General features: G+C 37.9%; 2 protein-coding genes across 6 annotated transcripts in view; both read right to left on the bottom strand.

Annotated features, from left to right (window-relative positions):
• Positions 1–831, bottom strand: part of LOC134477045 (zinc finger protein 664-like) — a 15,598-nt gene extending 14,767 nt beyond the window's left edge. The window contains exon 1 of one of the 2 annotated variants that reach the window (XM_063253916.1): positions 676–831. In XM_063253916.1, coding sequence (XP_063109986.1) covers positions 676–678 — 3 coding nt within the window. In that variant the 5' untranslated portion in view covers positions 679–831. Of the gene's footprint in view, positions 1–617 lie in introns of both variants that reach the window. The other variant, XM_063253917.1, reaches the window with a different exon arrangement.
• A 24,225-nt stretch (positions 832–25,056) lies between these two features.
• Positions 25,057–39,358, bottom strand: LOC101787349 (gastrula zinc finger protein XlCGF28.1-like). Of its 4 annotated transcripts, none has more exons than XM_063253915.1 (4): positions 39,180–39,358; positions 28,956–29,082; positions 28,684–28,757; positions 25,057–27,240 (listed from the first exon to the last, which is right to left on the bottom strand). In XM_063253915.1, the coding sequence occupies exon 4, from the start codon at positions 27,138–27,140 to the stop codon at positions 25,878–25,880; it is 1,263 nt and encodes a 420-aa protein (XP_063109985.1). In that variant the 5' UTR covers positions 27,141–27,240; positions 28,684–28,757; positions 28,956–29,082; positions 39,180–39,358; the 3' UTR covers positions 25,057–25,877. The 4 variants fall into 4 exon arrangements, with proteins under 4 accessions (XP_063109985.1, XP_013004477.2, XP_023419430.2 ...); XM_013149023.3 differs by having other exon boundaries at positions 28,697–28,757; XM_023563662.2 differs by lacking the exon at positions 28,684–28,757.
• Between the last annotated feature and the right edge of the window lie 32,731 nt (positions 39,359–72,089).

Here is a 72,089-nt window from a genome sequence, read left to right as displayed (position 1 = left end):
GGCTTTGAACCAGTAGGGATTTTCACCCCCACAGTAAAATGCAGATTACATATTTAAATATAAGTAGCCAGTTTATCTCTAAACCCTGTTTACCTTAAACCACACAAGAGGAAGAAATGGGTTAGAGAACCTGGGCTCAAAGTAGTTATTTTTTCTTGGTGCAGGGACTCACGACTATAATCTCCTCACACTGGAGGCTGATGAAGGAGCATGAGCCGGAGCTCAAAGTCAGGCCTGACTATGTAGATATGCTCTGTATGCAAACAATATAAAATAAAACAGAAAAGAAAGAAAGACAGATAGATAGCTGGAGATCTATTTTAAAGCCACAGAGCCTAGTGTAGCTGCCCTCTGACTACCCAGGAGGGAAGCATTCCAGAAGTCAAGGAGCTTTTCTAATTTTGTATTTTGGTTCCAGAACGCCACACTCAGTGTGGCGAGAAACTGTTTATGCAGTAACATCATTGCGAGCAGAGATCTCACAAAAGGAATTCAGATGATGGTTTTTTCTCACTGAGAAGAGAACTCGGATTTACCCCAAATCACTGAACTCCTCAAACACAGCAGTGCCTGGGGCTGCCCAAAAGGCTTTCTAAGCTTACAGTGGTTCTGCTTACCTCCTTCCAAAATCCACACAATTCCAACCCTTTCCCAGCTCAAATGCCATCATGTTACCATTGTGATGCTTGAAGGTGTCCGAGGATCTTTGCAGCACTCAATAAGAAGTCAAGGAAAATAGACGTGCTCTCAGCTCCCAGGTTCTCGCGCCAAACTCACAGTAAGCGCTTCTGCACCAGGAACCGGAAGAGCCCTCCTCCCTTAGCCCTCCTGATTGGCTGTGCAGCCAGCACTTCTGCACCAGGACCTGGAAGAGCCCTCCTCCCTTGGATGTGCCCTCCTGATTGGATGTGCAGCCAGCCCCCAACATTATCAATGATTGGCTCTTGGATCGGTCTTTGTCCTGTTTTGTCATCCTCAGCAGCCAGGATTAATACTTCCCTTTAAGAGCTTTACTAAGCTTTTTCAAGCTGTTCTGTGTTTCCTTAAGGGCTCAGTGCACTTTCCTGAAGATAGGTCCTAAATGTTCCCAGTGAATGTCCTCTGGAAGAAACAATCCCTTGAAGTCAAAATGTTATACTAAGATGCCGAAAAATTAAAATAATTGATTAAAAGATAATTAGCAAAAATAGTTAAAAGTATAGTTATTAGCAGTATTGCCATTCTTTACTGAGTTCATTACCCAGTAACCAAGCACCAATCGCATAGCTATAGGTTAACTGACCACATCTTTATGCTGTTCTGTACACCTTGCCTCCACGCCAAGCAACCTGTATGCTATGTCAACATTTGTTCTCCCTTGTAAGAGACAAATGATGTTGTGTCAACCATTATTCCCTTTATGAGAGACAAATGTTCCTGAACTTGGCAGACCAAGGGCTATAAATTGGCTAACCACCCACTGTGAAATTTCTCTGACCTCAAGCAAAGGGGAACAAAGGCTCACCTTGTTTGTTTTTCATCACTATGTACTTAATGATCAATGAGCTAATCATAAATGAACTATAAAAATCAGTCAAAATTCTAACTCAGTTGCACAGCTTTGCAAATTCCATCTGCGCTGTGTCGCTGAGCCAGCTAAAATAAAAGCTGTTCTTTTAAAAAGACATCTTGCCCCATTTATCATCTCGGGGGACTTGCCCCATTTTTCATCATGGGACCTTGTTTTTTGGGTGGATTACAAAAAGAAAAGATTACTTGGCCAGGGCAGACCAGGACAAACTGGCAGGGGTAGAGGCTGCTGTCAGGAATGAGGCTATAAAATTTACTTCCCAGATTTTCACCAGGTCTGTCTCAATCTGATCATTTTCATCCAACTAATTATAATATGTGCACCAAGAGAATTCCATTACAGAGTGAATGAAGAAACTACACAAAACAGGATTTTGGGGAAAGTAAAGATGAAGGAAAATCAAACAGTCCAAGTGCTTCATAAAAACTTCATACCATATCCAATGTCATAAATCATACCTAAATTTTGAAGATAAAACATGAGGTCCCAAGGATTGCTGAAACAAAGTATTGCATTTGATCCACTTCCTGTTATCACGTATGGGATACAAAAAGACTTTAGACTGGAAATGAAAACTTTCTTGCATGTATGGGTATACTCCACTCTAAGGTCATTATATTAGAGCATTAGCCTGTCACCTAATTGTTGACTTGACTACATGTGTAAGATTGATTTTAACCAAGCCATAAATTTTAGACATAAAACACAGACTGCATGAAAGAAAATTAGTAGGACTGATGTAGGAATTTGCAGGCAGGCAAAGGTACCTGAGTTGGGATCCCAGGGTCTGGCACAATTTCCAGTGAAAGGGCTTTGTTGACTCTTTGAGTAACGCAGCCAGAAACAAGCCCTCAGTTATCTGGCTACAGGTAGTTGTCTGACCCTCATTTCTTATCTTTCTTCCAAAGGAAATGTTTTCATTTTCCATTTCAATCTTGCTATCTCTAATCCCTTGTGTTACTTTCACTGTTTGCTATAGGGCAGTGGTAGAGTGCACACCCCAACCTGTGACTAAATCAGGCAGAAAATCATTTCTCTTCTTTTTTATGGGTTCCACTAATTGAACAGCAAAGACTTGTTTTTTTTCTTTTTACTTTCTAGTACAATTAGAAAAATATCTCTCCTAGGTTCTGGCTTTATTCCACAGCTATATTTGTTGTCCTTGTGAGTCCCTGAGTTCAGTTTCTACCAAATTAAGAGGTTCAATAATATTCTCTGTAATGATTACTGGTAGGATATTGATAATAGTCTTGCTCTTTAACTAATAACAGTGCCTCTTGCATAAGAGATTTTCTTATAATTATGCTGAAGGAGTTCTTAATTACCAATCATGTATCTAACCAGATTTAATGTGATAGGTGTATCTGATATGAAGTGCATAAGTTTCTGTTTCTGGGCATCAAGCTTCTGACTTATCTGAGCCCCTAATTCACTCCTTAGAAAAGATTCAAAACCTGGTACTAGCATGTTCCCTATGAAATTCCTGCAGTTATTTGGCACACTATCTCTGTGACAACCTACACAGTGCACAGGTACTTAATTGGTTTTCCTATTAAATAAAATCTGTTATTATTGCATTTTGGATTCCTGGGTGTTTTTGTACTTGCAAGAAGAGAGGGTATCTGAAGTTTTGCCATTCTGCATTTGTGTTACTGAACTTTCTATCTTTGTGGTAAAATATCTGAGAAATCCAGATACTGGAAATGGAATATTTACTCGAGTTTTATTTTTGCTAATACTTTCTGAAGATCAAAGCATGGTGAGAATGTGAGCCAGAGTACAAGAGCTCAGCTCATATTGCTAAAGATGTAGAATAGACAGGAAGCAGCTACAACAAAGGAAGAAGCTTCCAAAGACACTACATATATGTGTGTGTTTGTGTGTGTGTGTGCTTGTCTGTCTGTGTTCCTATCTCTGTGTATATGTGTACATGTGTGTTTATTTATGTATTCGAGTCTCTGTGTATTTGTGAGGATGCAGGGATTCTACAGTCACACCAGGAGTCTCCTCTCCATTCTTTCTCTGCACAACTAATCACTTACATCACAGTGCTGTTCAGACCCTCTATTCTCTCAAATTTCTATCTCCACATGTTGCTTCTATCTTGGTGCACCAGATGTCACTCCCTGTGTCTCTCACACAGTGATGCACAGCAGTGTCCTGAGGGTCACAGACAGAAGCTGCCACAAAACAGGCTCTTAGACTGGTCTCTTGAGTTGAACGCATTGTATTTTATTACAGACTAAAAACACAACTTCCAGCACCTGTGTGTACAAATAATTTCCAAATAGAAATTATTCAGTATAAAAGGTAGGAAACAACACATGCTGATAACTGACAATATTATGTAAAACGCTTGCACAAAATTAGTGCTTGTTGACTATAGATGGTCTGTACTGCTCCCTTTCATCTAAGTTGAGCACTCAGAAATGGAATACCTGACAGGTCCCATATTTAGCTCAGATGACACTACATCCAAGATACACATGATCTATCCTCTCTCTGTCACCTAACCCATCAGATTCCCTAGACAGTCACCAGGATTGGGGTTTTGGGATCCAGAGAAGGCTTTTAGTCTTTTGGCTGTGTCTCCTTGAGAAGTAAGTGGCACCTGCAGTGAGTTTAAGTCTGGATTTTCTGACATTCTCCCTGTGTTTATTTTCTCTGGATCTGCATCTCTGATCCAGGATGCAAGGCTTACAGGTTCCTACAGCTTTTTGTTTAAAATCCAGTGCTCTCTGGACCTTCCTTGATGGTACTGCTGTCCCTTCAATGTGGGAATGCAGAAAAATAGATGTAAAGTTGTAAATACCTTTAAATTCCATCCTCGATGTCCTACAGACTACATTGGGGTCCGGGAGATTTATCATCCATCCATGGAGAAAATAACTTCTCTGGCCCTGACACCTGCTGGTACTGCCAAAAGAAAACCAGGACACTTGTGGATGAACTAGTCTTATATTCCTACAGATTGTCACTACCATGACCCTGATAGAAGAAAATTAGTTAAAGGATTGCAGTCTTTACAGGATTCTAATTTTAGATCATTCAGTAATCCAGATCCTAGAGGAACAGGTCACATTTTGGAAACTGTTCTTGATTGAGGTGCAGGGCAGGTCCCCTTTTAAGTTCCCTTTTGCTTTTCCCACTACAGGCAGGGACACATCTTAGTATTATGCATGTCTTAGAGTGTCTCCTACACACTGTAAATGGTGACTCAGTATCAGCACCTTTCTCCAGTGATCCTGGAGATGTGGTTTCAGGGTCACCAATTGGAGACAGCAGTTGCCTGATAGGAGTTCATGTCCATGAAAGATATCCACATTCTACAGGACACATTCTCACCAAGAAAGACACAGGGCTGGTATAGTGGTCTCAATATACTGGTATGTCCATTCCTGACCTAAGAAACCAGGATAAACAGGGACACAAATATCCTTGAATCTGTCAGGTGAGTGACCATTTGCTTGAAGGAACATGTATGTCAGGTGTGTCCTTCCAAGTCTCTGACTCTGGCAGCACCCCATGGCACACTTGGAGGTCCCTAAGGCCCAGAGGAGACAAAACTTTCAGAAATCACCAAGGCAAGAGTGAGAAATGGGCTTGAGGCCTTGGGGTCTCTCAACATTGGATGGAAGGTGGTGGGAGCAGAGGCTGCTCAAGGCTGTTCTCTCCTCTGCTATCTGCAGCTTCACTGAGTTCTCTCAGATAATCTTGGGTACTGCAGCTCCTTCAGCTCTAATCCTTCCTCATCACACTCTGTGCCAGACATTGTGGGAGTCTGTGTTCACTAGGGTTAACTATCATGTGACAACCACAACAAAAGACTAGGGAATTGGATCATTATCACCTGACAACTGTACCTTTCTTTGGGACAGCCCATTTGCTTTCATTTATTTCACTGATAAATTATTTTAACTCTTCAAGATCATATTCAAAGCCTGGGGATTGTTCTGTACTTGTAATACTTTCTCTCCACATGGGACATATTTCTGGAAATGTCCTTCCTGAGCCCCTTTGATATGGACCAAGGTCTCTGTCCACTTCTCAATGGTAAGTCCTCTCTTTCCCCTATCAGAGCACTGCATGCATGATATTTATTAATATGGTTCTTGAGATTCTGAGAGTTTCTGGAGGTAACATGTGTGCTGTCGTGACAAGGAGCATGATGTGACCTCCTTATGGTCTTACTCTCTCATCTAGTCACCCAGCATCTCACCATCAGTGCACTCTCCACTCTGAGCCTGAGGCACCTGCTGTACCAGGAGGCAGGGCTCCCTTGGGGCTCTAGATATCCTGTACATCCAGTTTAATTGGTGATTATTCAATCTCAAATTTTATTTCTTTCACTGGTTAATGAAAAAAGAGTGATGATTATTTTATGCAGATTTTTATAGATGTATATATATGCATAATAATTTTCTATTTGTTTACCAATTGGAGAAAAAGCTAGGTACAACTTCAGTAGCAAAACTTGAACTCTTCTTTGAATCAGGGTTCTAAGATCATTAATTGAAAATGACATTTGCCTATCCATGACTGAAGACACATTAAAAGAAACAAAAACAGAAGAAAATTCATGAAATGTTTTAGACATTTCATGTATTCATTGTTAGCTGGACTTAATAAGATCCATCAGACGGTATCTGGCTAAATCTCACATGAGGTTGTGTTCTGGAAGATGCCCTTTTTTTGGCCTGGGGACAACAAATGCACCTGCCCATCACATCAGGGACAGGAAATCTCAGTCCTTAAACAAAGGACTCATCAGTGATGATGCTGGTCCAGCTCAAGTGCAAGGCAGAGACAGGAGGTGGAGGTGCAACTGACTTCCTAGAATAAGTGTGACTGTGAGGTCAATGGTCATCTCTGAGGGACAGAGGCCTGTGTGTGAGACTCTTAGCTTTGCCTTCAACAGAAAGGCAACAGTGGGAGATGGGTGTGCAAAGATTTGTTCTATTTTGTTATGAACCTGGTTTAAAGAAGAGTATAATCATATGACTACTACTAATCATACAGGTATGCTAGAATATTTTAGAAAAATTTAGACATATATTCCTGATAAATATAGAATTAGTTGAGGCAGCCTGAGATAAAGTAAAGAAATTGCATGAATTCACAACTATGAGACACTGTGCAAGAAAAAGTGAATATTATGAAACTGAAGTATTTAATGTCATATATGAGAAACACAGAGAGAGAGAGAGAGAGACAAAGAGAAAGAGAGTGATGGAAAAAAGAGAGAGAGACATAGACTGAGACAAAGGGACAGAGACAGAATGTCTACATTGTATAATGACTTATTTATGAAGGACAAATTTGTAAATTGTACAAGTAAAGTGAAGGACAAAGTACTGCTCAATGCACTGTCACAGGCTGGGAAAACTGAAGCCCCCACACACTGCCCTAAGTCAAGCTAGGCTGATGCCTCCCTTCCTTCTAGAGGTTTCCCTGTGCTGCTGGGAGTGAACCAGAGAACCTAGTCTTTTGAGGGCGCTGAGGAGAAGAGAGGGCTGTGAGTTCTCAGAACTTAGGTCTAATAAAATGATGCATTTCATTTACTAAAATGAAGAATTTATTTCTGAATAAGTTCTCATCATCTACAAAATTATTAGTACATTCATTTTAGATGATGATTATTTGCCATATAAGAAATCAATTGCATGGATGAGTTTAGAGCAAAGCTGCTAGGTTGGTGAAGAGAAATTTGTTTTTCAGAACTTTGAAAGAGGCCTCCTCTCAACCCCGCACCATTGGAAACCGCGATTTGGGTTTCCCGCCGCCCGGCGGCTGGCTGCCTCCCCAGCGGCTCGGCAAGGAGAGACACGCAGAGCTCTGGGAATGGGAGTCTGCGAACGGAGTCGAAAACAGGACAGACAAGGAGGCGTACACGAAAACTGACTAGTGGCGAGGTGAGTGAGAGAAACTGACCTCCTACCACAGTTTGACTCCAGCGGAGGACTTTCTGGGCTCGGGCAGTCCTGTAAGAGCAGGGCGCGGTGGGGGCTCCAGCCACACATTCCCCTCTGGAACGGGATTGGTGAAAAGTGCCTGGCCTGCGTGACGCTGCGGGCGGCCTCAGTAGGCTGGCCTAACCCAGATCCCAGAGCCTGATGGTGGCCCGGAGGAGCGACTGACTCCCTCATAGGCTGCCTCCTCCGCAACTCCCTAGTGCGCAGCAGTGGGCGGGAACACCTAGCCAGCGCAATTTGATCAGGTTGTGGCTGACAGGCAGGGAAGCCGGGCCTCCTATGTAAGCTTGCATTTTATAAAGAACAGAAAATATGGGGAAGGGAAGCAACAAGAAAGGCTCCTCGGCCCCCAATTCTGAGAAACAGGCAATAGTGGACACCACACCAATATACATTAAGCGCCATATAGAGAGCCTCATAGACCAATTCAGGAATGAAGTTATCAATGACCTGAAGCTAGAAGTATGCAGAATAGTTAGAGAAATGCTAAGCACTACCCAAGAAAAAACAGATGGTGGAATGGAAGAACAGAAAAAGAGGGGAGAATTGTTTGATGGAGAAAACAGAGAAAGCATAGAGTACATGAAGCAGGTTGAAAGGGACTATCAAGAAATTAAGAAGTCTATCCAAGACTGGCATAACAGCTTGAAAGAAACTAAGGACAGATTATCTGAACTGGAGGGCAGACTTGTAATATGGGAGAATGAAATGAAAAACTTCTTAAAAATAACAAAGAAACAAACAGCAATAATACAAAGACAAGAAGATGATAAGAGGAGCCATAACTTAAGGATTAAGAACATAAAAGAAGAAGTAGGACACAAACAAGTAAACTACAAAAGCTACTCACAGAAATAATCCAGGAGAATTTTCCTAATTTAGCAAAAGGTAAAGTTACTCAGATGTATGAGGCATACAGGACCCCAGCTACCTACAACCCTAACAGAGAAACACCCAGGCATATAATAATAAAAATTCCAGAAATTCAATACAAGAACAGAATATTAAAAGCTGTCAGAGACAAGAAACAGACCACTTACAAGGGAACACCCATCAGAATTACAGCAGATTTCTCTGCACAAACCATCAAATCACGAAGAGCATGGGGGGAAATAATTCAAGCTTTGAAAGATAATAATCTCCAGCCAAGATTGAGATATCCTGCACAACTGTCCCTGGAAATTGATGGAAAAACAAGGTGCTTCCAGGATAAAGAGGAACTGGGGGAATTTGCAACCACCAATTCAACCCTACAGAAAGTATTGCAGGATATTCTAAAAAAAGAAAAATACAAAGAACCCATAAATAGTGGCGGGGAGGCCACAACGAATGGAGCAGAGAACAAAATGAAGAAGACAAACTGACAGCTACTGACAGAAAAAGAGCTCAACAGAAATGAGACAGAGAAGATTGGATGATAGGAAAAGCTATTTTGGAGAAAATGACATCTTAATAGGTAATACTGATTTAGTACCATCTTGTTTTGAAGTCTCATCTAGCTTTTGTTCTTCTGTCTCCAATGGTCTAAACAGGTTGTATCTTATTGGATTTTATTATGTACGATAGTATAAGCAAAAACCTTTTAAAGACAAGGAGAATATACAGAAACCATTGTTCATTTTCTGTTAGTCGATTCTAAATACTCTATAATGCTGTCATTCTCTTAAATGGTTTTACATTGTTTTGATATACTTAATGCTACAATATACGAAGTTGTACTCAAGGACTTCAAGGAAAGAGTCAATATGGTAACTACTTTTGGGTCAGAATTATCTGGTGGTGAAACACTATTCTGCTTAAATGGTTATGTTTTGATCTGCGCTGTTTCGCTGGTATGCCCCCTTTTTTTCTCAATCTCCACTCCATTATTTACTTTTTTATTTTTATCCGTTTAATTAAAGGGAAAAAATAGCAGGATATAATATAATAACCCACTTTGACTTTCTATTATCTCGATTTGAAGCCCTGTATTACTCTCACCATCTTGTTTTTGACTGAGGTTCCTCTATTCTGTTTTGCTGGATAGTATCAGGTTCGAAAGTTTAGGAATCAGCTGAGAAGATAATGAGATTCATTATAACGCCCATTCTCGTTGACTTTTATCTACTTTTGAAGACCTACAATGTCTCCAATGTTTTGGTTTTGTCCGTTTTGTTCTTTACTGTTTTGTTCAATTGTATTACAACTAATGATATAGGCAATTCTATTAGAGATAGAGGGAGGCATTATGGTAACCATTGTTGATCACCTTGTATTATGTTTTTATATTATCTATTATGTCCACCCTTTTGACTTGACCAATTCTGTTCTGTTATGTCACATTTGGTTTTACTCTCTTCCAAAAAAGCAATAAGAACCGTGGGAGCAATGAAACCCAAAATGTGTAATAGTCATTGTACAAAAGAGAGGAAAAGAAAGTGCTCTAAACTATATAACTGCATGTATATTTAAGTGTATAAGATATAAAATGATATCACAGAGTTTTATTGGATCATTGAACAGAACTGTTTGCAGTATCATTGTTGGAATGTCCACTCTACAAGCTTTAATTTTGTGACTTGAACAATTATTTCTAAGATGGCAATATGTAATCCATTAACTAGTGATTTCCTACTGCGCATTTTTTTCTTCTGTAAATCTGTATAACTTGTACCCCTTCACTGTTTTTTTTTTCCTTTTCTCCTTAAATAAAAAAAAATATGGACAAAAAAAGAAAGAGGCCTCTTAAGGAAACAAGAGTAGCAAGATATGAGCAGTGATTCCTGTCAATACTTACATGACAGAATTGGAGAGATGTAGAGAGACAGATCTGGAAATGGCTTGGGTAGGGAGTGTCACAGCACATTCTGCAAGGACATCCTTAACAACATTGCATTTGTACCTGAAACTGGTTTTTAAATGTGGTGGTCATAAGCATCCCCTGCTAGTTAAAAGCACCCCAGTTTTATGTCTGAGTTTCACACTGATGTCCTCTTACTGTTTCTTGCACTGTAAAACACGACTATGTCTTTGGAGGTCATGAGTTCAGTTGCAGGGAAAAATGGTTCTTATTTGTGTCAGCAGTGAGGGAGATGCAGCCTTGTAAATCCAGGTTGTAGTTTGTGCTGCCTAAAAAGTACTCAACCTATTGTAGAGCTTTCCAAGGGACCTGGAAGATCCAATTCCAGTAGTAACTGGGGACAGAACCCCTGGTAACAGTGCAGATGAGGGACGGGATCTCCTCAGCTTCAACAGCCTTGGTCCTAACTCCCCAAATGTGATATCAGACAACACACTTAAGGACAAGGTGAAGGGTTCATGAAGAATCTTCCATTCCCACACCCAGGCCCCTTAAATATCTAGAGACCCCTAGATATGCATGCTAGGGAGTAGCTATCAGGTACAGAAGGGTCCACGTTGTTTGCATGTTGCCAGCAGTATCCAGAGCTCCACAATAGCCATGCTGCTGACAGGAATTTATTCTCCTAACACCTGGCCTAATTTGTCTATATATATCGAAGGGGGACATATAGTATGCTGAGTCAGCTTGAGTGTCACTGGTGTCCTAGATCTGGCATTACTGCATATGTGAGCTAGCATTGATCCTGTGAGATTTATCCCTGTGTAAGGTACACTGCATTTGTGGCTTTCCATGAGTGATTGATGCAAATTGTGAGTACTGAAAGGAAATGTTGAGGCTTTCCTTCATGTCTTCTATAGCTACAGGAAATCCAATGTCAAACCAGGTAGAAGACTCTTTGCACTGAGAAATCTAGCAGGCAACATTAGTGATCTCAACACCAGTAGGCTGGAGGATTATACTGTTTAAATCACCAGTGAGGGTTCTCACTTTGTAAACATCCTCATCGTGAGCAAGAGAAGGCACAGAAGATGGGGTTTCTGCTTTGCTGTTTGCAGCTGCCATGAACTGCAGCCCACAATGCCACCCTTGGAGCCAACTGATTGTGGACTATAACCTCCAATAACTTTATAAACACCCACAAAAATATACATCTATAATATGGTCTAAGTGGAACTAATATTATACCACTTCACAAAAAAATGTAAGTGGAGACTTCCAAAAGAACATGGCAGATAGATAGCAGCAGCTACGGAGGCTCTCTGAGATACCCTGCTTAGAATCCAGGAATGCTGCAGTACGAGGAGTCCTAAGCAATGGAAAATACACCCTGCTGACCCAGGAATGAACTAAGCTAAGAGAAACCAACTGGAAATTCAATCCTGGTGCTATAACAGGAACAGATAAAAATCTCAGCACAGAAGCTAGAGCCCGCCCCACTGGAAACTGCGATCTGAATTTCCTACTGCATCCAAATCTGTAGGTCAGGGAGAGAGATGCATGAAAGCTCTGAGAGTGGGAATCTGCAAACGGAGTTGAGAGGACTAGCAGGGAGCCCTACACGGACTTGTGGTGAGTGAGGGGATTGGGGACCCTTTCGTAGAGTAGGAGGCTCCAGCAAAGGACATACTAGGACCAGGCAGACATGCTGGAACGGAGTGCTGCAGTGACTTCAGGCACATATTCCCCTCTCAAGCGGGATTGGTTTTCAGAGTGCCTGGCCTGTGTGACACCACTGACTTAGACCCAGTAGGGGAGCCCAACACAGGTCTCAGCGCCTGGAGGTGCACCTTAGCAGTGAAGCCTTTGGTAGGTTGACCTGGAGGGGCAGGCCCAGCAGAGGCAGCCCAGGTCTGTGTCTCCCTAGTACACTGCAGTGAGCAGGAACACCTGGCTGGTGCAATTCAAACAAACTGTAACTGAAAAAGAGAAAAAAATTGGGCCTCCTACATTCGCTTGTACGGAAGGAACAAAAAGTATGGGAAGAGGAAGGAACAAGAAAAGGTCCTCAATCCCCAATCCTGAGAACACTGAGTGAGGAAAGGGAAATGCAAAGGAAGACAGAAAACATGCAATATCAGACACAGCACCAATAGACATAAAGCAATATATCCAGATATATATTGCTTTATAATATATCATAGATGAGTTTTACAATGAACTATTTAATGAAATAAAGCAAGAGATAAGTAGAATAGTTAGAGAAATGCTAAGCACCACCTAAGAAAAAACAGATGGTAGAATGGAAGGACAGAAAAAAAAAGGGGAGAATTGTTTGATGGAGAAAATAGAGAAAACATAGAATACATGAAGCAGGTTCAAAGAGATTACCAGGAAACTAAAAACTCTATCAAAAGCTGGCATAATAGCTTGAAAGAAACTAAGCATAGGGGCTGGGGATTTAGCTCAGCGGCATAAGTGCCTGCCTTGCAAGCAGGCAGTCGTGAGTTCGATCCCTGGTACCGATAAAAAGGAAAAAGACAAAAAAAAAAAAAAAAAAGAAACTAAGCATAGATTATCTGAATTGGAGGACAGACTTGTAATATGGGAGCATGAAATGAAAAACTTCTTAAAAATAACAAGAAAACAAACAGCAATAATACAAAGACTAGAAGATGATAAGAGGATCTACAACCTAAGAATTAAGAACATAAAAGAAGAAGTAGGGACACAAACAAATGGACTACAAAAGCTATTCATAGAAATAATTCAAGAGAATTTCCCTAATTTAGCAAAAGGTAAAGATACTCAGATGTATGAGGCATACAGAACCCCAGCCACCTACAACCCAAACAGAGCTATACCAAGGCATATAATAATCAAAATTCCAGAAAGCCAATATAAGAACAGAATATTAACAGCCATCAGAGACAAGAAACAGATCAATTACAAGGGAACACCCATCAGAATTACAGCAGACTTCTCACCACAAACCATCAAATCACAGAGTGTGGGGGGAAATAATTCAAGCTTTGAAAGATAATAACCTCCAGCCAAAATTGATATATCCTGCACAACTGTCCCTAGAAACTGATGGAAAAACAAGGTGCTTCCAGGATAAAGAGGAACTAGGGGAATTTGCAACCACCAATTCAACTCTACAGAGAATATTGCAGGATATTCTAAAAAAGGAAAGTACCAAGACTTCAGAAACAGTAGCAGAGAGGGCACAATGAATGGAGCAGAAAGCAAAAAGAAGAAGACAAACTGACAACAAATGACAGGGAGAAAACAAGACATCATAATAGCTAGTGCTGATTTAGTATCATCTTGCTTTGAAGTCCCATCATGCTTTTATGCTTCTGTCTCCATCGGTCTTAACAGGTTGTATCTTATTGGATTTTACTATATGTGATAATATAAGCAAAAACTTTTGTAGACAAGGAGATTGATTATACAGAAACCATTGTTCGTTTTCTGATAGTTGGTTCTAAATACCCTGTAATACTGTCATTCTCTTGAATGGTTTTACATTGTCTTGGTATGTTTGGTGCTACAGTATTTGAAGTTATACTCACAGATTTCAAGAAAAGAGACATTATGGTAACTACTTTTATGTTGGGATGTCTTGTGGTAAAACACTATTTTGCTTAAATTGTTATGCTTTGACCTGTGCTGTTTTGTTGTTATGCCCTCTTTTATCTCAGTATCCTTTTTTTAATTATTTACTTTTTTCTTTTTTTCTTTTTAATTAAGGGAAAAATAAAAAAGCAGGATATATTATTATACTAACCCACTTTGATTTCCTATTAACTTGATTTGAAACCCTGTATAGCCCTCACCATCTTGCTTTGACTGATTTTCCTCTATTCTGCTTTACTTGATACTACCAAGTTCAAAAGTATAGGCACCAACTGTAAAGACAATAAGATTCATTATGATGCCCGTTCTGGTTGACTATTATCTGCTTTTAAAGCCCTGTAATGTCTCCAATGTTTTGATTTTATTCTTTACTGTTTTGTTCAATTTTATAATAACTGATGATATAGCCAATTCTTTTTAAGATAGCAAGAGGCAGTATGGTGACCATTGTTGATCACCTAGTATTTTGTTTTTACATTATCTATTATGTTCATCCTTTTGATTTGACTGACACTGTTCTGTTATGTCACATTTGGTTTACTCTCTTTAAAAAAAATTATAAGAACTGTGGGAGTAATAAAACCCAAAATGTGTAATTGTCATTGTACAAAAGAAAGGAAAAGAAAGTGCTCTGAAGAATATAGTCACATATATATTTAAGTGTATAAGATAACTATATTACTGAGTTTTGCTGGGTCATTGAACAAAACTGTTTCCAGTCTCACTGTTTGAAAGTCCAATTTGTATGCTTTAATTTTGTAACTTGAACAACTATTTCTAAGATAACAATATATAATCTACTAACTAGTGATTTCCTATTATTTATTTTTTCTGAAATTCTGTATAATGTGTACCCTATTTCTGTTTTTTTTTCTTTTTCTCCTTAGTAAAAAAAAAAGAAAAAAATAAAAAATAAATCACCAGTGAGGAGCCAGCTTAGAGTTCAGTTTAAATAATTTGCAAGCAGGAATACAAGGTAGGTGGTAGGTTATTACATGATTGGCTGCCACATTTCATTTAAGTCACATATTGTCAGGCAAGTTAGCTCTAAATAGATTTACTTAAAAACAATCATTTAATGTAATGCAGGAACATCCTGGAGGTGACGAGGAAAGCAAAGTTAAAAGTATCCTTGATTTAACACTTTGTTTCAACCAAATTCCTTGAAACAATTTGGAAACAAAATACCTGTTCTTTTAACTAAAGGAATCACAAGCTAGGAATAGTTAGATTGATAGGTGCATTATCAGAAAAACACAAGCTGTCAGTCAAGGCTGACTGAATTTAAGAGGATGCCTACATGACAAGCAGCAGGTTGGATAGGCAGAAGCCATTATTAGATTTTCACTTGTTATCAACTGTAAGTTTGCTATGCTAACTGTGCCTGTACTATTTTATATTAATCTCTTGCATTGTGAGATCATCAAGATGTGGCCACAATTGCAAAGTCCAGAGAACACGTCATGCAGCTGATTTACTGGTGGAGGTGCACAGTGGGCTCTGCCTATCTGTCTGGGACTATACCCATCTACATCCATCAGATTTGGGTCTTTCAGAATTCACATTGATTTTCTCTCCAGCATCTCCATCATTCTATGTTTAACATATGTTCTCCCTATCATTTGCTTAGCTTTTCTCTCTTCTATTTAGTACCTTTTTAAAAATTGCTAATGATTTTGTTTAACTATAATAATCTTATTTGTTATGCATTCTGTGCCTCTGCAACATTTTAGATTTAACAGTTTTGTTATCTCCCCTAAAACCACATTGAGTGATTCATTTGGTGGCTTTGTGTACTTCCTCATTAGTGCCACATGGAGGAGTTTTGGGAGAGTTGGGAATTCTGGGAAGAATTCTGTTGGATTGACCTCTTGTGTATCTATTTAGGTTTGTTTGTCTTGTGCTAAGAGAAGTTAGTTTCTTGCAGTGGACCATTTATTGTAGAGATGTCTTTGATTAATTTCTGTTTTTCAGTGATGTTCCTTGGATGTGGTTAACCAGCAGCCTTTGACAATGTCCCAAGATTCAGTCACCTCCATTTAATTGATATGTGAGGTTGTAGCATGCACAGCTTCATACACAGTTCTCCTGGAGTGAGCCACACTATTTTAAATAACACCAAGATAATATAGATATCTGCATGTCAAAGAAAGTCAATCCATAGCAATAGTTATATTACTTTGGTACAGTAATTAAGTCAGTATCCACTGTGTCACTAAATGCAAAATGAATATCAGCTATAAGGACCAATAAATCCCTACATTTATCAATAGAAAATAGATCTATATTTATGATATGAACAGTAAGAGAAACTAAATATTCACTTGCTATGAACCCGAAGTAAATATCTACTAAATGGAACACATTTTCCACTAAAATTAGAACTGTATTCAACAGTAATACTGTAATGTACACTAGCTATGTAAAGATCCATAAAGTTCAATAGCTACACTAGTGAAAGTGGAGGTGTGTGAAAGCATAAAGGAAAATGCAGTTTAAAAATTAATAGACAGCATATGAGAAAGAGTTAACTGTAAGACAGGGAGTCTCTCTGAGGAGTGAAAAAAGTTAATAGTGAAGCAGGGAATGTAATTAGAGAAAGTTATCAAGGAAAATGTATTAGAAGGAAAAAGATTAAAAGGCAAAGGAGAAACAGAAAAAACACAAGAAAATACTTGAATAAAAAGTTAAAACATCCAACAATGCATACAAACCCCCTCCCCACAAAATACTGAATCAAAGTTGAATGAAAAGAAATAATCATGTATTACGGAATGAGTGGTGTTTTTCCGTGATCTCCAGTCTTTGATTCCAGCCAGTCATCCTTTCCTATGACCACTTTCCGGGTCAGTGCATCTCTTTGGCACCCTCGTTGCACTACAGTCCCCTCGTCATTTCCTCCCACACGGGGGTAGTATTCAGTCCAAGGTGTGCTCTTTTTCTCACTGGAAGAAGAAAATCAGAAGCAGCCTCTGTGCTCTGCAGGACCCAGGCTACGAGGTGGGGGTTCCAGTGGATTTCAACTCCACAGTTAAGAGCCTGCTCTTGCTCTTCTATCCCTGCATGTTGTCCTCATCTAGGTTCTATTTAGCAGGCTCCAATATGACTCTGCTGTCCTGAGCTGTGCATCCTTGTTTGTGGGCTGTGGTTTCCTGGCATGGGCCACTCCCCCGAGTGCGGGCTCTGGTCTGGCACAGGATGCTTTCTAAAGAGGTGTGGCATGCCACTGCTACCTGTGTGCTTTCCCATCTTTAGGTGACACCCCACTCAAGGTCCTGTTTCACAAGCGGAAGGATGTCATTCTTCTGACCAACCTCTGCTCTCCCACAAGGGGGTGAGGTTGTACTCTGGGTCTGTTCCAATCCTAAACTCATCTTTTAATCAGTTTATTGTTTTAACAAACATTGTCAGTTTCTGCCCATCAGAAACCTTCTTTCATCAACTGACATGGTTTGACTTTTCCTCTATATTTCTTCTCCTGGACATTTAGTACTCAATATTAGTATATGGAAATGTAAATATGGGCAGGTGATGGGGTCTTGAGAACCCAATTTTGACTTGATTCACCCTCTCTTGGTACAGTGGATAAGTAGGTGTTTGGTGATGGGCTTCAATTTAAGAATGGCGACTTACATAGCCACTTAATGTTTCATACAGGTTGCCACAACTTAATGTAGGCCCAGTGTGAAGTGCTCTCCTTAAATTAGCAGAGGCTTGTGCCAAGCTCTAGAGTGACTGTATAAGTGATGACAATGAACTCTGACCCTTCAGAACTTACTCACTGTGTTCTCTCCATTCTGTTGCAGTCACAGAAAGTGGACTCAGATACCTACAAATTGCCATGAGTTGGAGGAAGTTTTGAAGGTGACCCATTCTTACTGAATTGCTAAGTGTGGACCAAAGCATTGTGAAAGGTAAAATTATTATCAGTTGCCACTTTCCCAGAATTACAGCTACTAGTTTTTTATTAAAAAAATAAAAGAAAGAAAGAAATTAAGATAAAAGAGGACACAACAACATAATAACACAAGTCAGAACAGAACAATTTAAGCAACATAGTGTTTCACCTCAAGATAACCTGACATAACAGTAGCTACCATGGTGTCTCCTTTCTTGAAATATTAGAGGATAACGTCGTACATTATAGTATCAAATACACCATGACAGTGTAAATTCATTCAAGAGAATAAAAGCATTACAAGGCATTTGGAACCAGCTAACAGAAAATGAACAATGGTTTCCATATTATCTCCTTGTCTATAAAAAGTTTTGTTTATGCTATCACATATAATAAAATCCAATAAGATACAACATGATAAACTGATGGAGACAGGAGAAGAAAAGCTTCATGGGACTTCAAAACAAGATGATATTAAATCAGCACCAACTATTTTATTGTCGTTTTCTTCAAAATAATTGTTCATACCATCACAGATTAAAAAATCAAACAACCTAGAAAAAAAACATTCCAATTGATGGATGAAAGCACTATGGGGTTTCAAAGCAATATAATGGGAAATCATGTTTACCACATACTTTTATGTATTCTTACCATTTGATACACTAGGGAAACTATTTGGTATTCATACATGAGAGTTTGATTTATTTCTCTTATGAGTATGATCTCAAGCTACACACATTAATGTATAGATATCTCAGTGTGATCATTCTTTATAGCTGAGTAGTACTCCATTGTATAAAAATACCACAAATTTTTATCCATTTCTCAGTTGATGGACACTTAGGTTGTGTCCAAGATCTGGCTGTTACAATTGTGCTGCTGTAAACATGGGTGCACATATATCACTGTGGTATGAAATAGGGTACAAGTTATACAGAATTTCAGAAAAAATATACAATAGGAAATCACTAATTAATAGATCACACATTGTTATCTTAGAAATAGTTCTTCAAGTTACAAAATTAAAGCATATAAAGTGGACTTTCAAACAGTGAGACTGGAAACAGTTTTGTTCAATGATCCAACAAAACTCAGTAATATGGTTATCTATCTTATACACTTAAATATATATGCAGTTATATTCTTTAGAGCACTTTCTTTTCCTTTCTTTTGTACAATGACAATTACACATTTTGGGTTTTATTACTCCCACAGTTCTTATTACTTTTTAAAAGGCAGCCTTAAGTGACTGCAGTCCTTGATCACCCAGAATACAAAAAAGATGAGAATTGATAGATTCTGCCAGATTGGAGCATAACTACCTCTAATAGGACTTGGCACTGGACTGTGAGAGGTAACTTATTTATAAAAGTAATTTCTGTTAATTAAAAAAGGATTTGTGGCCACATATAATTCACCAAATAATAGGACTGGAAGCCCCATATGACCCAGCTATACCCCTTCTAGGCATATTCCCAGCAGAACTGAAAGCATCAAACCACAGTGATATGTGTGCATCCATGTTTATAGCAGCACAATTTGTAATAGCCAGATCTTGGAAACGACATAAGTGTCCATCGACTGAAGAATGGATAAAAAAGTTGTGGTATTTTTATACAATGGAGTACTACTCAGCTATAAAAAATAACCGCATTGAGACAGTTATAAATAAATGAATGCAGCTTGAGACCATACTCATAAGTGAAATAAATCAAACTCACATGTATACATACCAAATAGTTTCCCTAGTGTAAGAAATGATAAGAATACATAGAAGTATGTGGTAATCATCATTCCCAATCATATTGGTTTCAAGCCATATAATGTTTTCACTCATTAACCACAATAGTTTTAACCTGGGTTGTTTGATTTTAGTATCTATGATAGCATGAATAGCTATTTTGAAGAAAGCAACACAACATAAAAGCTAGTGCTGATTTAATATCGTCTTGTTTTAAAGTCCCATCAAGCTGTAGTACATCTGTTTCCACTGGTTTTAACATGTTGTATCTTACTGTATTTTACTATATGCTATAGTATAAACAAAACTCTTTATAGGCAAAGAGATAACATAGAAACCAATGTTTGTTTTTTATTAGCAGGTTCTAAATACCCTGTAATTCTTGCATTCTCTTGAAAGGCTTCACACTGTCTAGATATGCTTGATATTATAGCATGCGAATTTACACTCAAATAATTTAAGGAAATAATTTAAGGCACTGTGGTGACAACTATTATGTTAGATTCTCTGGTGGTGAAACCCAATGATGTTTGAATTGCTCGGTTCTGCCCTGCATTGTTCTATTACAATATCCTCACTTATCTCAATCTTCCCCCTATTTTTAAATTAATCTATTTTCTCTCATTTTTTTAATTAAGGGAAAACTAAATTAAAGAATAACGGGACATATTATAGTAACTTTTTTGTTGTCCTATTAACCTTAATTGAACCCTAGTATTGCTCTCCCCATCTTGTTCTGTCTGATTATTATATATTCTATTTTGTTTGATAGTATCAAGTTTGAGGATACAGGCAATCGCTTTGAAGGCAAAAACATATACTATGATGCCCAATATGGATTGACTATCATCCTTTTTTTTTTTTTTTTTGAAGTCCTGTAAGGTCTTCAATGTAGATTTTATTGGTTTTGTTCCATATTGTTTTGATCAATTCTATTATACCTGATGATATAGACTACTCAGTTTGAAAATAGCAAGAGGCACAATCGTAACCACTTTTGATCATCTGCTATTCTATTTTTGCATCACGTGCTATGCCCACCCTTCTGTTCTAACTGACTCTGTTTTGCTTAGTCACATTTGTTTTTACTCTCTTCAAAAAAGTAATAAGAACTGTAAGAGTAATAAAACCCTAAAAGTCTAATTGTTACTGTAAAAAAGAGAGGAAAGTAAGGTGAACTAAGGGATATAACCGCAGGTATGTTCGAGAGTGTAGGATGGAAAACCATATAACTGAGCTTTTGTTGGATCATTGAATGGAACTGTCTCCAATTCCACTGTATGAGTGTTCACTTTATATGCTTTAATTTAGTGATGTGGACGACTGTTTCTGGGAAGATAAGGTGTAGCCTGTAAAAAAAAACAAAAAAAGGATTGTATTTCTAGAACTCTAGTGGTACAATATGCTGTATTAAATTTTACCTTCTTACAGATGCAGCAGACATATGAATCCATCCAGATATTGGTGTCTGCAAACAGCACCACTGTAACTCATATCTGAACATGTGGAAATGGCAGAGTCATTGGGTGATTTATAGAGGATAGCAAATTTTTGAGATGCAAAAGAGAAAATCTTCAATTTGCTTAAACATAGGTTAAAATACATTAATGTGGCTCTAAATGCACTCCTAGTAACCACCCAGAAGGAATTTAGAAATATTATTGGGACCTAAAGTTGAAAAACATCCCTTTGGAGAGTTAGTGAGCTTCTGGTTATTGAGGTAAAAAATAAAAAATGCAGATTTTATAAATAATAAATATATGAAGTTAATGATATTTGCAAATACTGTGCTGAAGGTGCATCTTTGTTATTTGGTACTTACAATAAAAAACAGAGGAAAAAAGAACCAGAAAGCAATGCATTTTAATTAAACCAAACTACAAGATAAACATTTGGAGAATTCCAAGCCCCCCATCCATCTATCTATCTATCTATCTATCTATCTATCTATCTATCTAATAAAAAGATGGAAAAATCTTGAGAGTGACTCAGGGTGAAGTGTATTAGAGGAGAAAATTCAGAGTGAGTCTGCACATGTGGGACAGGAAAAGTGATCCAAAATCTGGACTGATGAGCAAGTTGACAGGTGCCATTCCTGGATTATATATGGACTACTGCAATGCTCCACAAGGGCATTACTACTCTTAAAATGATGTTGCTCTTGTCTTTACAGAGCAGAGATTGACTAACTGTGTTTTTGGCAAGTTTACTCCTAAATCTAGTAAGTAGGATGGAAATTGTACACCAGTGTTGGGGACTAAGTACTCTAGAAATTCCTCCTAAACTCAGAGCATGGATGTTGGGAAGACACCAAGACTACTAAGAGTGTGAGATGAGGCCAATGGTTTTACTGCCTTATCAGGAAATAAGGCCCATTTTAACTTCTCAGGACTGAGAAGTCCTTCCCAGGACCTTTATACTGAGCTATCTCCCCAGATGCATTTTTTATTTGCAGACTTGTTTTCACTATATTTCCAAGTTGCCAAGCCTGGGCTTAAGTTGCAATGCCTCAGGTTCCCAAAATGCTTCAATCTCCTGAAATCACCACTGTGCCTATGTCTTAACATATTATTTTAAAAAGATGAAATATTAAAATAAGAGAAGCTGGAACTACATTGTAGTAATTAATCAGGGATATTCTACCTCAGGATCAAGTGCCCAGAAATGCCAACTGCCTCACTGTATATTCCCAATAATGGAGAATAATACATTATACACATAAAAACTTACAAATATAACATTGTATATATATTTATGATTTTGGAATATATTGAAAAATGTATCTATAACAGTTACAGTGCTACTAAATATAGAAATGGGCATAATAACCAGGGTGTAATCAGCATCTTCTGAATGTGTTGTCTCTCTTCATATCTCATCCTGCCTTGCACCTCACCTTCTTGTGAGGTTGTGACATCATGTGATAGCTCTCTGATGAAGGACATTGAGATCCATGATGGATCAAAGTGACATTAGATTTATTTATGTTACTGAGAAAGGAACATGATTTAAACTGTCTTTTATTTCTGAATTTATTTTAATAACAAAAGATGCTGCGAAATTGCCACTGTGGGGCATGTGCCTAAAGGGATACTAGGAGACATTGGCAGTGCCATTCCCCAAAGATTGGATGGCAAAGAGGAAAAGTGGTGCATTATCATCCCTGTCAAGAAATAATTTGCAAGGTAAATCTAATGGAAAACCTGGTTATGGTGGCATATGTTTGTAATCCTAGGAACTGAAATGTTAAGGCAGGAGCATTACTTCAAGATCAGACTGGACAACGAAGTGATTCCAAGATTAGCCTGAACTACAAAGTGAGCCCAAGGCCAGCCTGAACTCCACAAGACCATTTCAAAGACAAAAAATATTAATGCTACAATTCTCCTGTTTTAATTGATGCTCTTGGGATTATCATCTTATTTATTGCACACTGGTGACTCTGTCTTTCTGGTGTCATGATATGACATCATTTCCATCACTCACTATTCCATGGGAATCATATTCCATGCATTTTTCTTTGAACCCTAGGAACTTGTGTGAAATCCTGATTCACTTGCATAGTCAGGATTCTGCTATTTATTATAAATGACTGACTTAATTTAAGAGGCATGGTGCTTACATTTGTATAAAAACTATATGATGTGTAATAGGCAGTAGGAGCATACATCTTTGAAAAATGGAGAGGAGCAAGAACTACAGGAAAATCATAAATAAGGGCTGTTAAGGCAACAATAAAGAACTCAGACCCATTATACACATTGATGCCTTCCAAAGATGAATGCTTATATTAGGTACTAGAAATAGGCATTTAATGCAATTAAACACATTTAAATTTGACTTTGAATTTGTCATCTTATCATAAGCATACATACGTAGATGCAGGTAGTAAAATCTGGTGAAGGACACTTCAGAATGTGTTGGTGAAGATGTTTCTAGAAAAAATAATGAGACAGAGCCAAATGAAAAAGAATGTTTGTTAGAATGATAGGTGTGATCTATGAAGACTGTCAGAGAGTCAAAAATGCAGGGAAAATTTTTTGGAATCTTTGAATTATCTTTTATAAGTGTGTTTTTTTAATAGTAAGAATACAAAAAATAGATCAGTTAGACATGTGTGTTAGTGAAACACAAAATGAATATGCTTTGGGATATTTCCATCTTTAAGAGTGATTTCTGGACAATCTATGAATATATATTGACATCAGTTTTTCAAAGATATTTCTATAGGTCTGGACTATATGAGAAATTTGCAAAGTATTTTAAAATTGTCACTTACATATGTACAATTTCTCTTCATACTGATGACTTACAATTATTTGATCATACTCACGTACACTGAGTGCTTTCTCACATGGTACACATAGGCTTTGGCCACACTATGGGCATCTCTGTCAATGAAAACTTTTTCTCAATACACCTTTTTCACACAGTTACTGCCCAGTGTGTGGGAAATTTAGCATTATAAAATGAAAAATTTGCAAGAAATACTTCTCACATTGACTGCATACATGGGGTTTCTCCTTTGTGTGTATTATTTCCTTATGTGATGGGACTATTTTGCACTGAATGGTTTTCTTCATTGTTGGACTCCACAGGATTACTTCCCTGGGTGAATTTTTTCACATTGTTACAATCACTGGTGTTGGAAACATTTGCTGCATTGCTTACATTCATACAGGTCCCCCCCCCCAATGTTGGTTTTTTCATGTGTTTGTCAGTGACTATGTGGAGCAAAGGTTTTCCCAGATTGCTTAAGCAGAGTTTCTTCCCATGGTGAATTCTTTGATGTATTTGCAAGCTATGGGTTTGCCTGGTAGAGTATGCACACTGCTTACATATGAAAGATTTGCCTATGTGGGATCTTCTTTGTCTAGAAAATGTGGATTATTGGGGCTGGGGATTTAGCTCAGCAGCATAAGCAACTGCCTTACAAGCAGGCAGTCATGAGTTTGATCCCTGGTACCAATAAAGAAAAAAAAAAGGGAAAGATGGATTATCAGCAAAGGCTTTTTAATAGGTCTTACATAAGATTCCTCTCAAGTATGAATTATTTTATGGACACAATTGACACCCTGATTTTCCACATTGTTTACCTACATAGGGTTACTCCCTACTGAGTTCTGTCATGCACCTTCGAACCTGTTTGTGTACTAAACATTTTTCCACATTACATAAGTAAGATTTCTCCCTAATTTTAGTTCATTGTTTCTGACAGTGACTGAGTCTGCTTTTACTTTTGTGATGGCATATCTTACCATAAGCATTGTCTACATAGATACAGACCATGAGTACAACATTTCTGATTGTGTATGTGTAGACCCTTAATAAACTGATGCAGGCTATATGGATTCTGGTGGGAAAAAGTGTCATGAGATAAGTGGGTGTCATCCATCAAGATAAGACATTGGTGGAATAAAACCATGAGAAAATAGATTCAGCATACTTAAATTTTCTTTAAAAACTAATTTTTATTAAGACTACTGACAAATAGATCACTTATATATGATTTATAAAAAAGAAATGAAAACATTTTAGGACATCTTTATGTTTGAGTGTTTTTAAAAAATCTATGAACACATATTGAAAACAATAATTTTATATTAATTTCCATGTCTCCTCTACATGAGTAATTTTCAAGCCACTTATATATGATTTCACTGAACTATCATTACTTTTGCACATTTGACAATAAATGTGAATATTGAATGCTTTCCCACAATGCAAATATAGGCTCGGGAACCAATATGACATCACTCAGGTTAGTAGCTGTCTGTTGAACATTTACCAAATATTTCTCAATGCAGTTACACCCCAATGTGAGAGAAATTTTGTTTGCAAAAGGGAAACATTGAAGCAAATCTTTTCCACACTGCCTACATACTTAGGGTTTCTTCCTTCTGTGCATTATTCCCCTATTCAATGGCATTTTTGTGCACTGACTGGAATCCACCATTGTTCAAAGCAAAGAATTACTACACAGAGGGAGTCCTTTCATGTAGTGACAATTTGTCTCTGCAAATTTGTCCTACATTTCCTTATGTACATAGGTTTTCTTCCCAATGTGGGAACTTTTATGTTTATAAAGTGAGAATTTATCAACAAATCCATTTGTTTCTCACATAGGTAGGGTCTTTCTGCAGAATGAATTCTTTTATATACACAAAAGCTACTACTACAGCTGAAAACATCCCAAATTGCTTACGCAGATAGGGTTTATTTTCAGTACTTTTCCATACTGAATGCTTTGTCACATTGTATCATTAGAGGTTCTACCGAGTGTGAATTCTTTCATGTACAATAAGGTTACCCTTGTGACTGAAAGATTTCCCACACTGCTTACAAACAAAAGGTTTCTCCCCAGTGTGAATTCTATCATGTACTTTACATCCTGAGGCACTATTGAATGCTTTCCCACATTTGTTGCACACATAAGGTTTTTCCCCTCTGTGAAATCTTTCATGTATAATGAGGTTACCACTGCTACTGTAAGATTTTCCACATAGTGTGCATAAGTAAGGTTTCTCCCCAGTGTGAATTCTATAGTGTATCTTACAATCTGATGCTCTCCTGAATCTTTTTCCACATTTGTTACATGCATAGGGTTTCTCCCCAGTGTGAATTTTAATATGTGTGTTACAACCTGAGGCTGTCCTGAATGTTTTTCCACATTTGTTGCATACATAGGGTTTCTCCCCAGTGTGAATTCTATAGTGTCTGTTACAATCTGAGGCTCTCCTGAATCTTTTTCCACATTTGTTGCATGCATAGGGTTTCTCCCCAGTGTGAATTTTAACATGTGTATTACAATAGGAGGCTGTCCTGAATCTTTTTCCACATTTGTTGCATGCATAGGGTTTCTCCCCTGTGTGAATTCTATAGTGTATCTTACAATATGAGTCTTTCATGAATCTTTTTCCACATTTGTTGCATGCATAGGGTTTCTCCCCAGTGTGAATTCTTTCATGTATGTTACATTCTGAGGCTGTGCTGAATCTTTTTCCACATTTATTGCATACATAGGGTTTCTCCCCAGTATGAATTCTTTCATGTATGTTACATTCTGAGGCTGTGTTGAATCTTTTTCCACATTTGTTGCATACATAGGGTTTCTCCCCAGTGTGAATTCTTTCATGTCTTTGACAGCTACTGCGTGTACTGAATGCTTTCCCACACTGATGGCATTCATATGTTTGCTTTCCAGCATGAAGTTGTTTATAGTTTTTAAAGCAATTACTGTGAGATAGTGCTTTTGCACATTTCTCAGTTATATTGTGTTTCTCTCTAGCATATTTTCTAACATCTTTTTCAATATGGTATGAAGAAATTAAAAAATTTTCATAGTGATTTTGTAGATATGAGCTCCCTGAACTGTGACTTCTATCACAGATTTGAACACTGGTAAGTGCTGCACAGGCTTTCAAACTTTTCTTACATAGAAAGGATTTCTGCCCAGGATAAGTTTGTTCACTAAGGTCAGAGCTGTCCTCCCCACACTGCCCACTTTGACAGGGTCTCTCTGCAGTCTTCCTCATTTCATGCTTCTGAAAGGACTGGAAATCATTGCAGGTTACTATAACTTCATTATATTTATATTGCTGCTCTCCAATTGTCAAGTAATTTTCTTCATCATATCTACAAAGAAATACAAAGTAAAATATCAGTCACAATTGAAAGCTCTGCATATTAATAATTGAGATTTAAAATGACAAGTTTGGTTTGATGCCTGATAAGTAATTCTGATTATTAACTGACTCACTGTCCTGTAGGATTTCTTTGAAAGTACAATTCATTCAAAAAAAGGATGATTTTCTTTTGGTAATTTTAAATTGATATATGACTCCAATATATTATATTGGTTTAGGAGACTGTTACAAATGACTACCAAATATTGATCCATGTTTTAGCGCTTCAGGTCTTCATTCTCCCCCTTGTCTATTTAGCCTGATCATCTTTCTCATCTACAGAAAGTAAGGCTTTCTGGTCACATATTATCTCTCTGAGAGTCTTATTGACAATGAACTTGCTCAGGCTGAACTTTTAGTTGTCATCCTGCTGATTCCACCTTTACAATGTTGAGATTGCAAGGATGCACCACCATGATGAGCTGACTTCTCATGTTCTTTACTCAGGAATCCTGTGATGGGCATCTGGGTTCTTCTCAGAGTTGATCTATTGTAAGTTGATTCTTGTATTAGATAATGCCCTCTCATATGCACCACTGAACAATACACTGTGTTGATCACTAACATTTGATAATTTTAATGTATTTGACAATATTATGAGAAAGTCAATGCACGTAATGACACAGTACAACCCTCTTAACAGTAAGAAGGTAGAGCCAGGAGGATCAGTCTGAATTTGGCCAGTATGGGCTGTACAATAAGTTCAAAGTCAATCTGAACTACAATATAAAATCATGGTTTAAAATTAAAAAAGCAATAGAAGTATACACCAATGGAGGTACATGTGAGACAATATGAAACATATTATTTTATTTTTCAAACCTCTGAATATTCATTACCCTGTTTCTGTTTTATGTATCCGTCAACAATGCATGACGAATTTTAAACACAACAGCTCAACATTCTACAGGATATTATGAAATAATACTTATTATAACACAAACATTCATTTGCATTTTGAATACTGATTCTATGTGAAAAATTTGTAGATCAAGTTCTTAGTATTCATATATATATATATATATATATATATATATATATATGGATATTTTGAAGATGAGTTTCTTTCAAAATTCACAATTTGTACATATCCTACATATCAGAAAACAATATTTAAATTTACTCTCCTACATTTCCGTGATGTAGATCATGAAGGCAATTTTTAAACTGATGTTTTAGATAGTGCATTTTGTTACACAGTAAAAGCATTGCCTCTGATTCCTACATTCAAATACTTTTCTATGGATTCCCAGATAATACAAAATAAAATCAAGTGTCTCCTTTGGTATTTTTGGAGTTTAAATAAAGTGAAACATGATCTCACGGCTTCAAGTTCCTTTTTGTAATATTTATGCACCCACACTGACACTTAAGGATGTTCCCTTTATCTTACATGTGTCAATCACCTTAGATTTCTTGAAAAAGTTTTGTCCTCTTCTTTAATTTTCTGATTATGCCATATTCTTCCTATATCACACATACAGAAATAAAAAAATTCACTGTAACATTAAATTAAAACATCAATGGTTCCACTTATACTCATGGTATAATATAATCAGTTCTGAGATATATAAGCAAATGTTGTAATTATCAAACATATTTAACTATATCACTGAGCAATAATTAATACTGTTTTTATAAATAAATAAAACATATCAACCTTACCTGTCATCATAATATTCATATATATTTCCCACATCACACCTATGTAGAGCTTCTTTTGGAATGGAGTCAGCAAATCCCACTCTTCTGCGGTGAAGTTCACAGCTACATCCTCAAAGGTCACTGTCTCCTAAATAATGATAAGTGTCCTGAAGTTCAGGTACATGCAACCTGATATATCTCAGCTTCTGTCATAAACAGTCTAACTGAAGTTCATTCTTTAAGTATTGACTACATGTCATGGTAATCAAAATTCAAGTACAATCAAATATAGTCACTCAGTAACACTGATGCTAGACTACAACACATTGTCAAAGCAATCACAGGGCTGTGGCATGGTTTTCCTTCAGGGTAACCTACACTGAAGTTTTTCACTGACTTTAAAACAGAGCTCAAAGAGCTCAAAGAGGGAGTCTGCAAACCACCATTCTTAAAACACTTGGTTATTTATAACACTGACTTCATCTTTCTTTCTAGAATCAGTGCCACCCAGGTATGACTTTCTGCATAACTTTCCATTGAATCTATCCTCATCAGTGTCTACATAATTGCCACTGCTCTCTAGGTGGTGACAGTATTTGCCCATTGCTAGGTTTCTAGCTATTATTGAGCTCCCACAGCTATGTTTCAGTCCCTTTAATCTGAGCTGTACTCCTGAGAAATGTGACCTGCTCTTCTGATAGGCTGAGCTCTTCTCCTTTTGGTGAACATGGCATTGCATGACTGTCAGCTGTGGATTTGTTACACTGATGTTTGCAACTGTAGTTTGCTTATCAGTACCTAATATGGATACTGTCTCATCATTTCATGTTTGAAGACAGATAAACAGATAGGAAGCTGTAAGTACCTGTATTGGAATTTATTGTTTTAATCATTTAAAGAAAATCTTATTCTCAAAAACTTTGGTTTAGATTTATTGATAACGTTGAACTGTCTCACATGTATTCAGAAAGTTTCACCACTGGGTCAGGTGATAAAATCCTTTCAGCTCAGATGGTATTATTACATGATTGATGACAACTCTGCTTTCAAAATTTTCCAAAGTTTACTATGTGTGCTTTTTCATGGAGACTGTTCTTTTAGCTTATTCCCTTTAAGATTTCAGGAACTACATTAGAAATTGCACAGAGTAATATTTTGTGATGTTTTGTGGTGTTTCTCAATTTACTCATTTCTCACGTTGTTCATGAGGGCTGGGGTGTGAATCAAGGCCAAACTACTTTCTCAAACAGTATTTGGTTACAGTTTCTGACTTTAATTTCACTTCAAAAAAATCCCATATATTCCCAGGAATTGTAGCACACAGTATTTTCTAGACATTAGAAAGAAATCACTTGTCTGTGGATTTTCATAAACTCCATAGTAAAGGAGTTTGTGGCATGTAAAGTCTGTATGTTGTGTTCCATATAAATGTTTTTTGTTTCAGTTCAATCTTTATAGATTTCAATTTCTTCTGATTTTCATGGCTGATTTTCTTCTGAGAAGAGTTTTTCATTAACTGAGTGGTTTTTTTTTTAGTAGAAATTGCACATTCATACATGTTTGTCTTGCCAATTTCAATGGATCATCAATGCACCCAGGTGAGGAGATTGTACAGGCCAGATTTCTAGGGACATACCTTTTTGTCTCTGAATGTAAGTGAAACAGATTGTGCTTTCTTCCCAATTTTCAAGCTGAAATGTGAAACAGTGTTCTACTTTAATGTGGATGCATAGAAGATTGTTTCCCTTTCCTGAGATACATGTGTCCACTAATATGAATGTGGAACTTCAAATGTTTTTCATATTTATTATGCAAAATATTTCTTTCCTCACAAGTATTGAATGTTTGTAGATTTTTTCTAACTTCTACAATTGTTGAACAAGTCAGAGGGGTGTTTACCTTGTTTCTTTTTGGTATTAAAACTTAAACTCAGGCTCTTGTACACATCAGCCTAGTGCTTGTACCACCAAGATAATATCCCTGGTACAAAAGTGTGATTTGTAAATGACTGAATTAATGTTAATTTTTACTTGGTGATGGAGTTTGATGAATGGCCTCACTTTGTAGTCTGAACTGTCCTTATTACATAGCCCAGACTGGACACTACACATGGCATTGCTGAAATTCCTGGTAATCCTCTTACACCAGCCTCTCAAGTTCAGGGAAAACAGGCCTGTGCTACCCCAGTGGGCTGAACTCTTCCTTCTGTATTTAGTGACCAGTTACTTTGCTATACCTCCGTTTTCATTGCATTTCCAAAATACTCTTTCCCACATTGTCTTCCTTTACACCCAAGTAGAATTTCTAGTATTCAAGTACAAGGAGATAATTTGGTGTTCCTGGGCTACAGGTTTCCTACTAACTTTCCCTAATTTCCTTATCTAAAGACTGGTCAAATAAACCTTTATTTTCATTAAATTTTAGTAATTCATAAACATTCTTTCATATTCAACTAAACATCTGAAGCTACAATCTACTGAAGCTACATTAGACTGACTATATTACATCTGTATAATCAGCAGCTCTTTAAACACAAAAAGCATTGCTTAATACATATCCCATCATACAAAGCAACCAACTACATAAACAGAAACAGGATAGGAAGAGAAAAATCAGTCATTTACAAGTGTATATTTAAGAATTCAAAAGAACCCCATCAGTGACTGACAGCTCAAGGCAGAGCAGTCTTTAAATTTACACATAAAATCAACAAGATAACAACTCAAAGAAACATATCAGATGGATTCTATCAAATGTTTTATCACAGAAATACATAGCACACTGTCTTCACAACAAGCCAAGAAGTATTCACACCAGTGGCCCAGGTTCAGCGCAACAATACAAAATGCACAGTAGTCATTGGAGTGGAAGTCATGCAAAGAAGGCTCTTCTTACACAACAGTGGATGAAATTAGAAATGAAAAGCAGGAGAAATGTAAGAATACTCTGAGAATGGGTGATCAAGTCATAAAATTTAAATGACATTTTTCAAAAAAAGAACTTAAATAATTAAGGATTTCACAATCCATGACAAGCAATGTACATTTTGAATTATATTAGTTATTCAAAATTGGTGACTCAAAATCTATTAAAAACAATGAATGTTAGGTAATGGAAAAGAACAAAGACTTCAATTTCAGAACATTAGAGAACACAGGGGAGAGGGAAGCTCATCAGTGAGACTGAGACCTGAGTTCATGGCATCACTCTGCATCACAGTCATTGGGAAGTCTGAGATTAGGGCCAGCAGAGCACAAAAGTGGCCCATTCCTGGGCCACCAGGAGCTGAGTTCCCAGCAAGAATTAGAGAAAGCTGCTACAATACAAAAATGTTAAACCACCTCAAAGAAAACAGGATATTTCATTGCTCTATATTTGTACACATTCTAAAGATCAAGAGAGTGGAAACTTTTAAAAGTATTAGAGGCATTATTCGATAATTAATGTAACTAAATACATTAATATCCAAAGGAAAAACATTCTACATTTAGTGGACACAGAAAGACAACAGAAACAAAATAAAATTAGCAGAGAATAAGTTGGAAGGAATACAAATGGATTCACTTTCAAATAACAGTGTATATAGTGAAAAGCTGAAGTTCCAACAAATATTTAATAGAATTTATAAAATAATGTACCACAGACAACATCTTTGGATTGAAATACAGATATGTGCCATCTAAATATGTGTCACATTTAAACAAGTAGATTGAAACTATGAGCATTATATCACATGCAATTCACACTGACATAATTTCAAAAATGTGAAAACCACATATGAGACAGCTTTAAAAACACATGGTGTGTCACTTAGCATGTCCTTTTCAGCAAAGTCCAGTAACTAACAATGAATTATAATTATTACTGGACCAATGGTGCTTCACTCTCTGCACTCAAGAAAAAGAATTCTTTTACAAGGCCAGAGATATAGCTCAAAAGCGCAGTGCCCCCCTCGCAATCTGAGACTGTAAGTTTGATTCCCAGTTTAAAAAAATTGCCATGTACATGTTAATTCCCTACTTCAAAGTGATCAATTTGTGGGTTTCACATGAAGCCCGTTAGCAAGTTGTCCTTTACAGCATTATTTCCCCTTCTGTTATTTAAATTCCTATCATAAGATCCAACTTTTAGCACTATAATATATAGAATCAAAGATATTCAACACTTTATTCATTTATCACATGACTGTAGATATAAGACAGTAGTTTACACATGCCTACAAGGGTGATAACAATTATTTTCATCATACCCAATGTTAAAATATACTTTAAGTTTATATTGGTTAAACTTTTATAAACAGTATTATGACATTATTTAAACAACCTAAAATGACTTTCTAATTCTGAGCCTGTGTTTGTTAATTTTGGAATGTGACATCAAGACAATGAAGCTCAATGTGGAGGATACAGTTTATCTCTTTCAGAACTCGTATTTAAATTCTCATTTAATTTAGCATAGTCCCATGTCTCTGGCACTTCCGATGACTGTGACAATATCCAACAATATCACCTGACTTTATGCTTTATCCCAAGGGAATCCAGATTCATGAAAACTAATCCTAGCAGGAGGGCAGAATGAAAGCTGCATGCAGCCCCACCTTCAATCCCTTCCCAGTGAGGAGGCAAGGACTCAGCATGGTAAGTTTTCCATAATATCCCTTTCCTTCTCAAGGGGTGAAAGTTAATCTACTGTGGCTTTTTAATCTTTGCCAAGTAAAGTACTCAACTTGACACCTTTGATGCTTAGAATTCTACTGTCACATTTTGTGAGTTTGATAACATCTAGGTTTTAGGAAAGACATGTCTGGATGTGGATTCATGTGGGAAGGAAGCATGACCTATGAGATTACAACTGGTGCATGGCTCCTGCCTCTCATGCTCTGTATCTGCTGAAGAGTGTCTACTGGAACACTGATGATTTGATTCTTACAGCATGAGCAAACCCAAGGCCAATATCTTAAAGCAATGGCAAACATCTGTGCTCAGACACAGAAAAATAAGAGTCTTGTTTTCCCCTTATTATTCGACCTAGCTGGTGTTGGTTGGTATCAAGCACATACAAAGTGAGTTATTTGCCATGTGCTATAAACCAGTTATCCACAAAGAAGTGCGGAGCTTTAAAAAAGGATGCGGAGATTCATACTCATCATTAGACATGCTACAAGTAATCATCACAAAACACAAAACTTTATTAGCTAAGAATTCCCTTCACAGATATTCTTCATACATAGTAATTATTTGCTGATTCTCTTATATCTTTGCTGGAGAAGAAGTAAACATTTCAGCAAAAAAGCTCAATAGCAATCTGAATCACTTTCTGAAAATGAAAAGATTCACATAATCTGTACATGAGTCACAAACTTTCAAAATTCTGCAGCTTGTCATTCTCAAGAGTTCTACATCACACTCATGGATTTAAAGAAACAATTCATATCATGAAAAATCAAATATGCCCAAATCTTATTTTGAAATGGGAAATTAATCACAAAATACCAGTGTTAATTTTCCATTTTTTCTGTGCAATGTCACCTTACCCGTTAAACTTGAGCATAGCCCCAGGTGCTCTATCTCTGGTGACTTTCATTCTCTTGTCACCTTTTTGAAATCTTTCTGTATGCTCACACAACTACACATGTAGTCAGTACTCTAATATGTCCTAAGCAACTTAGAAGCTCATCTCCCTTTAAAAAGGTGAAACTGCTCAAAGGTTGAATCCTTCTGAGGCTGAGTCACAGCCCCCAATGAAATTACAAAACTAGAGCTGTGTTACACAGATGATGTTAAAAAATATATTACTGAAACACCTGCTATGTCTAACCCTAACTCTACTGCCTAACCACTCAGCTCAAGCTTCTGCCAATTTAAAATTTCCATTTTATCCTCTTGTCAAGCACTATACTCAGACTGGACCACATCAGTAAAATAATAATAATAAAATCCAGGGAAATGAAGGCACAAAATGCCCACAGTACCATTCACATTCCCAAACAGGATTTCACTTATCTCCTGATAGAGTTGCTCAGGAGAAACAGGTGAATACAGCTCTCCAAACTGGAAACAACTGGGTAATTCTTATACTCTACAGGAGAAAATATGAACACTAGAAGTAATGATACAAAAGTGGTATTTTAGTTTCAAAAGGAAAATAAATTGATCAAGCTAAAAGTAACTGACAACAAAATGCATTGAATAGGCTCAAAAACACACCTAGCATCAAATATTTTCAACCTGCGGAATACAAATGTCTTCATCTGTGTTTCAGATCAAACAGGAAGACAAATTTATAATAAAAGAACTAAATATTCCATGTACCTTACTAAATGCAGGACACTGTGAATCACTGATTGCTCATCCATGGTGGCTTTCTTCTGAGACCAGACACTCATCTCTGTATCCCCAGACATGAGCAAGTAAACTTTGCATTGTGCCAAGTATCACTCACTAGTAGAGACTATGTGTCAACTTAAAAATATAATATAATTTTAAATTGCAAACATTTTCTCCTTACTATCTAAGGGTCACATGTACTTTAGAAAAGATAACTTGGGGTAGACATAAACCCTAAATGTGTATCTCATGTTGAAAAAGCTCTTGCTCAATTATCCAGGGTGGTCTTGGTTTTAAAACACTCCTAACTCTCCCAAGGGGCTGGTATTATACTTTTGAACCACCAAGATTCAGTACTGTTTACTTTACCCCAACACTGGAACCTTCATGAAATTCAGTGACATAAAAATTAAAACACTGATCCAGGCATGGTAGTGCATTCTGGAAACCCTAGAACTTCAGGGGATGATGCATGAGACTCTGAGAGTTTAAGACAGAAGGGGACCCAGTGCTCTACACCAAAGCAGAGGCACAACAGTATAACTAACAAGATAGCACATGTCTGACAACATGTTACAGGCAGCTGAGCTAGTTAGGCAGTCAGACAGGGCTAGGTACTCCAGTTAGCTGGCACAGAGGACCAGAAGTCTGGTTACTTTGGAGTAACACACCTCTTGCTGTGGGCCAGATCTCAAAAGAAATGCAACCACACCCTTAGGTATAATCCTTATGGATTACACATGGATCACATTGAGAAGCCTGGAGTCACCTTTACAACCACCTACAGGAAGAGCCACACTGATCCATAAAGAATGCTTGCTTGCTGCCTGACTGGTTTTCCAATTTGTCCCAGACTTAATCAATTTTATCTGAACAATTAAACTTATTGGTTGACCATAGCTCTCTTCCAACTCATGCCTGCCTGCCTTGTGAGTTCTTTGTTTTTCCCTCCTTAGACTGGCATCACCTCATGGTTTTACTCTATAAAAATTCCTAGAAAATACAGTCTTTGGCAATCCAGTTGGGACCCCTTCTGTCTCTGTCAAGACAGAAGCCTTCTTTCTCTCAATAAATACATCTGCCTTTTAACTTCCGCTGTTCAAAAATTTATTTTTAAAATTCAGAGAGCATTATCTTCTACTGGACATATAATAGCTTGAGAGTTTCATTCCCCTATATCAAGCTTAACAATCAAAGTGCTGGCAAAGTCTAAACACTTTGTGCCACCTTGGACAAAGTAGTAAGGCTGCATCTCAAAATGCAACAGAAGATTTTTTAAAAATAAATTTTTTTAAATTTGGGAGGGTAAGGGTCAAATTTCTGATGTCAGTCATTGAACATTCAGAAACATCTATTCCTTGAAATCTTTGTTGTCTGACAGAAAATCTTTTCCATGCTACTTTAGCTATGATGTCCAACATACTTTCAAAATTCCAAAACTATTGCTCTAATTTCCTGTCTTACCTCAGAGATGATTAGGTGAACTGATCAGTAGACAAAGAAGAAATATTTTCCATGACTAGGTCTCCCTCCTTTCTATAGGCCTGTGAGCCTTTTCCTACTCTCAGACCTAGCAAGCAGACAATCCTTCAGTGCTTTCACACTAGGTCAAGCTCATCTCAGAAATCCTTTTCTCTTCTGGCTGTTGAATGGGCCTCTGTCCACAGGCCCCTGTTCTCCCATTGCTTTCAATCACCTTGGCTCTTCTGGTTCAAAATAACTGTTTTCCTGATTCTTTAATACTCATACAGATCCTGACTATGTGAATATACCCCTACTTCAGTAAAAACTGCATCTCAATGTTGCAAATTTTTTCTGTCTTTCTGAGACAAGGTCTCACAAGGAAGTACAATAGGCCCTTGAGCTCACTTCAAGCCAAGGTTTGTCTTAAGTTTGCAAGCATCCTCCTGTATCAGCCTTCTGAGTGCTGGGATTAAGGACATGTGCCACCACACCCCACTCAGTGTTTCAAATTTCAGGTCAAAGTCTAAACACAACCCTAAGGGTAAAGCCATTCTTTCAGAGGGGGCAATTTGCCCTATCCATTCACACATCTACATCCCTGTGGACACCACTTTGCTGTATTTCTCAGTGTGGGATTAACATGCACCAAATACAGGAAGTTGTTCTCTGAGGAACATTCCCCTCAGCAGTTACTGCATCACATTCTCCAAATACTTCACTGCTGTGGTGTAACTAACATGCTGCCATCTTGTTCTGTAGGCATCATTACCCTGGTAACTCTGTGCTCTGTCTCAACCTTTGCCCCCTTTGGAAAAAACAATTGTTCCTGAAATCAGTTGACCTCCAGTTACCTATATTCTGTCTCAACCTTTGTCTCCTTTTTTGTGAAAGACAATTGTGTCAGGAATTAGGAGACCACAAGTTGCCAAGTTCCTCTAAATAAGGAACTGGTTGACACCAGCTGCAAAATTTCCACAAGACAACTTGCAACTAAGCAAGAATTTCTGTCCCCAAATCAAGTAGGCAATGAAAAGCCACCCTCAGCCTTCCCCCCTCCTACTCCTGCTTTGTGGTTTTTCCCCTTGGAAGCCTCCCAAAAATCTAACATAGTTGCACAGTTTTGAAAATTCCAAGGCTACTGTGCCACTGGTGCTGTTATACACTGAAATGTATTTCAAAAAGGGGATGAGACATCTTTAAAAAGAAAAGAAATGCTTCATCTATGCAGGTACCCAGGGACATGCCTGTGTTCTAATTTTCAGAGCTGTGCAACCAGGTCAGGCTACAGGGGGGTTTCTAAAAGGGAAAACTGCAAAGAAAAAGGAGGGAGCTAATGCAAACAGGCAGTTAATTATTGTGAAATGTTTTACAACCAATAGATTGGGAGCCATGTGTTTTACAATCAATGGTCAGCAAATGGGTAATTCACAGGAAACAGAAATGGAACAAAGTTCAGGGTAATGACGTTTTACAGAACAGGGTTGTGGGTCCTTACCTGGCTTACAACAGTGCCAGGTTAAATAAAGCACTTTTTCTTTTTGGATGTCATCTAATTTTTCAAAACTCTATGAAAAGCGTTTTTTCAGTAATTCAACTGTAAAATAGGGTTTATTTACTTAGCTTATAAATTAGGCACTAGTAAAGAAAGGGCCTGTGATAAAATTGCAAAGTTAGTGGCTTTGATAAGAATTAAAAGGAGAATAGATGAAGACCCAGGGCTTTGAACCAGCAGTGATTTTCTCCCCCATGATAAAAGGCAGATTCCATTCTACTATGCTGACTTGCAGCTGCTAATTACTAAATTCCTGAGATAACATATTTAAATATAAATAGCCATCTTATCTCTAAATCCTGTTTACCTTAGACCACACAAAATGAAGAAATGGGTTAGAGAACCTGGGCTCAAAGTAGTTATTTTTTCCGGGTGCAGTGACTCAGGACTATAATCTCCTCACACTGGAGGCTAATGAAGGAGCATGACCCAGAGCTCAAAGGCAGGCCTGACTATGTAGATATGCTCTGTATGCAAACAATATAAAATAAAACAGAAAAGAAAGGACAAAAGGAAAGACTGACAGACATAGCTGGAGATCTATTTTAAATTCACAGAGCCTAATGTAGCTGCCATCTGACTATGCACGAGGGAAGCATTTGGGAAGTCAAGGAACTCTTCTCATTTCCTATTTTTGTTCCAGAACTCTACACTCAGTGTGGCGCGATTGAGAGTTCTGTTTATGCGGTAACATCATTGCGAGAAGAGATCTCAGAAAAGGAATTCAGATGATAATTTTTTCTCACTGAAAACTCACATTTACCCCCAAATCACTGCACTCCTCAAACACAGCAATGCCTGGGGTTGCCCAAAAGGCATTCTAAGCTTACAGTGGTTCTGCTTACATCCTTCCAAAATCCACACAATTCCAACCCTTTCCCAGCTCAAATACCATCATATTACCATTGTGATGCTTGAGGGTGTCCGAGGATCTTTGCAGCACTCAATAAGAAGTCAAGGAAAATAGATGTGTTCTCAGTTCCCAGGCTCTCAGCACCAAACTCACAGTAAGCCCTTCTGTACCTGGAATGGGAAGAGCCCTCCTCCCTTGGCCCTCCTGATTGGGTGTGCAGCCAGCACTTCCTCACAGGACTGCGAAGAGCCCTCCTCCCTTGGCCCTTCTGATTGGGTGTGCAGCCGGCCCCAACATTATCAATGATTGGCTCTTGGATCTGTCTTTCTCCTGTGATGTCACCCTCACCAGCCAGGATTAATACTTCCCTTTAAGAGCTTTACTAAGCTTTTTCAAGCTGTTCTGTGTTTCCTTAAGGGCTCATTGCATTTTCCTGAAGATGGGTCCTAAATGTTCCCAGTGAATGTCCTCTGGAAGAAACAATCCCTTGAAGTCAGAACTGTTATGCTAAGATGCTGAAAAATTAAAATAATTGATTAAAAGATAATTAGCAAAAATAGTTGAAAGGATAGTTATTGACAGTATTGTCATTCTTTACTGAGCTGGTTACCCTAGTAACCAACCAGCAACCACATAGTTATAGATTAACTGACCACATGGTTATGCTATTCTGTAGGTCGCCTCCCCCCCCCCAAGTAACCTGTGTGCTATGTCAACCTTTGTTCTCCCTTGTAAGAGACAAATGACATTGTGTCAACAATTGTTCCATTTATGAGAGACAAATGTTCCTGAAACTGGCAGACCAAGGGCTATAAATTGGCTAACTACCCACTGTGAAATGTCTTTGACCTCAAGCAAAGGGGAACAAAGGCTCACTTTATTTCTGTTTTTCATCGCTATGTACTTAATGATCAATGAGATAATCATAAATGAACTACAAAAATCAGTCAAAATTCTAACTCAGTTGCACAGATTTGCAAATTCCATCTGCACTTTGTTGCTGGGCCAGCTAAAATAAAAGCGCTTCTTTTAAAAAGACGTCTGTCTTGCCCCACTGTTCATCATGGAACCTTGTTTTTTGGGTGGGTTACAAGAAAAGATTACTTGGCCAGGTCAGAGCAGTACAAACTGCAATGGGTAGGGGCTGCTGTTAGAAATGAGGCCATAAAATTTACTGCCCAGATTTTCACCAAGTCTGTCTCAATCTGCTGATTTTCATCGAACTAATTATAATACGTGTACCAAGAGAATTCCATTACAGAGTGAATGAAGAAACTACACAAAACAGGATTTTGGGGAAAGTAAAGATGAAGGAAAATCAAACAGTCCAAGTGCTTCATAAAAACTTCATACCATATCCAATGTCATAAATCATACCTAAATTTTGAAGATAAACATATAGAAGCATGAGGTCCCAAGGACTGCTAAAACAGAGTATTGAATTTGATCACTTCATGGTATCAAGTTGGGGATACAAAAAGACTTTAAACTGGAAGTGAAAACATTTTTGCATGTATGGATATATTCCACTCTAAGATCATTATGTTAGAGCATTAGCCTGTCACCTAATTGTTGACTTGACTTCATATCTAAGATTGATTTTAACCAAGCCATAAATTTTAGATCTAAAACACAGACTGCATGAAAGAAAATTAGTGGATCTGATGTAGGAATTTGCAGGCAGGCAAAGGTACCTGAGTTGGGATCCCAGGGTCTGGCACAATTTCCAGTGAAAGGGCTTTGTTGCCACTTTAAGCAATGCAGCCAGGAACAAGCCCTCAGTTATCTGACTACAGGTAGTTGTCTGACCCTCATTTCTTATCTTTCTTCCAAAGGAAGTGTTTTAATTTTCCATTTCAATCTTGCTATCTCTAAGCCCTTATTTTTGAGTGTTACTTTCACTGTTTGCTATAGGGCAGTGGTAGAGTGCACACTCCAACCTGTGACTAAATCAAGCAGAAAATCATTTCTCTTCTTTTTTATGGGTTCCACTAATTGAGCAGCAAAGACTTGTTTCTTTTCTTTTTTACTTTCTAGTAAAATTAGAAAAATAGCTCTCCTAGGTTTCGGCTTTATTCCACAGCTGCATTCCTTGTCCTTATGAGTCCCTGAGCTCAGTTTCTACCAAATTAAGAGGTTCAATAATATTCTCTGTAATGATTACTGGTAGGATATTGATAATAGTCTTGCTCTTTACCTAATAACAGTGCTTCTTGAATAAGAGATTTTCTTATAATTATGCTGAAGGAGTTCTTAATTACCAATCATGTATCTAACCATATTTAATGTGATAGGTGTATCTGATATGAAGTGGATAAATTTCTGTTTCTAAGCATCAAGCTTCTGACTTATCTGAGCCCCAAATTCACTCCTTAGAAAAGATTTGAAACCAGGAACTAGCAGGTTCCCTATGAAATTCCTGCAGTTATTTGGCACACTATCTCTGTGACAACCTCCACAGTGCACAGGTACTTAATTGGCTTTCATATTAAATAAATTCTGTTATTATTGCATTTTGGATTCCTGAGTGTTTTTGTACTTACAAGAAGAGATGGTATCTGAAGTTTTGCCATTCTGCATTTGTGTTCCTGAACTTTCTCTCTTTGTGGTAAAATATCTGAAAAATTCAGGTACTGGAAATGGAATTTTTACTAGAGGTTTATTTTTGCTAATGCTTTCTGAAGATCTGAGCATGGTGGGAATGTGAACCAGAGTGCAGGAGCTCAGCTCATATTTCTAAAGACGTAGAATAGACAGGAAGCAGCTACAACAAAGGAGGAACCTTCCAAGAGCACTACATATGTGTGTGTGTTTGTGTGTGTGTGTTTGTCTATGTGTGCATGTGTGTCTGTGTTCTTATCTCTGTGTGTATGTGTACAGGTGTGTTTATGTATGTATATGAGTCTCTGTCTGTGTATTTGTGAGGATACAGGGATTCTACAATCACACCAGGAGTCTCCTCTTTATTCTTCCTCTACACAACTCATGACTTACATCATAGTGCTGCTCAGACCCTGTGTTCTCTCAATTTTCTATCTCCACATGGAGGTTCTGTCCTGGTGCACACAGATGTCACTCCCTGTGTCTCTCACACAGTGATGCACAGCAGTATCCTGAGGATCACAAACAGCAGCTTCCACAAAACAGGCTCTTGGACTGGTCTCTGGAGTTGAATGCATTGTTTTAATTAAAGACTATAGTAAGCACAACTTCCAGCACCTGTGTGCACAAATAATTCCAAACCTAGAAATTATTCAGTATAACAGGTAGGAAACAACACATGCTGATAACTGACAGTGTTATGCCAAAAGCTTGTACAAAAATAGTGCTTGTTGACTATAGATGCTCTGTACTGCTCCCTTCCATCCAAGGTGAACACTCAGAGATGTAAGGTTGCTATGCTAACTGTGCCTGTACTATTTTATAATAATCACTTGCATTGTGAGATCATCAAGCTGTGTCCACAATTGCAATGTCCAGAGAACACATCATGCAGCTGCTTTACTGGTGGAGGTGCACAGTGGGCTCTGCCTATCTGTCTGGGACTATAACGGTCTACATCCATCAGATTTGGGTCTTTCAGAATTCACATTGATTTTCTCTCCAGCATCTCCATCATTCTTTGTTTAACACATGTTCTCCCTATCATTTGCTTAGCTTTTCTCTCTTCTATTTAGTGCCTTTTTAAAAAATTGCTAATGATTTTGTTTAACTAAAATAATCTTATTTGTTATGCATTCTGTGCCTCTGCAACTTTTTAGAGTTAAGAGTTTTGTTATCTCCCCTAAAACCACATTGAGTGATTCATTTGGTGGCTTTGTGTTCTTCCTCATTAGTGCCACATGGAGGAGTTTTGGGAGAGTTGGGAATACTGGGAAGAATTCTGTTGGATTGTCTTCTTGTGTTTCTATTAAGGGAATTTGGAACCAGCTAACAGAAAATGAACAATGGTTCCATATTATCTCTTTGTCTATAAAAAATTTTGTTTATACAGTCACATATAATAAAATCCAATAAGATTCAACATGATAAACCAATGGAGACAGGAGAACAAAAGCTTCATGGGACTTCAAAACAAGATGATATTAAATTAGCGCTAGCTATTTTACTGTCTTGTTTTCTTCAAAATAACTGTTTATACCATCACAGACAATAAAATCAAACAACCCAGAAAAAAACCATTCCAATTAGTGAATGAAAACATTATGGGGCTTCAAAGCAATATAATGGGGAATCATGTTTACCACATACTTTTATGTATTCTTACCATTTCTTACACTAGGGAAACTATTTGGTATTCATACATGAAAGTTTGATTTATTTCTCTTATGAGTGTGGTCTCAAGCTGTGCCCATTAATTTAGAAATATCTCAATGTGATCAATTCTTATAGCTGAGTGGTACTCCATTATATAAAAATACCACAACTTTTTAATCTACTTCTCAGTTGATGGACACTTAGGTTGTGTACAAGATCTAGCTATTACAATTGTGCTGCTATAAACATGGGTGCACATATATCACTGTGGTATGATATTTTCAGTTCTGGGGGTATGCCTAGAAGTGGAATAGCTGGAACAAATGGGACTTCCAATCCAATATTTTTGAGAAATCTCCAGACTGACTTCCACAATGGTTATACCAGTCTACACTCCCAACAACAGTGCAGGAGAGTTCCTTTTTCCCCACAGCCTCTCCAGCATTTGTTGTTGGTAGGTTTATTCATCTTGGCCATTCTTTCAGGAGTGAGATGGAATCTCAATGTGGTTTTAATTTGCATTTCTCTAATGAGTAATGATGATGAGCAATTTTTTCATGTATTGATTTGCCATTTGTATTTCTTCATCTGAGAATTGTGTATTCATCTCAGATGCCCATTTTTGGATTGGATCTTTGAATACTGGGGGTCTGATTTTTTTTTTAATTCTTTATATGTTTTAGACAGAAGTCTTTTGTCTGAGGGACAGTTCACTAAGATTTTTTGCCAGTTTGTGGGTTTTCTTTTCACTATGCTGGAGATTTCTTTTGATGTGCAGAAACTTTTTAATAAGAGGTGATTCCAGTTATTGATTCTGGGAAGTATTTCCCATGCAGTTTGGTTCCTATTCATGAATTCTCTACCTACCCCTATGTCTTCAAGGATTTTACCCAATTTGTTTTCCAATATATTTCGTGTTTCTGTTTTAATATTCAGATGTTTGATCCATTTAGATTTTAATTTAGTACATGATGATAGGCATGGGTCTAGATTTAGTTTTTGGCACATGGAGAGCCTGTTTCTCTAACAACATTTATTAAAGACACTGTCATGTTTGGCCACTTTATCAAAAATAAGGTCGTTGAATGTGTTTGTATTTGTTTGTATCTTCTAATCTATTCCATTGATCTTCAGCTGTGTGTGTTTTTTTTCCAGTACCATGTTGATTTTACTACAGTTACTTTGCAGTATAACTTCAAGTCAGGGATTGTGATGCCACCTACCTTGCCTTGGCTGCTTAGAAGTGTCTTTCCTATTCTAGTACTTTTCTGGTTACAGATGAAATTGAGGAGTGATTTCTCTAGATCTATGAGGTATGTAGGTGTTATTTTTATTGGAATTGCATTGAATCTTTATAGAAGTTATGGGGAAATGGCCATTTTCACACTATTTACTCTTCTTATCCATGAGCAAGTGATGTTTTTCCATTTTCTGAGATCTGCTTCAATTTCTTTTTCAATGTAGTATAATTTTCCCTATATAGGTCTTGCACTTCTTTCATGAGAATAATTACTAAATATTTCATTTTTTTGGTTGCTAGTGTGAAGGGTGTGCCTTCTCTTATTTCACTCTCTGTGGGTCTATCTGGATATAGAGATGCTATTGATTTTTGACTATTGATTTTGCATCCAGCTACCTTGTTGAATTTATATATTATATCTAGGAGTCTTTCAATGGAGTTTTTTGGGTCGTCTATGTAGAGTATCATGTCATCTGCAGATAATGATAATTTAACTTCTTTTCTTCCTATCTTTTCCCTTTTATTTCACTCTCTTGTCTTATTGATCTGGCTAGTATTTCCAGTACTATATTAATAGGAGAGGTGATAAGGGGCACCCTTGTCTTGTGCCTAACTTTAAGGTAAAGGCTTTAAATTTATGGTCATTTAGTATGATACTAGCTCTTGGTTTGTCATAGACGGCCTTTATTATATTGAGGTAAAGACCATCTATTCCAAGTTTCTGTAAGGGTCTTATCATGAATGAATGTTGAACCTTATCAAAAGCTGTTTCTGCATCTATAGAAATGATCATATGTTTCTTACTTTTGGCTTTATTGATATGGTGGATTACATTTATTGATTTATGTATGTTGATCATTCCTGCATGCCTAGAATGAATCCCACTTGGTCATGGTGTGTAATCCTCTTTATGATTTGCTGCATCCTATTTGCCAACATTTTATTGAGGAGTTTTGCATTTGTGTTCATTAGGAAGATTGGTCTGTAGTTTTATCTTTTAGTTGGGTCTTTCACAGGTTATGGTACTAGAGTAATATTTGCTTCCATGAATGACTTAGGAAGGATTGCTTCCCTATCAATTTCATTGAAGAGTTTGAGGAGTGTCGGCTTTAAGTCTTCTTTGTATTTCTTGTAAAATTACACAGTGAATGGGTCTGGGCCTGCGCTCTTCTTGTAGGTAAGGACTTAATTACATTTTCAATTTCATTAATAGAAATTGGGTTATTCAGCAGTTTTACATCTTCTTGACCTAGCTTTGGTACTTTGTATGTTTCTATGAATCTATCTATTTCTTCTGTGTTATCGAACCTATGAGAGTAGAGGTTTTCAGAATTGGTGTTGATGATCTTCTGTATTTCTACAGAGTGTGTAGTGTTTTTGCCTTTTTCATTCCTTATTGCATGAATTTGAGCTTTTTCTTCCCTTTTTCAAGTAAGGTGGGCTAGGGTCTTATCAATTTTATTTATTCTTTCAAAGAACCAACCTTTTGATTTATTGATTCTTTGGATTGATTTCTTAGCCTCTATTGCATTAATTTCTGCTCTGATTTTTATAATTTCCTCCCTTCTTTTGACTTTGGACTTGACTTACTCTTCATTTTGTAGATGTTTGAGCTGTAGCATCAGGTTATTGATTTGTATTAATTCTAATTTCCTGATATGAGAACTCTGTGCAATAAATTTTCCTCTGTGGACTGCTTTCACTGCATCCCACAGATGCCAGGAGGTTGTATTTGTATTTTTATTTGCTGTAGTTATAGTTTAATTTCTTCTTTAATTTCCCCTGTGACACACTGATTACTCAACAGTGTGTTTTTCAGTTTCCATTTATTTGTGGGATTTTTGCTGTATCTTTTATCATTAATTTCTAATTTTATGGTGCTATGATCCAATAACATATATGAGATAATTTTGACTATTTTGCATTTATTTAAATATGTTCTGTGGGCTAATATATGATTTCTTTTAAAGAATGTCCCATGTACTGCTGAGAAGAATGCATATTGTGATGTCGTTGGATGGAACACTCTGTATATATCTATCAAGTCCATTTGTTCACATGTGTGATTCAGTTCTGTTATTTCTTTGATGATTTTCTGTCTGGTTGATCTGTCCCTTGTTGTCAGTGGTGTGTTAAGATCTCTTTTTATAATTGTGTTACTGCTAATTTGGTTTTTCATTTCTGTTAATACTTGCTTTATATAACTGGGTGCTCTGGAATTTAGAGCATATATATTTAAGATTGTTATCTCATCATCTTGAAGTTTTCCCCTAACCAGTATGTAATGACCTTCTTTATCTCTTCTGTTCATTATTGGTTTGAAGTTCACATTGTATGCAAACAGAATAGCTACCCCCAATTTTTTTTGGATTCCTTTTGCATGAAGTATTGTTTTCCATCCTTTGACTTTCAGTCTGTGAGTATGCTTTTGGTTTTGATGGGTTTCTTGTAGACAGCATATGGTTGTATTTTGTTTCTTGATCCAATCTGTGAGTCTGTTTCTTTTAATTGGTGAATTGAGACCATTTACATTAATGGTTATAACTTTTATATGTTGGTTTATTATTGACATGTTATCTTTCTGATGTTGAATCTTCATCTTTCCATTCTGTTTAACTGTCTGCTTTGTTTAGTGGTTTTTCCTAAGTATATCTAAACTGTCTTTCACTATTCTTTCTTGGTGATCATGAAATTCCTCAGCTGTTCTTTGTCATGGAAGTATCTTATTCCTCCATCAATTTTGAAGGACAGTTTTCAGGGTACATCAGTCTAAGTTGGAAATCATTTTCCTTTAGGATCTGAGGTACTTCACTCCATGCTCTTCTTGATGTCTATTGTTTGTGTTTAGAGATCTGCTGTGATTCTGATAGGTTTTCCCTGATAAGTGATCTGTCTTTTATCTCTGGCAGCTTTTAATATTCTATCTTATGTTGGATTTCTACAATGGTGATTATTATGTGTCTGGGAGTAGTTTGATTTTGGTTATGGCTATTTTGAGTTCTATACGCTTCAATAATCCTAATTGCAGTTTTCATTCTCATGTTTGGGAAATTTTCAGTTATTACTTCTCTAAATATCCTCTTGACATCTTTTATGTTGTCCCCTTCTTTTTCATTTATCCCTATCAAACTTATGTTATTTTTCTTTGCATCATCTTGCAGCTGTTGAATTGTTATTTCCTGATTCCTTGTTACTTTTAAGAGATCTTTCCTTTCCTGTTCACTAGCTGCAATCCTGTCTTCAAGGTCTAAAATTCTATCAACACTTTCATTGAGGCAGTTTTTACAACTTTCAATGGAATTTTTGATTTCCTGTATATCTGTTTGTAACTGCTTTATGTATTCTGTTTGTTTTTTATATTGCTCATCCAGGGATTCTACCTTTTTGTTTAAATTTTTTTAAATGTGTCTTCTTTAGATATGTTCAGCATCTCTTTCATTTATTTTATCATTTCTTCTTTTACCTGGGAGATTATTTCAATTTGAATTCCTTTAAAGCTTCCTGGAGTTTCTTCTTTATTTCAGTTGCTGTTATTTCAGGTATTTCAGGTGTATGAAATGTATTTTCTTCTATGTACATCACTCCTAAGGTTTCTTGGGATGGGCTGGACATTTGAGATTGCATTTTTGTCTTTCACTTTGTCATTTTCCTATATTTCTGTGCTTCAAGTCTTGTTGCAAGGCTTCCCCTGGATGTGTTGGAAATGGTCTCTTGTACCCTAGGCTCCTAGGACTGAATGGAAGTTCCTGAGCCTCGTCCAGTTAGGCCCTCAGGCTCTCCCGTGCCACTTTCAGATTTCCAGGTTGCTGGTCAGGCACCTAACCACTGTAGATGATGTGTTAAAGCTCTCCCCAGGCAAAAACCAATGCCCTGGAATTCACTTCACCTACTCTCAAATCCTGTAATTGAAGAAGGTCACTGGGCATAATATAGTTGGTCGACAAAACCTCCCAAGGCTTATGTGGTTTCTTGGGCTCTGGACAGGTCCTTGAGCTCCTGAAGAGATGATTGTAAATTCTCCTGGGGCTCAGGGTGATGCCCAAATTTACCCCAGCCACTTCCTGAGGTTCCTGGTTTGGGAGAAGATCACTGGGCATGTCCTGAGCAGGCCTGAAACCTGCCAAGCACCGCCCAGTGTGGCTGGGCTCTGGGCAGGTCCTTGAGCTCGAGAAGAGATGATTTTACAGGCTCCTGGGGCTAGGGATGGCATGCAAATTTACCCCAGCCACTGAGCTACTTGTTCATTAATGAGTTTGGGGGCTGGGGATTTAGCTCAGCAGCATAAGCACCTGCCTCGCAAGCAGGCGGTCATGAGTTCAATCCCTGTACCAATAAAAAAAAAAAAAAAAAAAAAAAAAAAACAATACTGAGTTGAGTTTGGACTAAGCTGAGACATTTATGAGTTGATCTGCTGTGTTACAGGAAAGAGATATTTACTTGTTGGGCCAAAATATTCACTCCTTGCCTCATGAAGGTAAATTTTCCTCTATGCAGGATAATCCTTCAAGTAATATTTCATCTAATGTTTTAGATTCTGTGAATAATTAATTATAATTATGTCAAATTATTTCTCCATGTCACTATAATTGTCATATAGCTGTTTTATGCACATCAGGAATTTGTCTTCATACTCTTGTGGATTTTATATCACTAGCACTGCACTTACACATTTTTTTAATCCTTGCCATTTCCCCCTTGTAAATGTTAGTATTAATTCTTTTCCAGCAAAATGGATCTTCCTAGGAAGTGTCCTGCTTACTTGATGACACACACTGAAGCACTGGTTGAATTGCTCCATGTATTTCCACCATCAAGTAATCCTGCGATGAGCCACACATGAGATATAAATATTGCTAAGAATATTTGAAGTCAGACTGAAATCACTGGAAAAAAAGACACTTTAGAAATGTGTTTCTCATATAAGATAGGAAAACTAATGTGGGTATGGGATTGGAATGAAGTTTTTATCTCAGAGAGGATCTTTGCAGAAATTAAATTTAGTTCTTAAAGGACAAAAGAAATTGTGTTTATTATGCACAACATGCTGTTTTAAAGTGTATCTGTACATGGAATACTGCCACTGAATCAGTTAACACCCACATTATGTGCTTAAAACCATAGAGAGATTTAAGATTTTTCAGACATAAAACCAAGGAAGTAAAAGTGCCCAGGAAGTGCAGGATAGGTCATGCTAGAAAACCAAATCCTGAGCCCCTCTGCTGCCAAAGGGGCATCAGTGCTAAACTAAGATGTTACTCATGAGGGATTCCATGAGAAGATGTGGACCCTAGTGTAAGGGACAAGACACCATCCATGCAATGCTTGTATCTGGGGACCTCTGCAGCTTTAATGACCTCTAAAAATTATAAAGAATTTTATAATCAAAAGAAATGAAAGAACATTTTACTAAGTCTGAAGACCAAATGACCTAAGGTACACCTCTACAGTCTTCCTACAGTGTTTCTGAATTTTCTAATATTGTAAAATAGATCAGTAATAAAACACTAAAAATGAATGAACAGCTGAAGAATATATTTTAATGAAGAAAAACTCTCTGAGGTTTCAAAAGTCAGACAATAGAATATAATTATAGGCATTGACATAAGTAAACGCTCAGGGGAGGAATCACACCACACTTAAAATCTAGGATAGAACAAGCAATACTATTTCCAGAGGGGGATAGGAACAGAACGCACCATATTCAGTACAATGTAACCATTTTTCTATGTTTAAAAATATATAAACAATAGCAAGTATTCAAAACCAAACAACAGGGTTTCATATGCATGGAATTGTTTGGTGCTGAATTAAAACAACATTGTATTGTGCAATGTGTTCAGTTGTGCTGAAGCAGAGGGATGATAAGAAGCAGCAGCTTCGGTCAGTTGAGAAACTCCTGGAAGCTGACAAAGGCATGTGAATAGGATCTGTGTGCCACACTGATTGCGTTTTCAAGTGAAGGTGCATCGTGAAGGGTTCTGGGGAGGAGTCTAGAGTACAGCAGGCACAGAGTGCAGGGAAATTCAATTTTTAGCCAACAGAAATTGGACTCCTTAGCAAACAGGAGTAAACAAAGATGTCACTTCAAATACCTAAGTGACAGATGTAAGATACTCTGGGTGACAAAATGTTTTGAAGAGTGTCATCATTGTCTCTGGTGGGTAAGGGAATCTACCTAGTGATCTAAGGGCTTGTGTTTGTCCCTGGTGTTAAGTTTTGAGTTCAGTGGATATGGCTTCCCCCTGTTGGTCTCACAAGAACCTGCAGGGAGGTTTATGCCTGGGTTCTCACTGGTCTCACCTCTGGTCTTGCACAGTAATACATGACCCTGTCGTTGGAGGTGACAGAATTCAGCTGCAGGGAGAACTTCTTGTTAGCTGTGTTAGCAGTGATGGAGATGTAGCTCTGCAAGGCTGGGTTGTAGTTTGTGCTCCCAGTCCAGTAACCCATCCAAGGTAGAGCTCTCCCAGGTTGCTTGCAGATCCAACTCCCAAAGTAATTACTAGTGACAGAGCCCCCAGAGCCCACAGTGAAGGTAAAGGGCACTGTCTCCTTGAGCTTCAACAAGTTGGATCCTGATTCTTGAAATGTCAGATCAGACAGCACACCTGAGGACCAGGGAGGCATGATGAGTCTTTCCCTTCTCATATCTTGTCCTCCACAAACAATTCATCACCGCAGAACTCTCACCTGGATAGTTTTCATTTGATAGAGAAAGATCCACAGCATCTCCATGTTGCTGCAGGATGGAGACCTCCACTCTCAACCTGCTGATGACAGAAATTTCTTCTGCCAGCACCTAGGATGATGTGCATGTGTGTTTCAGGGGCTGTATAAGAGGCCGAGCCAGGACAACACTGGATCCTCACACCTGGCACTGGGTGGTGGGACCTGCTGATCAAGGCACTGCTAGTGTGGGATTCAGCCCTGGAAGATCTGTTCTCTCTTTTTTTGCTTTCCATAGATTGGTGCTGTATATGATGATCAGATAAAGAAAATATGGAGAGTTTGGGTTTACCTTCTATCAGCTCAGCCTTCTCTGGCTCTAATACCAATTTCTGGAGAAACCCATTATGATGCTGATGTTTGTGCTGGTGTTGTGGTCTCTACTTTGGGCCATCTGCATGAAGCTGTGTCAGCCATGCTAGTCATAATTCATATTGATATCTTTTCCAGGATTTCTGGAAAAATGAATACTGTGAATACTGTGCTGTGTCTGATGCAAGATAATGACTTCCTGCATGCCAATGTGTTAACAGGGTCATGGTCATAGAGCGTTCATATCTGAGAACACTGTGCATCAAATCTTAGGGCAGGTGACAGCCAGTGACAGGAAGGCAGAGGGCATCTTGATGTATTTGGACTGAGGGTCATTGGTGCTGTTTAGCCTGAGAGGTGAGGCCACAGGAAGGGCTGCCTTGATCACTATGCAGTAATGAGAGTGTCCTGCAGACAGCACAGAGAGGAGCATTCAGTCAAACACAATCTATTCAAATTGAGCAGTGTGTGAATTAGAAATGACATCTCCTCCTCATAAGTGTGTGTTCAAAAGAAGAGGCCCACAGCCTTGATAGTGGCCCCATGCAAAATCATCACAGCACATCACTTTTGTCATCTGGCCCTTTGTGATGTGCTCCAAAATTTGGACACTCTGCCACTGTCAGGACTTGTGATGGAAGTTTCCACACTAACTCTTGGGTGTAAGAGAAGAGTAGGGAAATGATTTGAATAGAAAAAAGACATTCAGGGAGCAGAGGATTCTGGAAAATCTGTGTAATTATATTCAGACTATAAGAGCAATCTCAATTCTTCAAGTGGAAGCACAAAGTCAAGAGAATGAAGGTGGATAGAAGAGCAAATGCCATTTTTTACCTTTAGAAAAACTAAAAACTTGGGTGCAAGAAAATATGTGGCTATTTCAGAGAGTAGAAAGGACATATGTTAAAAACAAAACAAATCACTATTAGGAGTACTGTACTCTATTTTGCACCAGGTTTTCATTTATTGAATGATACTTATTTTTGCAGTATGGGGCAGTTATTAGTTAACCAGCAATAGATAATTTCATGCTTATGTCTTTCTAATGTAACTTTTTATTTTATTTTGTTTTAATTTCCTTTCATATGGATTTTAAATCATGAAATTTACACCTATTTTAGGGGTAACATGTGACGTTTTAATACATGTGAATCTTGGGCTGAGTCTAAATCAGGAGAAGAATTTTTCATTTTTAGGATAAAATTATCCCAACTCTGTTCTGCTAGCTTTGTGAAATTCACAGTGTGGTGCTGTCACCTATATTGATGCTAATATGCAAAAGCAACCAAAGCTTCTTGTTCTAGAGAACAATCCCACTACACTCACTCACCAATCTCTCTCATCTTTCCTTCTGTCCCTTTCTCAATCTGTCAAATGAACACCTGAAGCATGTTCTTCCCTGGGTGTGCCCTCTGATGAGGGCTGGCTGTGCTTCAGTGTCTTCTATGTAGTTTTGTCTTGTTGAGCTCCCACCAGCAAGGAGTATGAGTTTCTACTGCTCAGCAGGTTAGCAGGCTAGTAACATCCTGTGAAGACTGGATTCACTGAGAAAAGCATTTTGTGGTTTCTTGATATTTAATTGGGATTTCCATAATTAAAATAATAGCGATTAGGCATTCCCATGACTATTTGCTATCTACATATCTTCTTTAATCATGTGTTCCTTAGAGATTTTACTTATACTTTTGGGGAATGTCAACAGAAAAGCTTGTGATTTTTAGTGGTCTCTCAAAGTTCTGCTCAGAAACTTGTGCTCTAACTTTCAATTGCTTCCTTGAAAGTAGTTGTTCACAAATATATGCACACCAAAACAATGACCTGAATATACATGGCTGTGATGTGCCAATTCCCTATCCACAAAGTACATACTGTATATAAGGCACATGCCAAAAAAAATAAACAAAAGCTGTAGAACATAGTACATCATTCAATTGTAAATAAATATACTTATTCTCAAAAAAGCTGAAATAATAAATTTTTCTTTTAGAATAATTTATATTAAATGTTTACAACCTGGTTGAAACAAATTTTTAGTTGACAAAGTAAAATGATGTCATTTGATGACTGAAAAAGAGACTCCATTAAAAATTTTGAGTTAATAAAATGTCAAAATTGGTGTTTTATATGAAGGAAGAGGAGCATACTAATGGGAAATGCCAATAGTAGAGAAAACTGGTGCCAGATATGGAAATTCTATATATATTTGTTAATGTTTCTGTGAATTGATACCTGTTTAAATAAATGAACTTAAAATGAAAAGTTATTTGTTCACTTTTTCCCAATTTGCATTCAATATCTTTAAAAAGCCATTGTAAATGACCCCTGCTGTTTTTGGAAATGAATAGAAATGAAAGAAAACTGAACTAGAAGCCTATTCTGCTAGAAATTTCCTGGAGGTTCATGAGTGTGTCAGGCAGCTCTTTCCTCCGGGATTATTCCCAGGTTCTGCCTCACTTGCATGGTAGCTAAAAAGGGGGCATGGATAGAATACAAATGGTGAAGAGCATGCTATTGCTCTCAAGCACCCTCTACCAGAGTTCTTCTGCAGGGGAAGTTTATGACTGGGCTCGCACTGATGTCCCCACACTATGTCTCTTGCACAGTAGTATATGGCCATGACCTGGACCCTCAGTCTCCTCAGTTCCATGTAGGCTAAGGTGTAGGATGTATCTGTGGTGAGGGTGGCCCTGCCTGGAACTTATGTGCATATCCAGTTTCTCCATTTTCTGGATCAGTCCATCCCATTTACTCCAGGCACTGCCCAGGACCTCTTTGGCACCCATTGTATGAGCCAGTTCCTGAAGGTGTAGCCAGACACCTTACAGGAGACCTTCACTGAGGCTTCAGGCTTTCTCAGCTTAGCCCCAGAATGCACCAGCTGCACTTCACCTTAGGAACCTGTGAAGGGAAGACAGAAATTAAAATCAGTGTTCCCTAACAAGCTCTGGTCTCTTCCACAGCTCTAGCTCTCAGGATGGTCTTATATGTCCAACCTGCCACCAAGAAGAGGATTCTCCATGTCCAGTTCATGGCGAGGAACTGTGCTTTGGAAGGTTCTGCAGAAGAAAGTGCTGGCTGTGGAATTATCTAGCCACAGACATATCCAAATTTACCTCAGGCAACTTGAGTTATTTGCATATCAACAAGACAGAAATTTCTTAGCTCTTCACTCAGACCCAACCCAACCTGAGGAGGACGTAGTTTTCCATGGGCCACACAGCAATGTGGTGTGAGGATCCCTGTGCTCATTCTGTCTGAGGAAATGCATCTCCTACCACTTCCTTAAATCCTGTGCATAAAGGCCTCACCTCTCTGAGAACCAAGGCACCACAGAAAGGCTCTGCTCTCTGAATCCACCTCTGTGTGAACTACAAACTGCCTGATCTTCTTCTTAGACATTAGTGATCTGTTGTTATCATGTGCCTTGACCTCTGTCAGCTTCTATCATTTATCAACAAAATTGATTATTGGCTCTGTGAGCGGGACACTGTCCATCCATGGGAGTACTCTGAATGAAATATGGATAATTCTGATATCAGGAAAGGAAGTTTGAAAAATTTCCTCAGGACCTATCTGGGTTGACAGTGTCTCATCTTCTCTATGGAAGGAGACTATCTTCAGATCATCCCTGTGATGTGTTTCAGAGCTGTATTTCAGTTGTCATCAAGAATAGGTTTTGCATGTGAATTTTGATAACACACTCCTAAAATCTTGTTGAAGAGTTTGGGTTGTTTTTACTTGTGTCTCATTCTCCATGGAACAAAACACAATTTTGTAGTTTTCACAGAGATTATATTGACTTTCGCTATTGGACAATGCAGCTAAAGTCTCCCCAGGACCTCAGTGCACTGCTCCTGATTTGGACCCTGGAAGGTCTGGTCCTTTGCATTCTGATCATACTGAGCACTCTGTTGTAGTCCTCAGCACTCTTGGAAGCACTTTCTGGTTCCATTGAGCATGACCTGTTGATCCTGATCACCTCAGAAGTGAACTCAGACTGACCGCTTCTCCCCGTATATTCTAAATTCTTATTAGAGTTTATCAGATTCCCTGAATCTCTTAAGGATCTTTTCCTGATGGCCACAGCACAATCATACTTAGGGAAAGGCTTAAGTTGAGAAACATTTAGCTCAAGTGTTCAGTTGAATGTTACACAGTAGAGAATGTAATATCTCATTAAAACAAGTGTGTCTAATGAGACACAGCATGGGAAAGGACAGGCATATGAAACAGGAGTCTGGGAGTATTATATTGAAAAGAACTCTCAGACCTAAGAGGCAAATAACTTTCACCTTCACCTAAATCTAGATGCACTCTGTGTCCCCAGCCCCCCTTGCCGGTCCCAAGTGCTCCTGTAGAGAGGTTTATGTCTGGAGTCACACTGATGTCCCCTCCCTGTGTCTTGTAGAGTAACACAGGGCTGTATCCCTGGGTCCCAGGCTGCACATTTGTAGATACAGTGTGTTCTTGTCATTGTCTCCGGAAATGAACCGGCACTGCATAATTTATGCTACTGCTCTTCTAGCTAATTACCCCAAGCCACTCCATTCCCTGTCCTGGACCCTGGCTGACCCAGTTAATCCAGTAGTCACTGAGGATTAATTCAGGGGACAAGTAAGAGTCTCAGTGATTTCTCAGGCAGCAACATGCCTCCACCAGACTCCACCGCCTGCATCTCACACTGCACACTTGCAAACACAGAGACACTTTATTCAGGATATAATCACACTTTCTTAACACATTATACTGCTAGTGCAAAGAAATAGACAATTTAGAAACAAAAAAACTTAAAGCTGAAGAGCACAATTTGACTGAAAGGCCCTGGAACACTGGGGACACCTGTGATGATTAGACAGACTGAGTTGGACTGAATGGGGAGGCATCATTCTCCTGTGCAGAAATAGATGCATTTCTAGAGAAAACAAGGACCTCCCCATAGGGAAGGAAAGACTCAAAGCTCTTCAGACTTCTGAGGATGGACTGGGAACTTGAAACGGTGTAAGTCAAAAACAACTGCTTTCTCTTTATGTATCAATTATTTGGGGGACTTGTTACACTGATGGAAAACATACCCACACACTGGGAGAAACAAAATCAAGCCAGAAGAACAGGCACATCAGGATATCACTCCTATGTATAAGATTAAGTAGCTGACCTCACAGAAAAAGAGAGAAAAATTTGTTGACACAGGCCAGGATGTGTGGGGCTGATGGAAAGGTGGGGATTGATCCCAAGGAGCAGAGTCCCAGCAGACAGAGGGAATGACTCCTGCTCAAGTGTTCAGTTGAACACACAAAGGACTGGATATGGGTTACAATACTGTGCCATTATAACCGCAAGTAGATGGAGTTAAGGCTAGCAAAGTTTTCATTAAAATCATTAGTGCTAGATAAGACAGATAATTTAAATGTCCTGTGTTCATCAATATACAGTTGACAAATGTATCAAAATATTCCAAAGGCAATAATTAAAATTTAAAATCATTTATATTGTTTAAAAATGAACATTGAGGCAACCCATTGTCCTACACTCTTCTGTCTCTCTTAGAGAGAAACTTTACTTCCTTTCAATAAGTACTTCTTACTTTTTTTTTTTTTTTTTGAAAAATGAGAGTTACAGGCTTGATGGTGCTGCTCAGGGAGCCTGTGTCCTACATGGATAAAGTACAGAACTTGCTATGAGATGTGCAAAAGGAGGGGAAAACTGTAATGTCTTTTTAGGTTAATACATCATGTTGTACAGCAAAATGAAGTTTCTTACAGCGTAACTAACTTTTAGCTTAAGCTACATTTCAGGATCATAATGTTTTAAAAATTTAAGACACCAAAAAGTTTTTTTCTTGCATAAATAGACAAATTCTCAAAACAATTAGAAAACACAATAGATGACCTCATGGCCTTTGAGCACTTATTTCATCAGCCACAAGAGGCAAAGAGTTCACTTTAAGACAGTCACAGTTCACTTCCTCATAGCTTTCACAACCTTATTTCACACAAAACACATCCTGCCTTGATAACTCCTCACCTACAGCAAGTTCCCTTCATTGTCATGTGAGATCCCACAGTCACCATCTCCACCAGCAGCTCCCTCAAGCCAGCCACCGTACATCCCACCTCTGATTAAACCCATCTCTACCATTCCATTGAGGTGATATAAATGAATCCTACACATTCACAGAACCTCTCTCCCTATAGCCTCAGACACATGGTTTATAAATGACATAACAACCAAAACAGATACTCAAAAAAGAGCAAGATATGTCCTAATCAACAGCTCTAAGGTAGTAGAGGCAAGCCTACTGCCACCCAAAACAATCTCATGATTCAAATTATACATTTCACTCTAAGAAACACCAAACATCATCAGATTTTCATTTGCAGACACACAGATGAAATGTGCTACAAAACATACACACACCTCCCATCTTCTACCCCTTTTCTGCAATACTCACCTATAAGACCAACAAACAGATTTTACAAGCACATCATCATCACAGGCTTCTTCCTCACCCTTTCACAGCCCCAATGTGCTGTTATTCCCTTTACCTCTTTGTCCTCTTTTACTGTTGATTCCCATCTTTGCTGTCATACTTTAGACAGTCTCTCCCACAGCACAGGTAATCATTGAGCTCCCATTTCTCACTACGATTTTAATGCAATATTATTTTTTACTAGAGAACATCTCAAAAGTTTGATTAAGGAGAAAGAGAGAATGAATATAGGAGAGAGACACAGTATGTCGGAGAGAGAAATAGTGAGAGGCTATCAGTAGCATCCTAGAAGGAGAATGAGCAGGAATAGTCAAAGAGGGACTAAGACTGAGGGATTTATTTTAGGCAGTATGAGATGCTCAAAGCAGGTAGTGGTGAGAGCATGATCGCCTTGGTGTTGGTTTAAACAAGCTTTTTCCATCTGATGTTATCTGAGGCCCTAGGCCTGCTGTCTCCTCTACTTGTTCGTACCTTTCATACTTCTAGTCATATCATTACTTATAGCTCCCTATCTTTTAAAACTTTTATTCAAAATTTATTCAATCCAAAAAGTTATAAGAACTGTGGAAGTAATAAAACCCCAAAAGTGTAATTGTTATTATAAAAAAGAGAGGAAAAGAAAGTGATCTAAAGGATATATCTGCATGTATATTTAAGTATGTAGGATAGAAAACCATATTACTGAGTTTTTGTTGGATCATTTATCAGAACTGTCTGCAGTCTCACTGTATGAATGTCCACTTTGTATGCTTTAATTTTGTAATTTGGACAACTGTTTCTAAGATGACAATATGTAATCTTTTAACTAGTGATTTCTTACTGTACATTTTTTCTTGAAATTCTGTATTACTTGTACCCTTTTACTGCTTTGGCTTTTTTTCTTTTTTTCTCTTTAAATAAAAAAAATTTTTTTAAATTTAAAAAATTTATCCAGTCCAAGATATGGGCCTTCACTATCAGACACCTCCTTGTCCTGGCTGAGATTCCTGGCACCAGCTTCCACATGGGCCTATCCCACATCATCCTGACAACTGCAACAGCCCTTACCATGATGCTCCTCACCAGCAAAAGGCAGTGTAAAATAACTGCAGCCCTTGGTCTCCCAGAAAACAAGAAGATGAGAATTGATAGATTCTGCCCAACTTGAGCTTCGCTATCTCTAATGTGACTTGGCACTGAATCCTGAGAAGTAACTTATCTCTCTAAAAGTAATTTCTGTTAATTGGTAAAGGTTTTCTGCCCACACACAGCTCACCAATTAATCATATCAATAGCTCAGCACAGCATAGGAGCCAAAGCAACACCTTTTCACCTTCTTCTTCCTTCAACACCCAGTAAAATTTTTTGTTTTCCGTTTTGCACCTATAGGTGCACCTTCAAATAAACTGTTAATACGTCATTTTGCCCACCTCCCAATCTATTCCCCTAGTCAGACCTGATAAAATTTCTTCCACTACTTAGTTCTTGCCAGACAAATCTTGCACCCTTTCAGCAGCCCTCTTATGCCATCAATAAAGACCTTCTTATCTCTTTCTCTGTCTTTCTACTGCATGGCAAAAATTTAACGTAGCCTATCTTTTTCCAGAGAGGTTTGTAATGGGGTAGATAAGTGAAAGGGTTTTGGCCCAGACAGATACCGTAGCTGAAGAAGCCTCAGCCGGAACCAGGGAGCTCTTATCTCCCCTGCCCCTAGAGATTTACCTGTGACTCTATCTCCCCCCACCCTTAGGAATCTGCCCCTGGCGCCAAACATGTGCCAATGAAATGCCTGCGCATCGCTAATGGCCCCAGGGCACTACCCTAAGCTTAGGCTACTTATATACCCCCCCACACCACGTGTCCACTAGAGAGATCGCTGGACTCCAGTGGCTGGGGGGGTGTTGGATATCTCTCTTCGTGTTCTCAGAATAAAGGCCTCTTTTGTTTTATACTTTACATCTTTTGGAAATAATCCTATCATTTGGAATCCTATCAATAAGAGTGTAGGATTCTTACTGGAGATGGATAAAAGTGTTTAAGAATATGACTATGCTTTCTTTCCATTATATTCAACATCTGTCCTATTCCATGATGGGCATTGATATAAGTATTAACTCATTTTTAAGAGTAGTCTTCATAGACAACTGTTAGAGTTGTTTTCCATGTCCTGATAGTATCTTAAATTTGGAGTCAACTCTGAGGGTCAATATATCTCCATTTCAGCCAACTCTTGGCTTTTTAAAAATCAGAATTCTCTGCAGCTGTCTGGAAATGCTGAGCCTTCTCCAGGAGTGAGATATTCTGTCTCTTTCTCTCAGATACCTGCCCCTGTAAACTCATGATTTCATAATGAACCAAGTTTCAACTCTGCAGGCTGAATCCAATGTTTGGAAAATCACATTGAAACTCTCAACTCACCTTACACTATCAGACTGGAGACAGAAGAAAGACATAGGGAATACTCACAGATCAAGGGATCATGAAACTTTGTATTTGGCCTCCTCCCCACCTGCCTCTCATGAAGGCTGAATGTGCTGAGGTGAGGAGGCTCCTGATCTGCACACTTACTGCAGCTCCTTTTAGCAGTGTTCATCACATGGCCCCAAGGAGCACCACAAATGTAAACACAGGCTGTGTCCACTCACCCCATTTTTTGCCTCATAAGCAAGATAGAATAAGGTAACTGCTATTGGTAAGTGTAAGTGAATATTTTATTCATTTCTCTTCAAAATGGTGGTGTGTGACTTGAAATTGTAAACAGATGGCTACATAAATTTCATTTTTAAAATGTGAGATCCAGTCAGACATATTTGTATGTGTTTTTAGCCCCAGCATTTGAGATGCTGAGGCAAGAAGTTTGCTGAGACTTTGAGACCAACATGTGCTACAGAGTCAAAGACCAGTCTGAAGTACATAGTGAGACTCTGTCTCAAAAAAAATCACAATATCAACCACTAAGATCCACACACATTAGATTCTCCAACAAAAGAAAACTTTCAAAGTGCTGCTCAGGAGAATTACTACAAAAAACACAGAATATAATCTGAAAAAGCACAGTTTAGAACAGGTAGATATCTAATAAAAATAAGACAATAAATGAGCTATGTCTTAAAAATAGGGCATAATTTCTCAAAATACATCATCACTGGTTCTGAGTTTCAACTGGTCTATCAGATGCATAAAAGCTAACTTCATAGGGCTCCAAAGAGCAAAGGCTTATCTAAGTCTCTTGACACATACTTCCTAGAATCTTCCCACAAGAGGCCATATATGTAGGTGTGTTTATTTTGCATTCTGGTGCTATCCACATGTCCTTCATGCTAGTGACAGTTTACCTGTTCCCTTCACATCTCATAGTGCATGTGCTTTAGAAAATTTCGCTCCATTTCTTATTATTATATGTATACATAGATTATTCCTTTCAGCTGTGGTTATTCATATTTCATTTTATGTTGTTTAGTAACAGTTTCCAGTGTAGAAATGAAAGAAATATTCTAATTTTAAATTAGTATTTTAATTTGATCCTCCTTTACATTCACATGAATCAACCAAGGAAAATCCTAGGCCAGTGTGTTGATCTCTTCCCACATATAGCACTGGCTTTGCAGAGTTTCCCCCTAGTTTTGTATTGTTTCTATTATGTTTCTTTATTTCATTTTCTTACAGATTCTTGGTATCATTGCAATTCCTCCTTTACATACCAAGATGACCACAAGGGCATGCGAGGGGATTTTTCCCTGTTTCCTAATATGGAGAGAGGGATGGAGGGTAGGGGGAATAAAAGGAATCAATATATGATAAGAACATACTTTGCGAAATAAAAGTAAGCATTGTGTATTTTCAACAGGTATAAATAATTCTTTTAAAATTTGATAACCTAAACTAAACAGCCAATTAAAGATAAATAATAGGCATCAGGGATTTAGCTCAGTGGCCTAAGTTCCTGCCTGGTAAGCACAATGTCCTGAGTTCAATCCCAGGTTCCACACACACACACACACACACACACACACACACACACACAAAAGACAGATAATAGGAATAAAGGAGATAAAAGTTATTCAAATGGGGATAGAATCAAGAGATGTGAGTAGGATTGAAAGCAATTAACATGTCTCATGTCCATTATCAGTTCCCCACTTGGAATCAAATTATTGTGCAATGCAGATATACAATTTACAAAAAAATTTTTTTCAGTGAAAACATTTCCTGCAACAAATTTCCACATATAGTTGCTAAAAATGTGACTTCTGTCAGTATTCTTTGCTGAACTCTATTCATCTCTGTAAACACCAGTCAGCCTATGGTGATGTCTAACAACCTTATTTTACTGTCTATTGTCTAAGTGACATGTCTCTCAGAATTGGCATGTTAAAACATCCCAATATGTTTCTACAACACTTTCTTCCTCACCTCAAATGCATTAATGTGAAGTTGATATATGTTGGGCTCTGATATGGAAAGGCAGAGTCCACTTTATTTCATTAGCATAGGAGTGAGCCTGATTTAACAAAATGGACAATGGGTTGAAGAGAGTGGAGAACTAAGTCATACTGTGGAAATCCATATAGGGATACACGGTGTGCTAGGACTTTGGCCAGGAATGAATGTTTCTCAAGCAACATTGAATACAGCCCTTCTACTTTAAAGAGAGGCACCACCACTTTCTGAGCTTCTGAATTTTGAGGAATTAAAATACAGTGAGTTTCCTCTGTTACGTGGAAGACAGCTCAGCCCCTCTTAAAGAATTTAAGGCAAGTATAATGGGAAATAAATAAATCCTTCTAAGGTCTCAATTGAATGCAAATACTTTGTAAAGAAATTGGGCATATGTCCTATCTGGTCACTTTTTTACCTACCAGGGATGCCCTTGAGAGGGATCCACTAAACAACTGAGCAATTCCTGAGCCCTGTTTACCTGTTACTTATTCTAAATTGATGGGCCACATGGCAATCTAGTCAGGAACCTTCCTGAACATCAAGGATTTGTTTCCAATGAAACTTTCTTAACCTCCTTCTTTGGTTGACAACTTCACTCTTCTGTGTTTTGCAGGACCACAAGTCGCAGGCTAGAACACTGGTGATCTCTAAGCTTTTGTTATGCTCTGGTCCACCTGCCTTTGGTCTATGGAAACAGAAATAAGCATGGGTAAAATCAGATGGATGTAAATGAGTGACTCAGCTCCATTGTTTTCAACTCTATTAATTTTATATTTAAAGCAATATTTAACCTCATATATAACTTACATAATAATAACTGCTATGTAGAAATGTCAATTTTATCTAACATCATTGCAAAAATTTTGCCTGACTATAGAGTATGCAGGAAATATTTCCCTATCTTTATTTATCTATATTTTTTGCCTTTTTTGGACACAGACTCACATTATGTAGTGCAGGCTGATCTTGAGCTCACTTTGTAACCATGGCTGTTCTCAAACTTGTAAGGATTTTCTTTCTTAAACCTGCTGAGTGCTAGGATTACAGGTATGCACTACCACAGCTGACCTTCATTATCTTGAAAGTATTAATGGTATTGATATGAAACATTCTCTCTTATGAAGCACTAATACTTGTATTTTCTTAATTCCTTTGTCTTTTATTCAAACTCCCCTTTTTAATTTTAAAGCAAACAAACCAAGAAAAGTAGAATTGAGTAAAGTTAATCAGAACACAACAATAAAACTGATATAACTTCAAAACAAGATAATAGGAAATCAACAATGACCAACATAAGGCCTCCTGTCATTGCCAAAATTGCAAACCACACCATCAGACACAACAAAATCAAACAATACAGAACAGAATAAAGGCAATCAAAATAAAACATTGACTAGAACAAACCAAAACAGTGAGAAAAATTTTGAGTTTCAAAACCAAATAAAAGAAAATCCCCTATATATGCTATATTGCATATTGTTATCCTCTGAATAAATCCTCTGGCTACTGGCCTTAGGCCAGCAAAATCAATCATATATAATACAAGCATTAGGTGGCTTTTGCACCTCAATTGCCATAAATGCACCATGTTCTTTGAATCAGGTAGTTGCTTCATAGGGGAGGGTTCTTGTCTCCCAGCTCATGTGTTGGCCCACTGGAATGTTGAAATAGCTTCTTGTTACACCTCCATGCCCCAGCATGGCTACCACAGACTCACAGGAAAGGTGAATTGATTTGTTTGTCCTCCCCTCACTGCATGGATTCCAAACTCTGTTTTGTTTGAAGGTTTAAGTTTATCTTCATTATTTTCAAAGATGGAATGGTTTTCCTCAATATGTATAGGTTTTATTCATCTGTTCTGTTCTTTAATTACTACCATTATTTTCATTTTTAGGAGAATAATATTTTGGTAAGTTTTTAAATTACTTTTCTTTATTATTGTTATTGTTTTTTTTTTTTTTTTGCTTAATTTTTGATGTGGGAAGTTGCCAGGAATTGAACAGAGGACCTCCCATTTGACTAATGGGTGCTGGTGCTTGTTATTCATGTATTCCATATGGTGAATATAATTAGTAATATAATGATCTGAATTAATACCTACCTATTTATGACTATCTGTGTCATGTTGCTAATGAATCTAAAGACAGGGGCTCACTGAGTGTTGCTATAGGGTTGGGGGCCAGTTTACATCATGGTTGTGTACACTTCTTATGTGCCAATGTCTGGATCCATCTCAGGGCCGAGTCTGATGGACCTTGAGCATCTCCATATGCCATGGTGGGCAACAGCACCTGTCCTAGTGAAAACTTGGATTCTTCTTTGTCCATTGTGCTAAAGAGGGTGCACAAGAGGTGAGATCAGGAAGCACAGGCCTGGGGCTCATATAGGTATAGTCCCACTTCCCTGAGAGAGCCACCTGCCGTTGAGTCATGCATAAGAGGAGCAGGACAATGAAAGGACTTACATTTATTCTCATAATAACCAAACTAGATTAGTGAAATTTTAATATGTGTAACCACATTCTGAGTGTCAAACCAGATGCCAGGGGAAGCCTCATGTCAGTGGAATCAGCACAAATGTCCTAGGCATTGCCCAACACCCTTAGGCATGGATAACTGAACAGCTTTAATAATGTGCAATCACCCAGATTAACATACAGAATGGTGTCCAGTATTTAGTGTAAAAAGTTGCATGTCCTCCAGGATTGAGGTGAGCTCATCAGCATGAGATGCCCAGGAGGTCACCCTGTGGGTGGAGGGCAGACTTCCAGTCAGTAGGCAGTCATTTTCACAGCTAAAGTTTCTACAATAGTGGAAACTTTCTCCAATAATAAACTATTAAAACCATGCAACTAGTTACTTTACAAAATGGTTTCATTGGAAAAAAGTCTGAATCACGTGTAATAAGACAGAAAGCAAATATTAGAAAAGCATGACTCTGTGAAAATATAGTGTGTGACCACAGAGACAAAAGTTCCCGGGAATCTCTGTGGCTGTGGCTACTGAAGATGCTAAGCAAGTGCAGGAGAAACTTCTGAGCTTTTCTCATCTACCAAGAAGTTGGATTCCTACAGCAGTGTATACTGAGCACCTCCTGCTGGTCCTGAGCCCCACTGCAGGGAGGTTTGTGTCCACTCACACTGATCTTGGCTCAGTGTTACTTACATAGTAGTAGGAGTATATGGTTGTGTCATCTGAGGTTATAGAGCTCAGCTGCTGGGACAACTGGCTCTTTGCAGTGTCTCTGAAGATGGAGACGTGACTCTTGAAGGACAGGCTGTAACCAGTGTCACCACTGTAACTTATGTCCCCCACTCACTGAGGGCTCTTTGCTTAGGTCTGATGGATCCAATTTCACCAGTCACCTCTGGATGTAATGGACAACCCAGAGGCTGAGCAGGTAAAAGACAGGGTCTGCAAGGGCTTCCACAGGCTAGATCCCAACTCCTGTAACCTCACCTGGAACATTACACCAGGGGACAAGACACTCCTATCAGTCACCTGGTTTCACAGCCTTCACATCGTCCCATTTGTAAAATGGACACACTCACTTGGGAAACCTCTCACCAGAAGTCTCATTTTCTAGAGACCTCAGCCCTTTTGGAGTAGAGAGCACTGAGCTCTGATAGCTGCAGAAGGGAATTGGAACCTACAGTCCCATGGAAAATTTGCATGCTAGGTGGTCCTTACTTAAATGCTGAAAAGAAGTCAGGTTGTCCTTTAATGCTGAGAGTACCCCCCTCCTAAAGTGGGTTTTAACTCTGGCCTAGTGGAATGTAGATTTCAGAGGAATGGGGGAAACAGGGCAGAGGGCAAGTGCATCTTTCTTATTCATGTTCTGCCTTCCCCAGCCCCTTCTCACTTCCTGTGTCCCAGCTCCACTGTTCACTCCCCATCCAGGCTCTGGCTGCTGCTTCCTCAGGACTAATGTGAGCACAGCTCCTTTCTCTCTATGGTCTCTCTTCACTGATGCCAGGCAAGCTTCCTGAGAGCTTGCTTCACTGTCATTCTCTGTGGTCCTAAAAAGTCCATCTGCCTTCTGCAATAAGTATGAACATTTGCTAATGTCATTAGCCTGTATCTCCTCTTTTAAATCATCCTTAGAATCTGATTTGCAGAACTCTATTCATTTCTATGCTTTTATTTTTTATTTTCTGTAGTTTATTCAAGTTCTAAAATGATGAGGACTATTGAAACAATTAGTGAAGACATATTTCTTCTGATAAAGAAAATTGAGATACTATTAAGGAATTCTTTGCCAGAAAGATTGTCACCACTTATTTTTTTAAATTTCATTTAAAAAGAAAAAAAGGAAAAACACAAAAAAGGGTAGAAATAATACAGAATTTCAAAAAAAATACACTAAGAATCATTAGTTGATACATTACATAGTTGATAAATTACATCTTAGAAATAGTTGTTCAAGTTAGAAAATTAAAGTTTACAATGTAGACATTCAAACAGTGAGACTGAAAACAGTTCTGCTGAAGAATGCATCAAAAACTTAGTAATATAGTTATTTGCCTTACACACTTAAATATAATGCAGTTATATCATTATTATTATTATTATTATTATTATTTAGCAGTACAGCGGATCAAACTCATGACCTTGCACTTGCCAGGCAGGCACTTACACCACTGAGCTAAACCTCCAGCCTTTATCCTCATTATTTAAAGAAAGGAGAGAAAATTTAAAAAATGAAATAGAAAAAGTGAGAAAAAAATTAGAATACAGAATTCAAAAATTAAAATCACTAGTTGACACAGTACATTCTGTCATCTTAACAATAATTATTTTAAGTTACAAAATCAAAGCATAAAAAGTGGGTAGACACTCAAACATTGACAATGCAATCTCTTCTGTTCAATGACCTAATAGAATTTTGGTAATATGATCATCTATCTTACACACTATACATGCAATTATATCCTTTAGAACACTTTCTTTTCCTTTCACTTTTACAATATATGTTATACTTTTGGATACCATTATTCTGTCACTTCTTAATATTTTTTGTACTGGAGAGACTGTGATATTTACTAATGTGAGTATTGTTTATTTCACCAATCAGGATATTCTCAAGTTGCCTCCATTTACCTCTAAAGCCTCAAGATTATCCTTTTTATAGCTGAACAGTATTCCATTGTATAAAAATACCACATTTTAAAAATACATTCTGAAGTTGATGGGAATTTTAGTTGTTTCCAAGATTTAGCTGTCACGACTTGTGCTGCTATGAACATGGGTGCATGTATATCACTGTGAGACGACATTTTCAATTTTTGTGGGAAAATACGCAGGAGGAGAATAGCTGGATTGAATGGAACTTCCAATCCTAGTTTTTTGAAAAATCTCCACACTGATTTCCCCAGTGGTTGCACCACTCTGCACTCCCACCAGCAGTGGAGAGGTACTCCTTTTTCCCTCATCCTTGAGAAAATTTGTTGCCAGTTGTTTTCTTGATTGCAGCCATTCATTCTGGGGTTAGATGAAACCTCAATCCTGTTTTAATTTGCATTTCTTGAATGACCAGTGATGATGAAGATTCATTCATATATTTATTTGTCATTTGTATATCTTCATCTGAGAATTGTGTGTTAATCTCAGCGTTTTGAAGCAAGATATACAATGTCAAGAGTCACATAACTTTTAAACTGCAGCAAAGGGGTCAGATTTCACCTTATTCACCAAATCTCCATGAGTATCTTGAATGGCCTTTTCCAGAAGAGCATGTGGAACAGCCGTAGCCACATCCACTGAAGAGCAAAGCAGCGGCAACAATGGATGCTGTGAACATATACTGGAGACCCCAGAGCATGTGTTCTGTGTCATAGTGGGAAATTCCTACTGATTCTCCTTGGGAAATTACTCACAAGCAGAGGGAGCTTAACCACTTGTTCTGGGGAGCCAGGAGGAGAAGGCCTTCTGTCCTTCCCAGGCAAGCATTTGTGTGTGGCTGTGAGAGTGAATGGGAAATTGCATCCCATGTCAGGGCTGAACTCAAGTCAGGGGTCTGTTCATCTGTACAGGTCCTCTGATGGCAGGATGGGGTTCTTTCTGGTATTTGCAAGGTTGACACCCATGCCTGGTGCCTTCCCAGCCTCTGAGATGGAGCCTTTTCATAACTGATGGTTGCACTTGAAAACATGTCTTAGCGCACATCTTCAACATGGGCCTACATTTCCATTTTAGGATTCTACAACAGACAAAAGGTCATAAAAAGAAGAGAAGGATGTCTAGATGCAAAAAATGTCTTCACAGGAATGTGTTACACTGACCCCTCTTCAATAGACACAGAGAGTCAGAGTGTAGAGCGTACTCATAAGAATTATTATTTCTGCAGATCACTTTGACAGGTGTCATTTAAATGATTTCTCTATTCATTATTAGAAATTATGAAGTATGAATTTGTGGATATACTGAGACCACTGTGGAACAGTTAGAAGAGACAAAATGTTTGTGTAGGCTCTCTGGAGAGAGTGTTTTTTCCTTTCAAGCTTATACATTTGTCCAGACATACCAGGACTGCATCTGAGTGATCTGTGAGCTATTTGATCATCAGCCCCTCTGTACCCCATTAGTGTCAGCAGATAAGCCAAGAAATTATGGGACTTACATCCAGAGCTCAGAGAATGTTCTTTGGAGTAATACTTGCAAAATGATTCTAATACTTAATACAAATTCTAGAAGGTATTAAATCATTTTTCATAATGATTACTTACCATATTCTTATAACAATTGGTAATACAATTATTACAAATACTGAAATTATTGCTTTCTTGAGGGTATTTAACTATCATATGATGGAAATGTAACATATATATTTAACATGATTGTTATTATATAAATACAGCATGATTATTTAAGAAATGTTTGTTGTCAAATATTTGGCATATGCTACTGCTCTTTGAATCTCTGGAAATGATCATTGCTGAGGTGGTGGGTTTTGCTAGTTTTATCTTCTATTTATATTAAGATTATCAATCTTTTAATTTTTCAATTGTTGAATAAGATTGTGGGGGTTGCCCTGTGTAACATAATGTGGATTTTTCCCCCCTTTGGTACTCAAACTCAAGGCTTCATGCTTGACAAGGATGTGCTGTGCTGCAGTGGTATAAACCTGGCCCCTAATAGAGTTTTAAATATCAATATCTAAGTACAGTTATTTAAATTCAATGCTATTACAATGATCAGAGGAGTCATATTTATGTTTGAAACCACTTCAAATCCAATGACAAGTATATTGGCTAAATTTAGAAAATAAACACATGTATTGAGAAAATATGTAATCTACTTTGTTACTCACTTATCAAGAACAATGTAGATAATTTTTAAAATTAGTCACTGTACGGCAAAATGGATTTCTTGGATTCTTTGTGAAATGAAGATTCAAATTGCCTAATGTTGAAACACACTTTTATTCAAACACAGAAAATATTCAAGAACATTTTAGACAAAGCCAAAGAAAAATCTCTCAAAATGAAATAAAAACAAAAATTTCAATGCTTTTTTTAAGTTACATAAAAATTTTCCAATATGGCTTACATCAAAGTATATATACAATTGTGTAACACACATCATTTAGAAATGCTAGCAAGTAAACACAGACCAAACAAATTCCTGAGGATTTGAAGGAAAATGGGACCATTATTCCCTGCCAAACAGAATGGAAAATGGTTCTTCCACTGTGCAGGCTCTTTGGAAATTTCTTATAATGGTGAAGCCAGCAAAGGACCAAAAGAGCATGAAGTGTACACGCAGCTGACCTGAACACAATGTTCTCATGCACCTTGTGATGATGCTTCTGTCAGTTTTATCTCTCCATAAAGGATGAAGGTTGCTTGTAGGCACAGCTGGGACATCTGCATAAGTTTTCTAAGAATGAACTATTTGAATCATCAGCATTAGCCAATCACATAGTGGAGTCTCCAGGAGACTTCTCAGGGAAGAGCCAGCCTGGGCATACAGGTGCTCTGCTGAGGAGAGTCCTCTATCAGGGCCTCCAGCCCTTGCTGCCTGAAGGGCCACCTATCAACCCAGGGTCCCACAGGGTTGCTCCTGCTATTCACATAAGAAATTTGGACACACATGAAACATGTGATGCAAGCTGGTCACTAAACTTCTGTTCAAACCCAGAGCATGGACAGCACAAGAAATGAACCTGTGTTAGTGCTATGAATATGGGAGGTGATAATATCTCACTGTGGTCCAGTAGCTGGAACAGGAAAGACTGCAGGACTGGGTGCTATTAGAGGGATAGGTTAGGGAAAGAAAGGCTCATGGGAAATCTCTACTTTCTAATCAACTTCACAGTGAACATAAAAATAGTGCATTAGTAAATGTTGCTAAATAGAAATGGAAGCAACTTTCTGGACATTTTCTAAAAAGTAAAGAATATAATGTAATGGGATTGTGAAACTTTTCCCTTAGATATTTCCCTAATTGTTTTGAAATTCAATAATATCTCAGTTGATGAATGCCTCTGTTCCTGATCATTTCATTTTGGAAACAGAAGTGCTCCACAAAATTTTACTTCCATTCATAAACTGCATTGAATGAAACACAACCTGGTCGTCTTCCCCACAGGAAGAAAAATACATACATTTTTTCCAAAATCGTGGAAAAATTAAGTTTGTGAACTGCAGCATCACTCTATGTACCATCACAGATATGTTCTGGGAACTGCTTGTGTCCACCTTCTTAGTAGAGAGATTTCTTTCCTCGCTATATTTTACAGGAAGGATTTGTCAGTTCTTTTCTTGTTGCAGGACCAAGATACCTGATCCACAAAGATAAAAGGTGAAAGGCTTATTTAGCTAAAACATTATAGAAGTTTCTGCTCATAATTGACTGGGTAAAGGTATACTGTGTGCCATCTGTTGTACTAAAATGCTATAGAACTAAAATGCAAAGTTACAAAGATAGTTATTAGCAAAAATAGTTAATTAAAAAGATATTTATTAGCAGAAGTCATTTTCTACTATGCTTATTACACTAGCAATTATGTAATTGAAGCACCAGCCATATAGATATAGATTAACTGACCATGTTGTCATGCAGTTCTGTATGCATTGTCTCCCAAGTAAGCTGTTTGCTATGTCAATCTTTGTATCCTTTGTGAGAGACAAATGATGTGTGTCAACCATTGTTTCCTTTGTGAGGGAATGTTCCTGGAACTGGCCGACCAAGGGCTATGAATTGGCTAACCACCCACTGTGAAATTCCTCTGGCCTCAAGCAAAGGGGAACAAAGGCCCACTTTGTTCCTGTTTCTCATCTCTATGTACTTAATGGTCAATGAGCTAAATGCAAATGAGTTATTGTGAAGGTTGATACGTGTACATAAAATATCTTAATTCATTTTTGATCCTTATCTCTTCCACATACCTCCATCTAGTAGTGCCCTCTACTTTTGGAAAATATTGACCTTTGTTTCTTAGTGCTCTTTTTTGCCTTTAAATTTATTTATTTATTTCATTTTTTATACAAATTAAACCATGAGATAGTTAAGCTTC

The sequence above is a fragment of the Cavia porcellus genome, unplaced genomic scaffold, assembly GCF_034190915.1.
Source record: "Cavia porcellus strain 051 isolate PalLab524CR breed Dunkin Hartley unplaced genomic scaffold, mCavPor4.1 scaffold_7, whole genome shotgun sequence".
NCBI classification, from domain to species: Eukaryota; Metazoa; Chordata; class Mammalia; order Rodentia; family Caviidae; genus Cavia; species Cavia porcellus.
This window is presented reverse-complemented; position numbering and strand designations above follow the sequence as displayed.

Bases quoted from the DNA above. Each gene is read 5' to 3' on its own strand.
- LOC101787349 (XM_013149023.3), bottom strand. The intron at 28,758-28,955 runs GTAAGGTTGATA...TGTGTGATATAG, and splicing joins TATGAATATTATGATGACAG to GAAGAATATGGCATAATCAG. The intron at 27,241-28,696 runs GTGATTGACACA...ATTTCTTTGTAG, and splicing joins ACTTTTTCAAGAAATCTAAG to ATATGATGAAGAAAATTACT.